At 32.9% G+C, this 72,089-nt stretch overlaps 3 protein-coding genes across 5 annotated transcripts in view; all 3 read left to right on the top strand.

Annotated features, from left to right (window-relative positions):
- Positions 1 to 10,570, top strand: part of LOC127701024 (trehalase-like) — a 16,928-nt gene extending 6,358 nt beyond the window's left edge. For both annotated transcript variants that reach the window (XM_052204788.1, XM_052204789.1), the window contains exons 5-13: positions 944 to 1,044; positions 2,206 to 2,298; positions 3,231 to 3,470; positions 4,413 to 4,462; positions 5,534 to 5,731; positions 7,145 to 7,365; positions 9,298 to 9,522; positions 9,672 to 9,725; positions 10,351 to 10,570. In XM_052204788.1, the coding sequence (XP_052060748.1) occupies positions 944 to 1,044; positions 2,206 to 2,298; positions 3,231 to 3,470; positions 4,413 to 4,462; positions 5,534 to 5,731; positions 7,145 to 7,365; positions 9,298 to 9,522; positions 9,672 to 9,725; positions 10,351 to 10,530 (1,362 nt within the window). In that variant the 3' untranslated portion in view covers positions 10,531 to 10,570. The remainder of the gene's footprint in view (positions 1 to 943; positions 1,045 to 2,205; positions 2,299 to 3,230; positions 3,471 to 4,412; positions 4,463 to 5,533; positions 5,732 to 7,144; positions 7,366 to 9,297; positions 9,523 to 9,671; positions 9,726 to 10,350) is intronic.
- An 8,402-nt stretch (positions 10,571 to 18,972) lies between these two features.
- Positions 18,973 to 38,612, top strand: LOC127700948 (tetraspanin-9-like). 2 transcript variants are annotated; one of them, XM_052204685.1, is made up of 8 exons: positions 18,973 to 19,076; positions 26,058 to 26,136; positions 27,521 to 27,772; positions 28,635 to 28,709; positions 30,725 to 30,829; positions 33,295 to 33,474; positions 36,463 to 36,546; positions 36,916 to 38,612. In XM_052204685.1, exons 2-8 carry the CDS (start codon positions 26,077 to 26,079, stop codon positions 37,186 to 37,188), a joined length of 1,029 nt encoding a protein of 342 aa, XP_052060645.1. In that variant the 5' UTR covers positions 18,973 to 19,076; positions 26,058 to 26,076; the 3' UTR covers positions 37,189 to 38,612. The 2 variants fall into 2 exon arrangements, with proteins under 2 accessions (XP_052060645.1, XP_052060644.1); XM_052204684.1 differs by lacking the exon at positions 18,973 to 19,076 and adding an exon at positions 23,998 to 24,130.
- A 9,193-nt stretch (positions 38,613 to 47,805) lies between these two features.
- LOC127702473 (sodium/potassium-transporting ATPase subunit alpha-like) lies at positions 47,806 to 70,499 on the top strand. Its single transcript, XM_052206680.1, has 19 exons — positions 47,806 to 48,004; positions 57,771 to 57,950; positions 58,413 to 58,616; positions 59,184 to 59,297; positions 59,806 to 59,940; positions 60,241 to 60,358; positions 60,668 to 60,936; positions 61,188 to 61,386; positions 61,726 to 61,837; positions 61,968 to 62,293; positions 62,827 to 63,002; positions 63,252 to 63,388; positions 63,564 to 63,781; positions 64,078 to 64,179; positions 64,736 to 64,985; positions 65,182 to 65,356; positions 66,132 to 66,262; positions 68,308 to 68,409; positions 68,950 to 70,499. Exons 1-19 carry the CDS (start codon positions 47,972 to 47,974, stop codon positions 69,068 to 69,070), a joined length of 3,102 nt encoding a protein of 1,033 aa, XP_052062640.1. The 5' UTR covers positions 47,806 to 47,971; the 3' UTR covers positions 69,071 to 70,499.
- The last annotated feature ends 1,590 nt before the right edge of the window (positions 70,500 to 72,089 follow it).

Here is a 72,089-nt window from a genome sequence, read left to right as displayed (position 1 = left end):
AAACGTCACTACAGACACGAGCATAGCGAACAAGTTGGGAAATATACACAACCTAAGATAGGCCAATAAAACATCTCCGTCCTAAAAAGAAAAAATAACAATACAGAACGATTTTTTGTAAATCATTTCTTTGGTTCTCCCGTGTGAAATTGAAATATCTAAATTTTTAATAAATCTGCAATCAGATTGTTCAAAGGACATACAATTTGATAATAAACTTCCGTTTGATAAGATTGTGTGGAAATGAAGTGTAGAGTGTCGAAAAAGTCACAATTGTCAACCAATGTTACAGGTTCATTAAAAGCACGTAATTTATCTAAGTAATCCAAAGATTTTTTTCTCTCAGAAAATAATTAATTCCATCCTTATGCTTAATTGCAAAAATTGATCACAATTTCATTAACTCTTAGTAAAGGGACGAGTTAAAAACACAGAAAGGTTGGTCCAACACTACAATTTCGATACATAGTAGAAAATTTTAAATAGCTGTCACAAAATAAATCAGAAAGATGTGTCAAGCCGAAGCTAAAAATAATGTTGAAAGTACAGCTCCCTTCAAGAAACATAATAATTCAGTTAGTGCGGGTGTCCTTCAAAAGCAACGTTTTGAAAACATGCAGACTTGGTTAAAACGTATCAAGATTGTCTTCGACAGCAAGTTTTAGCATTGCATAATATTTCGAATTCATGTATAGGTGTAAAATTGTTGAACAACTTAAAATATAACGGACTCTTATACTATTCATTAGATTTCACTAACTTTCTGATCAGTCTGTCAGACCGAGAGAAGTACAAGGGAAATTGGCCATACATGTTTCATTTATTGGTGAAGGGTAAAGAATAACCCTTTTTCTACTATGTTTTCTTAAAAGTAAAGTTAAATAAATATTTATATCGGGGTTTTTTTTTCATATTATTCTTGTGTACAAAACCTTTATTTTAGGTAAAAGACGACGTGAAGATAAATCCAGATCGATATTCGATGATCTATTTACCGAAACCCTTTATTGTTCCTGGTGGTCGCTTCAGGGAGACATTTTATTGGTAAATTCATATGATGTTTATCGATATATGTCTTTTTCTGAATCGTTTACAATATCAGTAAGGCAAAAACAAGTCCCAATTTTTATATCTTTATAAATATAAAACGAACACATTATATTTGTTAGTGATTTACAATTTCCAAAGACAAACTAAGATTTAGAAGGAAAAAAATACAGGTGTAGAAAAATGAAGTGCGGGAAATTTGCACTGCCACTGGAAATTGAGGGTATGGTGGATAGAGGCAGAAATGTGGCATGGAAACAGCCCACCTATGAACACATCAGATAGTTGTTGCAAGGATTCATTAACGTGCAGAATGCGTGGTACTCATCCTACACGAGGCATATAATTAAACGTACCCAAGTCAATCGGAGGGGGCTGCTTATGTATACATCCCACACAGTCAAAAGGACGCCCCTCTTTATCAAGGATTTGCTTGGGTTCTATAACTTGAGGATGATATCAAATGCAAATGTACTCTACTGATCATATATCTATATAGATGTTAAATATTTATATACTCATTCATTTATATGTTTTGGAGTTTAGTGTGACGTCCATTTTCACTGAACTAGCACACAATTTTAGTTAGGGGCCAGCTGAGGACCACCTCCGGGTGCGGGATTTTCTCGCTGCATTGAAGACCCATTGGTGGCCTTCGGCTGTTGTCTGCTCTTTGGTCGGGTTGTTGTCTCTTTGACATATTCCCCATTTCCATTCTCAATTTTATATACTAAAAAACGTCCTATCATGATTAAACAATGACTTTTTTTACATAAAACAGAGATGTTTTGATATTGGACATGTCAATGATTACGTCATTCTATGTATGTGTAAATAAAGCCACATCGGAAACAACATAAATATGCAAGACTGATATCGATATTGATACGGTAAAATATTACTCTTTCAACTTGAAAAAAAAACAGAAGATGAAAATAAGAAAAGAGATAAACGTTAATTCAACCAGGACCCTATTGGTTATACGGCGGTATGGTGTTTAATGGGCATAGGGCTAAATTTTAATGAAATGAAGCGGGAAGTTGTACGTTACAGTGGTGGTCAAACAAGTGAGATCAAATACATGTACACACTATAACATGAATACACATGCATATTATTATGATACGTATCATTTAGGGTTTTTACATTCTTTTTCAGGGATTCTTACTGGGTAATTAAGGGATTACTGGTATGTGAAATGAACACTACAGTCAAAGGAATGATGGAAAATTTTATACACTATGTCAAAACGTAAGGTTTGCTAACTCAAAAACTGACAAATGCAAATGATTTGCATACAGTTAAACATAAAAAGCTACATTATAATAACATTAACGGTACCAATGTTCTGCACCAGATGCACATTTCGATAATAAATGTCTCTGATGTGCTCGAGTTCAAAACATTTGAAAATCAAAAACTTATTACAAAAATAAGAGCTTATAAACCAAAACTGACCAAAGGTATAGCCAAAGCCGGGCAAGGAATCAGAGCTTTGTACAGGGAGGGAGATATATTCCTTAATTTAAAATAATTTTCAAAAGTTGGTAACGACAATATTTTATAACACAATATCCGTATTTTCATGCAATTAATTATTATTTCGTATTAACCATAAATTCAAATGTTTTCATTGGGTTACATATTCCTGTGTCATTTTTTAATCATCAGTAAAATCATATCATTTAGCCAGTGATCATTAGGATGTGCAAAATAGCTCAACTTATTTAGAGTTATGTACCTTCTTGTGTAAAACAAATCTTGGTTATAAAGAGTGCAATAAAGTGATTATAAGAGTGCCCTTGATAATATGCATTTACACAGTTGAATATTTCATATGTGAAACATATTTGTCCTTTTCTTAAGTTTTTTATCACATATTTACGACCGAAACCGTATACAGATCGATTGACAGATTGTTAATGTCAGGTTGTAGACAGAATATGGTATACCATCCGATAAAAATATAAATAAATCCAACTTTGTACAAGACCGACATGCTGAGTCAGATATTTATCGTGCAAGCTCACAAAGTTAAAGTCTGTACGAAAAAAGTCATTCGGACGCAGTTATTTTACTCTGGGCAAATAAGCCAAATATACATCGTTTGATTTTGATAAGATCTCGTAGTGAAATTCACTAAGTTAACCATTTGTGACAGAATTATGTTGTCGTGTTTTTAGTTTTGGCTTTATACCTAACGGTGGGAGAACATATTTCACCAGAAGATCGCAGCCTCCATTTTTTATTCCAATGATGTATGAATATTATAAGTCAACAGATGATCTTGAATTCATCAGAAATAATTTCCATATATTAGAAGCTGAATACGAATTCTGGATGAAAAACAGAACTATATCAGTTGAAAAGGATCGAAAGATGCATATATTAAACCAGTATCAATCAGACGTAATCAAACCAAGGTAAGTGAATTATAAATGCTGGAATAATTAGACCACTGAGAAGTTCGGTGGAATGATGGTTAGTATAAGCATCTTGTTTTACAGATAACTATATCTGCATTCTCATCACTTTGTTGTAAACTCGCTAAAGACATGCATACAAGTACAAAACAATGACTGCATGCAAAAGATCAATACACCTGATACATGGTAGGGTTTGATAATAAAGGCAACAGTAGTATACCGCTGTTCGAAACCCATAAATCGATAGAGATAAAAACAAATCCGGGTTACAAACTAAAACTGAGGGAAACGCATCAAATATAAGAGGAGAACAACGACACAACAAAAACACAACATTAAAATGTAACACACACAGAAACGAACTATAATCTAACAATGGCCATTTTCGTTGAGAAAATTATGAAACTTTTGTTGCATCAATATAAACGATCATAAATTAATACGATTAAAATAACAAAGAAGTGGTCTTAATAAACATGGTATAAAAAAGTCAGATATCAAAGGGTTATTCAAACTCATAAGTCGAAGATAAACTGACAACACCTTGGCAAAAATAGCGAAAAACCAATGAAAGACAAACAAGTCACAGATCACAACATATTAGTGTACAAGCATACCAACGACAGACAAACAAGTCACAGATCACAACATATTAGTGTACAAGCATACCAACGACAGACAAACAAGTCACAGATCACAACATATTAGTGTACAAGCATACCAACGACAAGTTAAAACAGGTTCATCCCGTGTACCTACCAGAACCAGTTACATCACTTAGTCTAAAGAAATAACACGAAACCAAATAGGTTTTTTGCCGTACTGCATTCCGTATGTAATTCTAAAATTATTTCTAAGTAAAGAAATTCAAGAAATTCATGTTTTTCCTTCCACCATTAAAGTATGCTTGCACAACTTACAAATTTCGTTTATTTGCAGACCAGAGTCCTATTTTGAAGATGTAAAGACTGCAGAGCAAAGAAATATTGGTAAATATGCACTGAATGCAAATTGACAAAATTTATGTAGAAGAGGGTCAATAAATTTTGGTATGGCAACGATTTAACACGAATAGGCAGGTATCTGAAATAAATAATGATAAGTTGTATTTGGTCAAAAACGAAGCAAGGGAACGGGATTGAGGCTACTACAAATGAAATATAACCAGGGCCTGTGCCAACAAGATTTCTTAGCAGTCTAAAAGCCGAATATTTTGAAGCCGATGAGTATAAGAACCGAAACAGTTGAAGAGCTATATGACCAAAACGTACCTGAAAATAATAGCCGAGTCCATTTACGGTCAACATTGCCTAAGGGAGTCGAAACCTTAGTTTAATTCCCATTGAAAAGCTTCTGTATCAACTTTTGTTTTATACAATTATAGGTATAATTTGGTGAGGAGAAAGAGAACGCTGTTGCTTTTTATTAGAATGCCAACTGTTTGTTGAAAAACACCATACATATGAAAAAAGAATGTTAATAAAAACCCTCATGCATCTAGTTGGTGTCAGTTTTTGGTTAAATCATTCAGAGTTATTTTTAACAAAGTAGATGTGTTCCTTCTTCATTTAACATATTTGTTTCATGTTGCAATTGGTAATTCTTTAAAGGTTGGTGAATTCAAATGTTCTCATTCCCTACATATATAACATTAACAGTGTCAATTTTACTGGCGACCATATCTAAGGAATTTGTAAGAATATTTTTGTTTACGTCAGAAAATCTTTTATTCCAATATTTAAACTAAAATAATAACTATTACAAGTCCAAAATATGCCGACCTTTCTACCATTGTTTCATATGTCTCAACTGTATTGTTTTCAGCTTTGTCAGTTGACTTTGGGGACGCATCTCTTTACGGTACAAGTGTGTGTTTTATTTCTTGATGCAAACTAACAATGTAAAATGGAACAAACCTCTTCTCGATTCCTGAGATATTATAATTGTTAGGTCCCTTTTTCAAAAAGACACGACTCGCAAAAGATTATTTGAAAGTACAATGTTATGTTTAATGAATCATTAATTTGCTTACAATTCTTAATTCTTTTTTTGTTTTGTAGCTGACAGACCCAAACTGTATTCAAACTTAGTTTCTGCCTGCGAGTCTGGTTGGGATTTTTCTTCACGTTGGTTTTCCAGAGAAAAAGGAGAGAATCTAACAATGAATACTATAGCAACCATGGACATAATTCCAGTTGACCTCAACAGTATACTTTGTTTAAATGAGAGGATTTTAATGACATTCGCCGGAATTATTGGTAAATTAAAATTTAGTCGGAGAATCCTGTAACAGTGTTTTTGTAAAACAAACTATGTTTTCTGACAATGGTATTTAGTCTTAATTTTGCTTGCATACAATTATATTTCATTAATCGTTGCAAATGAACACGATGCTGAATAGAAACAAGTTAAACTATTGCTATTGGAATATATAAACATTTTAACTCCGAATTTCAATTTGCGTCTCATATGTCAACTGTTAAAGTATTTTTACATTCATTGATGGATTTTTTTCAATTTATCTATTTGCTTTTTGACGAATAATGTGGTTAGAATTTTTATGGGTTTATTTAAACAACGATTGTGAATTTATATATCTACATTGAAAATAAGACTAGAACATTTGATGCATCCGAAACATGTTTTGGGGATAACCTTTCATTAGGAACGCTAGAACCTAAAACTGTCAAAGCCAAGTGTGTATTTATACTGACTACGTAAGGAGCTACTGTGTATTTATACTGACTACTTAAGAAGCTATATTGCCAAAAGTGACCCCAAGTTTATTTATAATTTCTAATTGTATCAATGGAGAATATTATAAAACTTTTGTTATAAACTTTTGTTGTAAATTATGCCAGTACCGAAGCACTGTTATTGGGCCAATGATACACTCAGGAACTAACTGTTATTGGGCCAATGATACACTCAGGGACTAACTGCTATTGGGCCAATGATACACTCAGGGACTAACTGCTATTGGGCCAATGATACACTCAGGGACTAACATTCCAACAGCAGAAGTTTTGACTAAGTGCTTGAAAATGAAAATAACACATTATAAATGTGGTTCGTCCAAATAATAAAAAATGGAAACAATCGAGTTCACAGTTTTTTTCTTCCTGTCATTTTGAGATAGAAACAATCTTGCACACTTGATTAAGAAAAGCGTAGATATAAAAAAAAAGTGAGACAATCCAATGTAGATTTTTTCTTCCTGTCATTTTTTAAAATATAAATAATCTTCAATCCATGCCTTATTAAAGCTTACATTTCAAGTTTCCTAATCATTTATCAATTTGTATATCAATGTTTAATTAACATGATTCTTATGCTCTTCACATATTTATTTTCCTAACCATACCTTTTGGTCTCCAGTGGTCTTATTGAAGATTATTCCAGAAGCACACGCTGCGCCTACAGGGTTCGACATCATATGTTTACATTAACGCCATTGAGTCTGTATTGTGAACTTTCATGTCCCTTTCGTTCTGTATCAAGTGCTTTGATACAGACATACTTTAAAGGTTTAGATTTACATAAACTAAGGTCACACTTTATTTCTGACGGAAAAATTTTAGGAACACGTTTTGTTCGCCATGACGTTGTGTTATATGATTTTTTATTGTTTAACCTGTCTTTCCTATTATTCCATATCTTAACATTTTCAGGTGATTCTACAAAAGAACAATACTACCACCAAAAACTAACACAGCGTAAAGAAGCCATCGAAGCTGTGTTATACAATAAAGATGCAGGAATATGGCAAGACTTTTCACTACATACCAATAAATCCAGAGAGTTTTTCTTCATGTCTAATATTTTCCCTGTATATATGGAGTGTACAGATTTAACAAATGAAAAGAAGGAAAAAATATTACAACATCTACAGGTAATTAACTGGCGTTTCTGTTTAATTTTTAAATTAATGTGAGGGAAATTTCAGAATGTTTTTTAGATAAATCATTTATTTCTATATGTATTGAGATTTGAATAAAAATCACAGGGACTGATTCTGTCATAGCTTTTGATCAAAAGAAAGAGATTATCAAGGACTGTTCAAAGGAACCATTACATCATGTTATTAGTTCTTGGACTACTATACATAGAGCCTTAATTCTATATTTCTTCTATGTAATCGAAGTTGGATTTAAGTGGACGGGGCCCGCCCCCTTATGGACCCAATAAAATTGAGAATGGAAATGGGGAATGTGTCAAAGAGACAACAACCCGACCATAGAACAGACAACAACCGAAGGCCACCAATGGGTCTTCAATGCAGAGAGAAACTCCCGCACCCGGAGGCGTCCTTCAGCTGGCCCCTAAACAAATATGTATACTAGTTCAGTGATAATGGACGTCATACAAAACTCCAAATTATACACAAGAAACTAAAATTAAAAATGATACAAGACTAACAAAGGCTAGAGGCTCCTGACTTGGGACAGGCGCAAAAATGCGGCGGGGTTAAACATGTTTTTTGAGATCTCAACCCTCCCCCTATACCTCTAGCCAATGTATAATAAACAAACGTACAACAGTAAGCACAGTAAAACTCAGTTTGAGAGAAGTCCGAGTCCGATGTCAGAATAGGAAACAAAAGAAAATAAACAAAATGACAATAATACATAAATAACAACAGACCACTAGCAGTTACTGACATGCCAGCTCCAGACCTCAATTAAACTGATTGAAAGATTATGTCTTCATCATATGAATATCAGGCACAATCCCTCCTGTTAGGGGTTTAGTATTATGCCGTCATAAAATATATGAGAAGAACATAACCCGTGTCATGCCAACAACTGGTTTTAGAATAAATATGTTTAATTCCGATGCAAAGACCCTATAAGTGAATCAATATTAAAGCCAAAATATGCAATCTTTAATGACCTGACAACAGTATCGTAATTATATCCCTTCTTAATAAGTCTGTTTAACGGTTTTGTTAGCTTTTGATGTGCATACTGACATTTTTGTGCTTTGTAAAGAATATTACCATAAAAAATTGGATGTGAAATACCCGAACGTATAAGATGTCTGCATGTTGAGTTATATTTACGAATGATGTCCTTATACCGATAATAAAATTTAGTAAATGTTTTGACTAGTTTATGATATCGAAAACCCTGGTGTAATAATTTTTCAGTAATACATAAATTTCTATCGCTAAAATTTAATATGTTGTTACATAGACTTTTTATTTCCACTACAACGTTGCCTTGTTGGTGCCCTTCATAATCCTTCATAATCCTGGTTCGCAATTAAAGTTATACGAAGAGGAAAAATAAATATGTCATATTGGGTGTATATATACATTGTTTGTGCAATCTGAATCTCTATTGAAAAATACATCTTGCTCTATGAATGTGTGTTTGTGTGAAATATATGTTTTAATTTATATGTACGAAGGGTTAAATGTAAGTGGGAACCATAAAACCTTGTTTATCGTACCACCTTTCCCTATGATATCATGTACACGGTAAACATTTTTTGGCATTTTGTACATTTAAACAAACAAATTCTGAGCTGTTTACACTAAGATCTTTAAGACAAACTTAACCCTAAAAAGTAAAATATCAATTTTGATTTTCTTTGCTCTATACGTGCCAGGAGAGGGTTATTACAGAAAAGTGCACTTACATAGCAAATTCGGGTTCTTTTACGTTGATTTCCTATATGAGACTCATACCAATCATGAATTGTTCAAACTATTTTTGAACTTTTACTTTTTAAATTACTTTTAAATTTTGCACATTTTCAATTTCTCTTAAGAAAAGAAAAGTAAATGAATAAATTCTCTTTTATTTTGTTATATCTTCAGACTAATAAAATAACAGAATACTTTTCGAAAGGGGGAGTTCCAACATCTTTAGATGACACGGGCCAACAGTGGGATTTTCCAAACGGATGGTCTCCACTACAACAGATAATGATATGGTCTTTGGAAAGTATTCCCCAGACTAAGCATCTGGCTCGATCATTAGCGTCATCATGGCTCGACAGCAACTTTTTAGGTTGGCAAAGAACAAGAGGCATGTTTGAAAAGGTACAATTTTGCTTTAATACTATAGTAAACCAAGAAAATCAAGATAATATCCCATATATAACAGTAATATTTACGTTACAGTTGTATTTCCTTTTCTGCTTTGATCTACCAATACTGACATAAGTAAAGATATTTTACAAATATTTCAGTATAATGTACTTGAGCCAGGAACTCGCGGTGGAGGAGGTGAATATGATATACAGGTATGTTTCACATTATTTATAACTTAAATTTAGTATACAAAAAACTGAGTTAAAATTTATCCGAACTTTATTATATATTATGGTTAAAATTTAATTTAATTTATTATTTATTTTAAAGGTTAACTTGGACATTTTTGGTCCCCTTGCAAAACTAGAAACAAAAGCAATGAAGCAGATTAGCTGTGGACAAATAATATTCAGTTGCAATGTAAAATAAAAAAAAAATAGCTGGGTAGGGGCATAAATTTCTATAAAATTGCTGTAATAGGCCACCCATTAACCTCTAGAAACGTTGTTTCAAATGGTTCTTAAACATGAAGAATTAAGCCAACACAGGCATCAGCTAGACCGTCCCTATTCCGACAGTCGGAGAGTATTTAATCATAGTCAGTGTAGAAAAGCTTTTGCAGTCATGATTCGGTATAAACGTTTTCCAGAGAATGTGCCATGCGTTTAACTTATATGATGGCCAACAACTTCTATCATTTAGTCGTCACCAAGTTTCCGAAACTATTCTAGATATCTTCGTTACATATCATAATATATAGATAAGTCTCATTTGAAAGGTACACTAAACTTTTTATTTAAAAAGTCATTTCATATACCCGTTTATTTTACAAATCAGGAAGGATTTGGATGGACAAATGGTGTTGCATTGGAAATTCTGAAGAAATATGGTGACGTCATCACGACTCCTGATTCAAATCCACAATCAACGTGCATAAATGGTTGTGCTATTTCTGAATCAAACCTTTTAATTGTTTTACTAGCTTATATTGTTTATTCAAATTATAAGCCTTCTTGATATTGTTCCTTGTTACATTATTAAAGTTTCAAAAATAGCAGCTTTCTTTTAGCTTGTAACAGCCATGAGAATGTTTTTATCACTTTTATCAGTAGCAACAATATTTTAAAGGGGATTTGGCTACGATTTTGACAGTATACCTTGAATATTTTAAAGCATGATTACTTTTGTTTCAAAATTTTACAATATAAAAATAAGGAGATGTGGTGTGATTGCCAATGAGACAACTATTAACCCAAGACAAATGAAGTGGATGTAAGCAATTATAGACAACCGTACTGCCTTCCTCAATGAGAAAAACCCATACCGTATAGTCGGCAATAAAAGGCCTCGACATAAAAAATATGAAACAATTCAATTGAGAAAACTAACGGCCTAATTTATAACAAAACAATTTACGAAAAACAAATACGACAGACATGAACCAACGACAACAACTAAACTACAGGTTCCTGACTTGGGATAGGCACATAAAGAATGTGGCGGGGTTAAACATGTTTGTGAGCGCTCTGTCCTCCTCCTTGGACAGTGGTGTTAATGCACAACATAAGAACAAACTATAAAAATTGGTTGAAAATGGCTTAACTCATTGGATCTATACAAAGCAGAAAAAAACATCTGACAAAAACGGACGATAAAAAAGACACAAAGTACACCTCTGAGAGTACTCGCAGTTACTGACAGATAGTTCAAAGCCAATAACAACTAATAATAGAAATCATGTATCTATCTTAGACTGATGTATCAATCAGTACACACTCAAAATCCAATGGATTTAGTGTAAAGACGTCAGAAAAAAAAACATGACCTTGTGCAATGCCAAAATATAGGGATCTTGTAGTACCGTGAAAGTGTACATGTGTATAACAATACTATTTAGTATGGGTTGAATTAAGTGAGAACAAAATATTTATACCAATAAATCAATATTCAAAGATCTAACTACAGTTTTGAATTGGTAACCTTTTAGAAAAAGTTTATTTAAAGGATTGAAAAGCTTACCCGGGTCGTATATACATTTCCGGAACATGAACAGATCACTGAATAGTCCATTTTCATTAGCATTATTGATTTGCAAGACAATAATTGGACCTCAACTATATTCATATTCATGTGACCCCAGATAGATATGACTGTTCATGCGCTCGGCAAGTTCAATTGTTGAAAAGCATGTCAGCATGAAAAGTGAAACTAAGGAAACCATGTTTTGTTGACTGTTTCGACTCTGAAAAAAACAATCATTCTATACAGGTTACAAGGAAACCGTTGATTTACATTGTCTTCTTCTGTCTATGATATGAGAACAAACAGAAAACCTTCAGTAAACTACTGAACGTACTTATCTTCTGAATCTGTAGGCAATCTTCTAGTGAACATGTCGCTGGAATGGCTTCGTGATACCACAATGCTGATACGTTTTACGATCTTATGCATTGTTTCTTGTTTCCTGTTGGACTTTTGTAATTCTAAATACGTTTTAGTATGTCATAAATCATATTTGAGAGTTTGAGTCAATTTGATGGACTTGAATTTGGCAGCTCATGCCCGTTTTAAGTGAACTTGTAGCATATATCTTTTGGTGAATTTAATGTCATTGAGGTGGCTACATTTAATTTTGCGATAAAAAAAAAACATAGAACAAACATATGTTAGGTCAAATTTTTAGGTTCTTTTTGGTCATATAGCTCTTCCACAACAAGACACCATAGAAATTACTATTATATCACCATTTCTAGAGTGGGGGCTATATTGCATTCACCTTGTACGTCCGTCCGTTCGTTCGTCCAACAAATATGTCCACACACGTTTTTCGTGTATCGCTGAATAGAGTGGCATCATATTTGATCAAGCTGCTGTGGGCATTTTTGGATCTGTTAGACACCTACTTACTGGTTTCTAATACTTTGAATTTTTCAATACTTTTTATTATGTTGAATGAAATATAAAAAGTTTCGTCACTCATTACGTTAGTACTACATAACAAAATGACTTCCTATTACAGTGAAGTTATACTCAAATATTTTATTGTAAAATTCGTTCAAATATTGAAATGTTTTTTTTCTTGTTAACATGAATTATGACATTAATGTGTCTTTAAACAATCAGGGCTATATGATTAACCAACAAAAATGCGATGATGGTACTAAGGTTTTAAACGTTAGGTCCACTTGTGGCATCGAAAGAAACAAAACACTAAATACTAGGGATTACTTACCAAACGTGCAAAACATGATTTATTTATTAGTTGTAATCGACTTTTAACCGGCTTTCATTTACTGCGAGTACTCTCGATAATTTGTGTCGTTGATCTTTTTATCAATTTTGAGTTTGCGCCGATCTGATGAGTCAAACTCTTTCCAAAGGTTCAGTTTGTTTCTAATATTTTGCTGTTAAATCATTGTCCAATTATGTTTATGGATGGTTGAGCACTCACAAATCTGTTTAAACCCACCATAATCTTTATTTGCCTGTCAGTATCCTGTTGATCAGTGGTTGTCTTTATTTGCCTGTCAGGATCCTGTTAATCAGTGGCTGTCTTTATTTGCCTGTCAGGATCCTGTTAATCAGTGGTTGTCTGTATTTGCCTGTCAGGATCCTGTTAATCAGTGGTTGTCTTTATTTGCCTGTCAGGATCCTGTTAATCAGTGGTTGTCTTTATTTGCCTGTCAGGATCCTGTTAATCAGTGGTTGTCTTTATTTGCCTGTCAGGATCCTGTTAATCAGTGGTTGTCTGTATTTGCCTGTCAGGATCCTGTTAATCAGTGGTTGTCTGTATTTGCCTGTCAGGATCCTGTTAATCAGTGGTTGTCTGTATTTGCCTGTCAGGATCCTGTTAATCGGTGGTTGTCTGTATTTGCCTGTCAGGATGCTCTTAATCAGTGGATGTCTGTATTTGCCTGTCAGGATCCTCTTAATCAGTGGTTGTCTGTATTTGCCTGTCAGGATCCTCTTAATTAGCAGTTATCTGTATTTGCCTGTCAGGATCCTGTTAATCAGTGGTTGTCTGTATTTGCCTGTCAGGATCCTGTTAATCAGTGATTGTCTTTTGTTGCTGCCTACAGTATTTGTTTTCGTGTATTGTTTCATCATAGATCAGGCCGACGGTTTTCACGTATTGTTTCATCATAGAGCAGGTCGACGGTTTTCACGTATTGTTTCATCATAGAGCAGGTCGACGGTTTTCACGTATTGTTTCATCATAGAGCAGGTCGACGGTTTTCTCGTATTGTTTCATCATAGATCAGGTCGACGGTTTCTCGTATTGTTTCATCATAGAGCAGATCGACGGTTTTCTCGTATTGTTTCATCATACAGCAGGTCAACGGTTTTCACGTATTGTTTCATCATAGAGCAGATCGACGGTTTTCACGTATTGTTTCATCATAGATCAGGTCGACGGTTTTCACGTATTGTTTCATCATAGATCAGGTCGACGGTTTTCACGTATTGTTTCATCATAGAGCAGGTCGACGGTTTTCTCGTATTGTTTCATCATAGATCAGGTCGACGGTTTTCACGTATTGTTTCATCATAGATCAGGTCGACGGTTTTCACGTATTGTTTCATCATAGATCAGGTCAACGGTTTTCACGTATTGTTTCATCATAGAGCAGGTCGACGGTTTTCTCGTATTGTTTCATCATAGATCATGTCGACGGTTTTCTCGTATTGTTTCATCATAGATCAGGTCGACGGTTTTCACGTATTGTTTCATCATAGATCAGGTCGACTGTTTTTACGTATTGTTTCATCATAGAGCAGGTCGACGGTTTTCACGTATTGTTTCATCATAGACCAGGTCGACGGTTTTCACGTATTGTTTCATCATAGAGCAGGTCGACGGTTTTCACGTATTGTTTCATCATAGATCAGGTCGACGGTTTTCACGTATTGTTTCATCATAGAGCAGGTCGACGGTGTTCACGTATTGTTTCATCATAGATCAGGTCGACGGTTTTCACGTATTGTTTCATCATAGAGCAGGTCGACGGTTTTCACGTATTGTATCATCATAGAGCAGGTCGACGGTTTTCACGTATTGTTTCATCATAGAGCAGGTCGACGGTTTTCACGTATTGTTTCATCATATAGCTTACGTATTGTTTCATCATAGAGCAGGTCGACGGTTTTCACGTATTGTTTCATCATAGAGCAGGTCGACGGTTTTCACGTATTGTTTCATCATAGAGCAGGTCGACGGTGTTCACGTATTGTTTCATCATAGAGCAGGTCGACGGTGTTCACGTATTGTTTCATCATAGAGCAGGTCGACGGTGTTCACGTATTGTTTCATCATAGAGCAGGTCGACGGTGTTCACGTATTGTTTCATCATAGAGCAGGTCGACGGTTTTTACCTATTGTTTCATCATAGAGCAGGTCGACGGTTTTCACGTATTGTTTCATCATAGAGCAGGTCGACGGTTTTCACGTATTGTTTCATCATAGAGCAGGTCGACGGTGTTCACGTATTGTTTCATCATAGAGCAGGTCGACGATTTTCACGTATTGTTTCATCATAGAGCAGGTCGACGGTTTTCACGTATTGTTTCATCATAGAGCAAGTCGACGGTTTTCACGTATTGTTTCATCATAGAGCAGGTCAACGGTTTTCACGTATTGTTTCATCATAGAGCAGGTCGACGGTTTTCACGTATTGTTTCATCATAGAGCAGGTCGACGGTTTTCACGTATTGTTTCATCATAGAGCAGATCGACGGTTTTCACGTATTGTTTCATCATAGAGCAGGTCAACGGTTTGTTTCATCATAGAGCAGGTCGACGGTTTTCACGTATAGAGCAGGTCGACGGTTTTCACGTATTGTTTCATCATAGAGCAGGTCAACGGTTTTCACGTATTGTTTCATCATATAGCAGGTCGACGGTTTTCACGTATTGTTTCATCATAGAGCAGGTCGACGGTTTTCACGTATTGTTTAATCATAGAGCAGGTCGACGGTTTTCACGTATTGTTTCATCATAGAGCAGGTCGACGGTTTTCACGTATTGTTTCATCATAGAGCAGGTCGACGGTTTTCACGTATTGTTTCATCATAGAGAAGGTCGACGGTTTTCACGTATTGTTTCATCATAGAAAAGGTCAACGGTTTTCACGTATTGTTTCATCATAGAGCAGGTCGACGGTTTTCACGTATTGTTTCATCATAGAGCAGGTCGACGGTGTTCACGTATTGTTTCATCATAGAGCAGGTCGACGGTGTTCACGTATTGTTTCATCATAAAGCAGGTCGACGGTGTTCACGTATTGTTTCATCATAGAGCAGGTCAACGGTGTTCACGTATTGTTTCATCATAGAGCAGGTCGACGGTGTTCACGTATTGTTTCATCATAGAGCAGGTCAACGGTTTTCACGTATTGTTTCATCATAGAGCAGGTCAACGGTGTTCACGTATTGTTTCATCATAGAGCAGGTCGACGGTTTTCTCGTATTGTTTCATCATAGAGCAGGTCGACGGTTTTCACGTATTGTTTCATCATAGAGCAGGTCGACGGTTTTCACGTATTGTTTCATCATAGAGCAGGTCGACGGTTTTCACGTATTGTTTCATCATAGAGCAGGTCGACGGTTTTCACGTATTGTTTCATCATAGAGCAGGTCGACGGTTTTCACGTATTGTTTCATCATAGAGCAGGTTAACAGTTTTCACGTATTGTTTCATCATAGAGCAGGTCGACGGTTTTCACGTATTGTTTCATCATAGAGCAGGTCGATGGTTTTCACGTATTGTTTCATCATAGAGCAGGTCGACGGTTTTCACGTATTGTTTCATCATAGAGCAGGTTGACGGTTTTCACGTATTGTTTCATCATAGAGCAGGTTGACAGTTTTCACGTATTGTTTCATCATAGAGCAGGTTGACAGTTTTCACGTATTGTTTCATCATAGAGCAGGTCGACGGTTTTCACGTATTGTTTCATCATAGAGCAGGTTGACAGTTTTCACGTATTGTTTCATCATAGAGCAGGTCGACGGTTTTCACGTATTGTTTCATCATAGAGCAGGTCGACGGTTTTCACGTATTGTTTCATCATAGAGCAGGTCGACGGTTTTCACGTATTGTTTCATCATAGAGCAGGTCGACAGTTTTCACGTATTGTTTCATCATAGAGCAGGTCGACGGTTTTCACGTATTGTTTCATCATAGAGCAGGTTGACAGTTTTCACGTATTGTTTCATCATAGATCAGGTTTTTTCCTATTTTTGTTATACATTATAGTTGTTTACATTCAAGTCTCTGTTAGATAATTATCTCATCGGGTTTCCCATTGGTAATCATTCCACGTCCACTTGTCTCTGTTAGATAATTATCTCATCGGTTTTCCCATTGGTAATCATTCCACGTCCACTTGTCTCTGTTAGATAATTATCTCATCGGTTTTCCCATTGGTAATCATTCCACGTCCACTTGTCTCTGTTAGATAATTATCTCGTTGGTTTTCCCATTGGTAATCATTCCACGTCCACTTGTCTCTGTTAGATAATTATCTTATCGGTTTTCCCATTGGTAATCATTCCACGTCCACTTGTCTCTGTTAGATAATTATCTCGTTGGTTTTCCCATTGGTAATCATTCCACATCTCTGTTAGATAATTATCTCAGTGGTTTTCCCATTGGTAATCATTCCACATCTCTGTTAGATAATTATCTCGTTGGTTTTCCCATTGGTAATCATTACACATCTCTTTGTATTTATATTGTGCATTTAAACTGACGAAATTATATAAATTTGAAAATAAAAGCGTGCAGAAAAAGTTGTCACGTAGTATTGATCAGTATTGAAAATTTCAAGTGTCAGGGGCTCTTTTCACAAAACATCTTACGACAATGATTGATCGCAAGTTATACTGAAATGGTTTAAAGTTTTTTTTGTCGTAAGATTTGTTGTGAAATGAGTGGCAGGTCTGCTCCTCTCAGGGATATCCCCCATAAATAGAGGAAATTGGCAAGTGTCCAACTTGTGGTGTACAATGATTAAAATAAATTAAATAGTACAGAATAATTCATAACAATAGACAATGTGTTGGTATTTTTGTAGCTTTTAGTTCAGAATAAGCGCCAGAATATTGAGGTGATAAATTTTATAACATTTCATTAAAAAAACATATGATAAAAAGATGAAAATTCAACAAAAGTCTATTACAGTTGTTGAAACAGTTGATAAAACCCCATATCTCCAATGGGCAGGACATCCGTCCGTTAGATTAAAAAAGAGATTTGAACATAGGCATTTAGCAAAATCCTTCTTTCTCGATAAAATGACATAACAAACTATATATATTCAGATAAAAAAAACGGCCATGAAAAAAAAACCGCAATGAAACAATCTACGGTTGATCAGGAAGTTGATACTTACTGTGTTAACAATAGTAGATAACAAATAGTTAGTGTGTTTTATCCACATTGACAAGGAAGTATCGATAACAAAAAACAACAACAAGTTTTTTTTTAATGAATAAATGTTTCACTGTTATAAACAAACAAATTAACTGAAAGAACCGTGAAAGCAATGGTTTCACAATAATAGTAGATTTTTGTCAATCCATAGGTCATACCATGGGTATTTTTATTTCAATTTTAAACATATTCTATAAATAATCACCTGTAAATCCTAATTCGTCCAGGAAAGCAACGTAGGGGTCCCTGCATTTTTACAGAATCTCATCTGTGGAAGGGTGGATGCAAACGAGAGCAACAAAATTAAACAATTCATACCATGGTTAAACAAAAAAAAAAATTAAAGGCATCGGAATTGCTGCGTTTGAAGTCATTATAAATGTATACAAGATCGATGTTATGTCAATACCTAGGAAGTTTCTCAAAACTTTTTTAAAATTCCGTTGCATAGACTCATTGACGATTGTTACCATCGTGATCTACTAGTATACTTCGACTAAAATGCTATGTTAGTTGAATATTTCATGTTTCTTTGACAACATGTATAATGTCTGTTATATTTGAGCTTGCAATAAAGAGGTGGTGTGCAATACTGCAACCAATACCTGATTAATCTATTGTTTGTATATTTTGTTTAAAGTTTTAGGATTGGATACATCAAAATTTGTACGAAAAGGAAAACTAAATTGTCTTGACAATGTTCACCAAACGTTTGTTTTGTTTATCATAAAGGTCATTTGGTTAAGGGAAATTTTACGTTTGAATGAAATATTGTAGTTTCAGAATCACAAATTTAGCTATAAAAACCGTATGATTATTTCGGTGTTTTATTAGTAAAGATTTTCTACGAAATGATCAAGCTTTATATAAACCTATCCTCTTCTTGCCTGCTATAACTTATAACTTATAACCTGTTTAGGTTAGATTTATATTGTAACTGCATGTTAAACATTACAGATAAACTTACACCTTATAACTTGAGTTTGTATTGTTGTACACTTCAGTATTAAATGAAGTTACGATTTTTCTGTCGACAGTTAAGATATATGACATTGTAAGTATGTGTATATTCTCAAAGTCAGTGAGGAAGTAAGAAGAATAATTCAGTGCTTCGTGAAATAAAACCTTGGTAAGTTTCTTATATTGGAGGCATTTTTACATTAAATGTAAGTAATTCATGACTATAAAAGTTTTTCAATGTTATACAGATTTTTCGTTGAGTGACCTGGCTACAATTGAATGAAGAATATATGATGAATAAATTTCAACAACAAATTCAAACAACAGCGCATCACAATATTCCTATATAAAAAAGTTTGGATAAAAAACGAAAATAATTCAAAGAACAACGCATCACAATTTTTGTTTTAGGATCGGTCTTTGTCTAAAATAACCATTTGAATTCAATGATAAATTTATTAAGGCAATTGAACTTTAAGGAAAATATTCAACATTAGTAATTATGACATGTACTTTTTTAAGATAGACAATGCGAATTTTTAAAATGGACATGATGATCCATTTCACGTGACCGCAATTTTAGGGTTGTTCTCTAATAGATTTGCTCTCTCTCATGCCACATGTCTCATTTAATGTCATTTACTATAAAACATGGAAACGCGGTATACGACAGTATGAGAACCTATCTTTTATCAGAGAACGCTAACCGAGACCTCGACCGATCATAGAAGACAGAAATAAAGTATATAATTATTTACATTGATGTTTGCTACTTTTGTCTAGTATGCAGAGAGCCAGCTGTAGCCTGCCTCCGGGTGCGGGATTTCATCGCTGTGTCGAAGACCCATTGGTGACCTTGTGCTGTTTTCTGCTCTTTGGTCGGGTTGTTGTCTCTATGACGCATTCCCCATTTCCATTCTCAATTTTAGTTAAGGGAATTTATGAAATAACAGCAATAACTCATTTTCTGTTTAAGATTCAAACGTTCCAATACTTTTGGATGAAAGGGAATCGACGGTACACGTCTCTGAGACAGCAATCCAAAAATCAAGCCATCTAGTTATCAACAGTCTTCAACAATATACATATGCATATATTAATCTGACGAGATCTAAATTGACAAAAAGTACATTGATAGACAACTAATGAAAATCCTGATTTGTTACAGACACATATTTACGTTGCGGACTTAAGCAAGTTTTTGTAAGATCTCAACCTCCCCCTTCTTTAATCTCGGCCAGTCGAATAACAAATAGTACACAAAAACATACATTAAAATCAGTATTGGAACTTAATGCTTGTTACAGAATTCAATAATTATGGTCCCCAGGAGTATAAATAAAGAAAAAACCCATGCACAAATAAAACAAAAGTAAACATAAAGAATGTTCGTGGTTGCTAAAAGCAAGCTCAAAGTACCTGACGTCCCCAATACGAAACTATGACGTCTTTCGCTCGTATATCGATGGCTATGCTTAATTCACACTGGATTTCATACAGCAAAGTCATAAGCAATAGTGGAGATCTAACCTTGTAAAATGAGCAGAACAAACCTGTACAGAATTTCAATGCAGAAAAACAAATTGAAAATTTTAGTGTTGCTTTAAACTATAAATATGCAATAACATTAACCTTACCAAGATCACTGATGTTACTGGCAAAAAAATACCAGGCATGATAACTGAACGCTAACAGTATAACAATAATATTCATCAAGCCAAGAAAGATATAGTCTTAGTCCCTCTTATCGTACAATAGTATAAAACAATAGATATATCTACCATCTTAAACATGTGGAGTATATATCTATACATATCTAGCCTAGGATCGTGGCTCACTACTCGACAGTAGACTGACACGAAGATGAGGTTTGGCCAAGATGCCAGGCTGGTATATATCTCCCAGTTGACACGATATTCCAGGGTTTATGTTTCTTATCATGATTTCCTTGATACTTGCTGCTTACAAGGTAGCTCTACAAGGTAGCTTTTGCCCCGATGGTTCTAAATGGAAAAATTGAATGTATCTCTTTGAAAATTTACGCTATCATGATTTGGTTGTCTTTTTATCATATCTGTGTTAAATATGCCCATGAATATGTTCTACTTGCAGTCCTGTCATCTTTCAATCTTGTCTTAATAAAAGGTTATTTGATTTGATTTTTAATTATTCTATGATTATTACATAAAATACTACTTGCGTTATAAGACTTTCTCTCGAGCTAACAAGCAGTGATATATGGTCGTTATGAGACTTTCTCTCGAGCTAACAAGCAGTGATATATGATCGTTATAAGACTTTCTCTCGAGCTAACAAGCAGTGATATGGTCAGCGTCGTGTTGTTCAATCTTAGAAAATCCTGTAGTGATTTATTGAATGTTCTTTCTGTTCGTTTTTTTTTATCTGTTTTCTTAGGGTGAATTTCAATCGACTTCGTATTTACTTAAATTCGTGCTTAGCAGCCGAGTCAAATTTTCAAATAGAGAAAAAGAGATTATTAACATAAAACATAACGTAACAAAAAGTACTTGAAACGGTAATTTAAAAGCATTTCCGTTTTTTGTCTTCAAAATTTAATTTTTCTAAAATATTTCTGATTACAATGAATGATTTTTGCAAATATCCAAAATTAAAATCAGCGACGAAAAGAAATGAAAACATAACTCTGAAAGGTTCTCATTGTCATTGCGGCAGGCGAGGCGGGTTTTCGAATACAATGCTGAAAACTTTTCATATAAAAACATGATGTTGTAAAATGTGAATGAGAAAAAATCTATTAAATCTTCGAAAAGCAAGAAACAATATTAGACGCTTGCCATTATTCATTCTAAAGCTTTGAAGTTTTCTCATCTTTTCAATTTAAAAACATAAACGCTGGTCAAAATTCATTCTTTGGCAAGGGAGTACAGATATATGCTCATCCCTGTACGTCTCCCGTCCGACAGTAAACCCCTTGCTAATTTGGCGAGGTCTGTCACAAGTTTAGTGTACTGGCTGTATAAAAAAAAACACTGCCACGTCCAATCGGAGAAGGGACATTAAACAAGATTATTTTCCAAAATTCAAAAACATAGATGCTGAGAAAAATGCCTCTCGTATCATGAAGGTTTTTTGTCTTTTAAAGTTGGAACGGCATTTTTAATTTGCTTTTGAATTATGTCAATGCTTTTGGTTGAATCATACTACGCGAGATATTATATACTCATATTCCAAAAGCTAATAGTTATTATCCTGTGTCGAACTAATATAGAGTGAATATCCAATGTTTAAATCCCCTAAAAGGGTCATTGACTTTTCTAGTTAACCATATAAAAAAATGAGATGTGGTATGATTGCCAATGAGACAACTATCCACCAGAGTACAAATGAAGTGGGCGCAAGCAATAATAGACAACAGTACGGTCTTTAACAATGAAAAAAAACCCATATGAAAAAATGTGAAATAATTCAAACGAGAAAACTAATGGCCTAATTTATATCAACAATTTACGAAAAACAAATATGACAGACATGATCCAACAACAACCACTGAAGTACAGGCTCCTGACTTGGGACAGGCGCATAACGAATGTTGCAGGTTAAAACATGTTTGTGAGCGCTCAGTCCTCCTCTAACCTAGGACAGTGGTGTAACATCACAACAAACGAACACGCTGTAAAAATCAAATTCTTAACTCAAACGATCGGTACGTGGCACAAAAACAACTGAATTAAAAAACAATAGACATAAAGCTCCGAAATAAGAGTACTCGCAGTTACTGAAAGCTAGTTCAAAGCCAATTACAACTAATAAATAAATCATGTTCTCCCAGACTATACCTTTGATTTTCCCAGGTGATTTTCATTTTCATATTAACATTTAATTTTAATTTCAATAACTTAGGTTTATTCACAAAAAAAATATATGAAGTTTTTCACATATAGTTTCACTTCAAGTGGTCAATGCCCCCTATGTTTGGCGGGGAAGTACAGATATATGTCCATCCCTGTACTTCTCCCGTACGGCAGAAAAACCTTTGTTTAATTGGCGAGTCTGTCACAGGTTGGGTGTGCTGGATGTATAAATATGCAGCAACGTCCGATCGGAGAAGGGACATTCAATAAGATGCGCCGTGTAGGGAAAGTGTCTCGCACTATGCACATTATATAAAACTTGTATAAACTATACGAGGAGGTGGAAGGTGGTCCATTGCAAGGCAAACTGTCTGTACATACCCTAAGGTAGCCCGTTGCAAGGAAACTCTCTGTACATACCCTCATTTTTTAGTGGCAGTCCAAACTTTCCGCCCTTCCTCTAGGTTATTTCAGTGCCACTGGACGTTAAGTTAGCTACAATCAACCAATCAATAAAAGTGAGCGGTCAAATGATAGGCATATTGAACCATAGTTGAAAATTAAAAAATTATATATATCGATATTGGTCTTATTGTTTAGGGATATATGATAAAAAGACACAGGGTAGCTAGGATAATGGTTTTCAGTATTTTTTATTATTTTTATTTACAGGGGAAAGCCTGACTTCAGATCAGAACCGTTTAATTTATCGTCATATTTATTTTTTACCGTTAAAGTACTATGTCTTAATATATGACTTTAATAGATCTGAATACCAAACAATATATCAAAATATACGTCAAGAAATTTTATTCCAATGGAAACAGAAAATAAATAGGAAATAAATAGAAATATGATTAGTTTTCAGAGAAAATTTCTATTTTGTTCTTCGTGCACATAAAACAATTTTCAATTCCTATCGATCCCATCCCCTTTTGTCCCTTTATCTCCTAAGCAACATGATTAAACCACTTCCCAAGGTAAAATTAGAATCTAGTTATATGGAGATCGAATAAGATCAATATATGCTTGATATGGCTTTTAATATGATAAGTCGTTCTTTTTTGGGGTAGATATTAGTTTTTGTTGACTAATAATCGTGTGTTATTCTCTAACTCGTCTTTAATGATATAGATCTGTGGACAAATTAGTTTCATGTTACATTCACAACAACAAAATTTAATAAAAGAATTTACATGAGTAATTTACATAATTTTACCTGTAAAAGGCAAAGAGAATTATCATACACAGTTGTATCCCCTGGGCGTTCCTTCTCCTTTTATCTCAACTAAAGATAAAATATCTACGTCGTCCATGTTAAATTGTTTTTATTTCAACAACACATAACAAACAAAACATGGATTAATTTTTTGTCTCACTATCTTAACAGGTATTTATGCATGTTTTGCTTAAAAATTGATATACAGAATTTCTTTTTTCTTTCTGTTTTTGATTAATTTCTTCAAAAGCAGATTGGTATTACCGCTTAAGGATTGTTGAAATGTTAAATATTTTTATTGCTTTGTTATCTAATATATATCTACATTGATGTGTCATATTTGTCCAAACTTAGACCAAAACAATGAAAAATGACAACATTATTTATCGCAATGACCACATCATTTATAGCTATTATGTAATATTGACCATGACATGTACAAATAAATAATACTGGAACAATCTGTTACATTGCTCAAAGCTATTGTTAAACTTTCTAACATATAAGAAATTAATATATTTGAAGTGTGCTCTTCGTAAAAAAAAGTTTTTTTTTAATTCTCATATATCTTTTAACAGTGGGCAATTAAACACATACATGTATGTTACGTAATACAAATAGTCCAATATTTGAACAAGATAATTTATTATTTTATTTGTACTCTAATCACTTCATTTTATGATATCACATGTATATTAACTTTAATACGTTAACTAAGCTTGTAGTTGTAAACTTTGAAATTGGTTTGCCTAAATAATGTCTTAGTTTTATTACTTTTCGCCTATCATCATGATAGTATACCTTTATCTTCTTGTCACTTAACAGATGCATGATATATCTAACCAGTGACAATAGTCATGTTTTCTGACACATTATTATGCTGAAGGAAAAAACGGTGGAAAATTTTGCAAAACTCTGAAACAGCTACTACTGTAAAAAAAAATCACAATGATGATTTAGTGTACTCTAGTGTCTTCTTCTTAGTGTCGTTGGGTTGCTATCTCATTAACGTAGAGCCTCTCTCTCTCTCTCTCTCTCTCTCTCTCTCTCTCTCTCTCTCTCTCTCTCTCTCGGGAGAAGCGTGAACCACAAGAGATTACGCCCCTATTGATGTACATCATTTCATTCTATTTGGAGATCATGCGATTTCGACTGTCTGTCTCTTTATTACCTTTATATTGTAGTTGATATTCAATGCTATAGTCCTCCTGAAGTGAATATATGCTTATATATTTTTCTTTCAAAATGATGGGTCGTTCGTCCAATTTTGTGAAATTATATTTTTTAAGTCTCGTAAGTAATTTTTTCTAGCTTGCAATAGCAACCTACATCTTTATTTACTTCCGTTTACTGATATATCCCTTTGATAATAGCGATAGATAGTGTGTTACATTCTTTTGTAATATAAAGTGAAATCAATAGCCCTTATCTTAATTCCTAAAGAAATAATTGAAAACTTCAAAATACTATTTTATACAAAAATGCAATTTCAAAGTGAACGATGAGATAAAGATGAGGAAATATACACACAAAAAAGCTCGTCACTTTAATTCCAATTAAAAAAAAAAACACCAATAACTACTGTTAAAAATATTTATTAAATGTACACTTTATGTATTAAGAATTTTCGTTTAAACACCCGAGAAAAAAACAACGCAACAAAGGAAGTATACTAATCCCTGAATTCTTTCCACTCTGCAGCATAGCGAAAAATCCCATACACTTACATGTACATGTTAGTGTTGATAACAGCTAAAATTTGTTAGGTATATCAAACAAAATACTTTTTGAAAATCTGACTGTTGACCTTTTTTTTGTGGTGGATATTGGTTTTTGTCAAAAGGTATTCCTGAACTTATAAAAACTAACTGACCTTTTAAGCTTTACAGTTAAAAAAAAAAACAAAAGACACAGATGAAACCAATTAAAAATATAATTTTAAATGAATACTTAAAAAAAAACTGTTTACGAAATATTTTTACACGCATGCCATCCTTCTTTTATCAAAGTTTTATTTTGCGAATTTGGACATGTGTTGATGTCCTCGTTATTTGTTTATACATCCAGTTGATTATAATTGTTTTCTTGTTTCTTTCAGTTATCACAACTTGTAAAGCATGGGGGCATGTAAGTCATGTTCTCGAGTCATCCTTGTACTTATTAACATATTATTTTCTGTAAGTATGACTATGTATCAAATTTATCATTACCAAAGTACAGGTGTATCTATATCATGAACATTGGTTATAAGATAACTCGTTAATCTACAGCGGTGTGGTTTATATGTATACTTACATGCTTGAACATCCACATGCTTTCCGGGCAAAAAATATAAAAAAATAGAAAGTGTGAGAATCAACACACAAAACTTTTAACCGTTTGATCCTAATTGCCTATTTTATTTGCTTACTCTCTCAGCCTTATTTTAAAATGAGTTATAGTGTATAAATGATTTACACAAAATCGTATACGCACTTAAAGAAACCAGAAACAAAGGAACGACTCGTTTTGTCTGAGCATCAACATACACAAGTTATCAAGAATCGCGTGAATGGCTGCCTTTAGGTATTTCTAAATGGTTTGGTTGGTCCCTTTAAAAATTTGATATTAATGCCAGATCTTTTGCTAGGTGAACTTATTTATTTTCACTTTTGTACACAAATATTTCCTTTATTTTGTTCTGCAGAATATTTATTTGATATCATGGCTTGGGAAGGATTATTTGTTCTTACGAGGCCAAGACATTCATTTCAACCCCCACACCCCGAAATCAAATGGTCGCCTACTGTATTGTGTACGTCAGATTTCTAGATTCTTCAGACTTTGAATAACTTGAAAGTGTTCCGAATGCAAATTGATATTTTTATCAAGTATCCACACTCGTGTTTTACTTTATATATTCTGCCAAAATTAACATCTTTTTTCCGGCATGAAGAAATAAGAATGAGAATAACTCTGAAAATAATCATGATATACAATCTAGATATGAATGAAAAAGAGATGTAAGTATACGGCAATATTACAACAACCAGACGAAACCAGAAGAATCCAAGTTCTTCAACAATAGAACATGAAGAGACAATAAGTCAAAATTGTCCCTAGTCTAGAACAGTTCATGAACAACAGAGTCTTGCAAAGATCGTACAAAAACAAAAAATTTCCCAAAATCTTTTCTTGATCTGGATTAACTTCATCAGAAATGGAAACACTTCAGAAAGCTTAAACTAAAAAATGCATAAACAAACGCTGACCCTAAAAAGAGGAAAGTAAATTTTGCCCGATTAATTGGAATTATTTTCTATGAAAATTTCGATAGTTTTCAAGTGAAAATATATTAGTATGTTTGTGTACTAGTATATAAAATAAATCAAGTTAATACAGTAGAGCTTACTGCTGATATCTTGGTAGACTAACAGTACGTCAGAAGTGGTGTCTAGCCACACATATACCCAATGTGATGAAATTGGTTGGTTTGTCGATGCACTTCGTCAAAAACTTGTTACATTTGATAAAAAAGATAGAAGTGAAGAGTACTTCAATGTTCTTATTTTCATTTTACAGTTGATTGGAATAGCCTTATTGATTGTTGGAAGCGTAGTAAGATGGGGAACAGATTTAATGAACCAGTACCTATCAGATTTATATAAAGACTTCAGAGTAGCTATTAATGTTCATGATGATTTAGACTTTAACATACCAGATCTGCTTGGGGATGTGACATTAAGTTTTATTGTAATTGGTGCTTTCTTCTTCATCATTGGTATTTTAGGATGTATAGGAGCCTGCTGCACAGTCAGACCAATGCTTATACTGGTAATGTATACAAATAGCCATTACGTGTTTATTTTATTCGTTTTATCTAGTAATCATTCTAATATATTGATTTGTAATGGTTGGAGGTAACATACATCTGTGGCACATAAAACCTTCGAAGTGATGACTACAATTTTACTATAACGGGCACTTGATTCAATAGCTTCCTTGTAAACAGCAGTACAGAAATAAAAGGAAAATACGCTAGTCCAGGAATATCGTATTTACTAAGAGACATACGCTAACGCCATATGCGGGTTTTGCTGGAATATTGCTACATCAAAAATTGAAAGTTCACAATAGGAAAAACGAATTCATCTCTATTGTCATGAAGTTAAGATTTCAACCAACCCTTACTGTCAACTTCAAAATATAAAGTAGATCTAACTGTATCTGTGTTGTCCTTATATATCAAGTTCCATGGAATAGATGAGATCAACATTGTCACCAATCTTTGAATTGTTCAATGAGAGGACATTATCTGTTTAGCGGAAAGTGAAGTTAAATGATAATGCTAGCTTTTCGTCATTCTTCACGAGAAGCGTTTGTATCAAGTTTGACTCGTACATATAAGGAAACAAGTGGAACAATTGGTTTTACGTAGGAATGCATATTATCTGTATAAGATCACGTCTATCAAACGTAATAAAAGTGTTTTCAATCAAACAAATCAAGCATTTTGCTAATGTCTGATTCAGAGAACTCTAACTGGAATCAGTGGGTTTCAAAGAATGATTTGTCCCTTCCTTAAAAAAAATATACTAGTATTCCCATATAGTCGTAGCACCATGTTGTTATAAAATTTAAAAAAAAAAACAATTTAATAGTTGTATTATAATTAATACATTTTTTTCTTTTTCAGTACGTTGTAATTTTGTCAATTTTGGTGTTAGCTGAAATAGCCTTTGTGGTTGTCTTGTTCGCTGCTCAAAGCAAGGTATCTAATTTGTATACAAAGAGTTTCAACTCGACTCCCCAGAAAAAAATTACAACCAACATTATATAACACAACAAACTAATGCCTATCCACGTTAGAATATCACGCCTGTGTGTTTATCATTATTCTTTTGAAAACATAATGCACACAGTTTATGTTTTTTGTTTGCTTTTTAACCAAAAACATATAGAGGGCGACAATAAACAAATGTCTATAAATATGTCAAGCTCTAAATCGTTCCTTTTAGTAAAAGTTGGGAATAAACTAAACAGAAACACGCAAAGAACTGCCACTTTCACACCAAATTCTTCAAAGAACTGCCACTTTCACACCAAATTCTTCAAAGAACTGCCATCAACACACCAAATTCCTCAAAGAACTGCCATCAACACACCAAATTCCTCAAAGAACTGCCATCAACACACCAAATTCTTCAAAGAACTGCCATCAACACACCAAATTCCTCAAAGAACTGCCATCAACACACCAAGTTCTTCAAAGAACTGCCATCAACACACCAAATTCCTCAAAGAACTGCCATCAACACACCAAATTCTTCAAAGAACTGCCATCAACACACCAAATTCCTCAAAGAACTGTCATCAACACACCAAATTCTTCAAAGAACTGTCATCAACACACCAAATTATTCAAAGAACTGTCATCAACACACCAAATTCTTCAAAGAACTGCCATCAACACACCAAATTCTTCAAAGAACTGCCATCAACACACCAAATTCCTCAAAGAACTGTCATAAACACACCAAATTCTTCAAAGAACTGCCATCAACACACCAAATTCTTCAAAGAACTGTCATCAACACACCAAATTATTCAAAGAACTGTCATCAACACACCAAAGTCTTCAAAGAACTGCCGCTTACACACCAAATTCTTCAAAGAACTGTCATCAACACCAAATTCTTCAAAGAACTGTCATCAACACACCAAATTCCTCAAAGAACTGTCATCAACACACCAAATTCTTCAAAGAACTGTCATCAACACACCAAATTCTTCAAAGAACTGCCATCAACACACCAAATTCTTCAAAGAACAACAAATGTAAGATATGACATAAGACAGGGGTTGCTAACTTGGGACAGGCAAACGACAAAGGAATGTGTAGCGGGGTTACACTAGTATTTTTTAGATCTCATCCCTGTATTTTTAATTAAATCTGGACCAGTGAACTAACAGAACTAACATTAAAGAACATACAAGTAAAGTTCATGAATTGAATGCTCGCAGTTTCAGAAAGCAAACTAAAAAAGAAGTAAAAGCGTTTTGTTTAAAAAAAACAGTTGGGAAATACTTCGACTCATGATATCGTCACTTAAAAGCTAGTTCAGATTAGCTGATTCCAACCTATAAATAAATCATATTTTCCTAGAGTAAAATCAGTGCACATCCAATGTATCTAGGGTAAAGTCGTCATGAACCGTATGAAAAGAAAAAAAACATGGCCTTGTGCAATGCTAAGATATATGTATCGACAGGATGTTGAAACAAACGTGTTCATAATTGTATAGACAGACATATTTAGTTATGTTTTGATTTATTAAGAACAACTATCAGGACGTACAATGCCACTGAGGTTTATCTATGTACAATGCCACTGAGGTTTATCTATGTACATTTTGTATTCCCTATTCTTTAACTTGCTTTTTGAAAGAAAACCAGATGCCAAAAACCATGTGCAAAGTAGTTGTACTGTCCATGTGACAGAGAATCACAATGACTTATTTCCAATTGAATAAATGGTGTTTACAACCACAACTGTTATGAGTTTCGATTTCTAGTTTGTCGCCGTATCAGATAAATCTACAAAATCAGGTTCAAGTAACTCTGAATACTACATAAATTTATTTATTACGACTCCAAAATTATTTGTTCTATCAATACAAAAAAAAAACTCTTTCGTTAATACCATAACACCGTTTGTCAAAATTCCTGGTTTATATTTCTGTAAGTTGTATCAGATTATCAAATTAATTCAATGTATGTTTATAGGTTGACGAATGGTTGAAGAAGCCTTTCAAAATGACATTAGAAGAATACAAAGGTATAGATGGTATAGATGCTGTTACTTTAGGATTAAACTTCATCATGACGCAGGTTTGTTTAAATTTGTTTTGACAAAATAAACATTTTCATTGATATTCTTATACTTCAAAAATACTCATTTTCACAATGTTCAATTCAAGTAATTTGATGCAATTTATAAGTGGTACCAGTAGTTTACCTATGTTCTGTACTCCTAGATATATCTGTACTATACAAAACAAGACAACAAAAACCTGACGAAATCATATCAAATTCAAATGGATCAAGACTGAGTACGTCGATAGGGTAAGAGTATCCCCGCTCGCTATGCAAAACCATATTCAGTCCGAAAATGTCACGAAAGGACATAGTACTTTCGTATCAAATGAGATTTGAGACCACGCCATTTTTTTCGCGAGTTGAGACACATAAACATCGTTTCAGTTAACATATTCGTGATCATGATCGCTAAAATTTGTGTCGTGTTCAAACCCTCATATCCCTGTTGGGGGATATTTCGTGTGGGGCTCATTCCTGTGTATGGAGTCCGCTTAAATTTAACATGTCCGCACGTTTTATGTCAATTTAGAAATGTAAACACCTTACAATGATCTAATATGTATGTCAAAACTGAGAAATGAGATATTGACAATGTGAAAACTGAAAAATCTTATTTGTAATTGAACTACATGTAGTTTGAAGTCGTCCATCTCTATCAATTTCAAGAAAGAGATTCAGAGATAAAGCAGACATTCTCATTTCGGTAGTACCCTTAATAATAAGATCATTCACATGGGTATATTTGAGATGCAAGCACTCGCTGAAACGTGACTCAGTCAAATTTGACTTTAGACAGTTATTGCAATCCTTTTCGGATAAAGTGTCCAGTTTTTGTTTGTCTGGCTCGCATTTAACCATGGGGTAACATGTTTTTATATTTGGTCTAAATCCCAGAAGTATCGTATATCAGTTTTAATGAGTATTCTGTTCGACCCTGTTGGGGTCGCACTCGATTCAGGCACAATTGCACTTATTTAAATCACCGAGGCGGTCCCCCTTTCAGACTGATTGTCACATAATATTCATTTGTTATAACTATTATAACATTTTGAATAGGTTATGTTTTTTTTAATTCAACATTAGACTAATTCGGTTACTAGTACATATACTTAAGTTACTTATGTCTTCAAATACGAAAGTTTCACAGTATACATGGTCAATTTCACTTGAATTTATTTCAAACAATTACATTTTCAAAAAGTTTTTTAATCTTAACTTAAATTAACAGTATCACAGTTTCATGTGTGTACTTTGAGTTTGTAACATAATGATGTCGTATATTTATGAATATATAAAGAAATAATAATTACGAAAAGATGGCTTATAATTGCAATTTTGGAAGGTAGTCGATTTTTTTTATCCATTGTATTATCTGTCTAAAAAATAAATAGTATGAAAATAAGGATATATGGTATGATGACCAATTAGATACTATCCACCAGAATCCAAATCACGCGGATGAAAGAAACTATGGGTCACCTTACTGCCTTCAACAATAGGCAAAACCTATACCGTAAAAAGTCAGCTATAAAACGCACTGCCTGATTTGTGATATAGGTCATTCATAACTAGAGCCAAAAATATATGGATTGATCGATTGTTGCTTGCGTAACGTCCAGTGGCAGATAGTTCATGCATATTCAGGACGAGAACAAATTAAAAGTTAATACAATATGCTAGTTCTGCAATGTGTGTCGACAGATTAAGGAGGGAAATTTGGACTGCCACTGAACATGTTGAATAGCCTACCTACGGGCCCTCCAGAGAGTTGTTGCAAAAGTTTTGTTAACGATCGAAGAGCCTGGCACTCTTCCAACACGAGGCATTGGATTTAAAGTCCACATTCTGAGTGAACGTGGTTGCGAAATTATACATCCAACGCAGGCAAAAGGGCGCCCCGCTTTAGCAAGGGTTTTACTGCCTGACATGATAAGTCCAGGGATCACCATATTTATATATCCCGGCCAATCCGTTGGTTTAGAATTCGTTGGGAGGATAAGTTATGTATTGTCTTTCTGGTATATCTTAAATTCATTTATTTTTCTTCGATATATATCGATGCAAAATTTAAAAAAAAACTTGTAAACTTTGCAATTATGATGTCAACAGAAATGTAAAGCGCCGATTATAACACTTTATTTTATTTGATTATCAATTTCATGAAACCAATTTACAATTTAATTTACCAGGTTTCAACAGCATTTCGGTTTTTGACCTTGTGGGTGAAACAAATCATTGTTGAGGGAAATGGCGATACCTCTTTCCTGGACCCATGCCGTTGTAAAAGTATCTAACTTTTAACCCATTTTGAATAGTCTTGTATCAGTCAACTTTTAAAACTTCTTATTTGTATGGGGTGGTTAAGAATTAAATAGTACGTTCAACTGACATTGAGGCCAAATGCAGACTAGTATAACCTTTTAGAACAACTTATCCAAGGAAACTGTTTACTCACCTTTTATTTCTTCTAATTTCAGTACGACTGTTGTGGTGTAGAAGGCTATGGAGACTTTAATGACTCGACTTTGTGGGATAGAGAGTTTAATAAATCTGACGGTAGCACACACAACAAGTCTATACCAGCAGTATGCTGTATAAATGTAACTAATCAGGACTGTTGGCAGCACCCAAACACCAATAATTCTTATATGGATACGGTGTGTATTTATTTTGGTGTTTATAGCATACTAGTAATATGTGTTATTGTATCTAGATAAGGCTAGAAAATTAAGGTAAAATGTATCAAATTTATAAAGCTATCAGTTTACAAAAATGTACTCTATCTGAACAAGTATACAAATGGACATGGTAGAACAAAACTAAGTAAAAAGAAAAAAATCTACTGCCTAGTGCTCCCTTTTTATCATATAGCTCCTAAGGTTTCTACTTATTTACACATCGCTGGCTTTCAAATGTTTAGGTATGAACGTTCCAGTTGGAGGTAAATGCAGAAAAACCCTTCGGACGTACGAATTTATAAAGTCATATTTTTTTCATTTAAATCTGTTCAATTAAGAGGGGGGATTGGCCACAAACTGTTTAATCATTTTTTTTTTTATTTTCGGCCAACTAACCGGTCACTGGACCAAATCTATACTACGAATACAAAAGTTGTATTTTTATTCGATTCACATATAACAGTACAAACATAAGCTCTTGAAAGTTTTTTCCCAACAATTGTGTTGCAGTCATACAGTTTGTATAAGTATGTATACACAGCACATGTGCAGTTTAAAATTAAAAAAAAACAACATGAAGACACAGAACCAACTTCGTTTGTAAGGAGAATCTCCAGAGGAAGACAGGTGGCTAGCCAATCAATATCAGAATCCAAAGGATGACATGTGACTAGCCAATCAGAACTCAGAGGATGGCAAACGACTGTAGCAAAACATGTGTACCGACAATCGGTGAAATATACGAACAGAAGACTTAAAACAGAATCTCTGACCAATCTTTATGACTGAGGCATGTAAATAGTTAGATGCTTACCTTGTCGACGCACCTGTTTCGATACCAAGCTATTCCGATTGTTTTCATTAAAAAATAGTGATATCACGTGTTCTGAAAAAATGAATATGTTATTTCACAGGCGACACTCAGATTGCCCATTTCACGTGGTTGAATCTGATAAAGGTGCATTTATATATTTAAGTGACATACAAACAAGCAACATAGGGACAACACAAACATTTTATGTAGTGACTCTTTGTAGTGTCGTAATTCAGTGCTGATAAAATTTGAACCATTAATATTAAAATTGAAGAAATGGCAATCTAATTTGGATATCTGCTTTCCCGTCCGGAGCATCAAAGTTCGTCCCTTTTTAACTATCGATGGGGATTGTTTTGTCCAATCTTTAGATTTTAGGGTTGTCCTTTACCCGGGGGGGGGGGGGGGGTTACTTCTATATTTTTAGTGGTACGAGTGTGCCGCAAAACAGGGTCGCTTTTTCATGCCCTGCTGGTTAGAACAGGGTCCGTTTTTCATGTCCTGCTGGTTAGAACAGGATTGCTTTTTCATGCCCTGCTGGTGAGAACATGGTCTTTTTTTTTAACAAAGTATTTGTCTATAACAGGATCGCTTATTTAACTGTTTAAGATAGTCTAGAACAGCATCTATTTTATACGGTCTAGAACAGGATCATTCCCGGTGCATATTTTAACAACTGTCATCTTTAACAGTTTAACAGTATGCCAAACTATCGTATTTCTATTTTGTTTTAACTTGTACCGGGGACAGATCTTTACTAGAACATATAGGTCTCTGTCTAGAACAAGGTATACATTTTCTGAGCGTGTCTAGAACAGGGTATACATTTTCTGAGCGTGTCTAGAACAGGGTATACATTTTCTGAGCGTGTCTAGAAAAGGGTATGTTTTTCAATATTTCTGTTTAGAACAGGGTATGTTTTTCAATGTTTTCTGGTTAGAACAAGGTATGATTTGGCAAGTGCTGTCGGCACAGTTATACCCGAAAGGATAGTCAGTAACCCCCCCCCCCCCCCCCCCCCCCCCCCCCGGGGGTCCTTTATGAACTTTTGTTTATTTGTTCACCTTTTTTTCTTTTGACCATGGTATTTTCTGTTTTTCTTTTGACCATGTTATTTTTTCTGTTCTTTGACTTGTTCTCGATTGCACCATGTGCGTCGTCTCCCCTTTTTGTATGACTGGTCAATTGGACAGGCTAGTTATATTTAGGAAAATCAACTGACTAGAAAATGTTTACCCTTCCACAACAACTGATATCATGAAATTGAATGACAACTTCAGCTACTGGACACCTTTTTGTTATCGTACGCTTATCTTTGTAATTTTTAAGTTATCTTGGTTTTGGTTTTATCTTATCGACTTCGACAACTCGTCGTATTCTTCTCTGCTAAGTACCTTCCTATCTTGGTATGTCTACTTAAATTGAAATAGTCCAGATGTGGATAATATGAGACAACGAAGATTTATCAGATATTTGATTTTACCCTATACATTAACTTTAAAAATAAAAGCAAATTTAAGACATTTTAGCGGAAAGAAAGAAAGATATCATTATGTTTCCCGTGTATAATGCATTTGAGTATTTCGCTCCTTAAACTTTTAGTTTAGCAGTCCGGCAAGACCAAACAACAAACTCCAAACTAAACATGCTAAATGTAATGTATAACGTACCAACAATAACAATATATATAAGCACATACGAAATAGAAACAACAATAGATTAAAAGAGTAATTAGTGTTTACTGCAGGTTATTACTATTAAATATGTAAGTTATTGACAAAACTGCCACAGAGGAAAGGTAATTAAATAAATAGAGTTACTGAAATCCAGTCCTTTATCCAAGATTATAACGATTAATCCATGTAAAACACTCATGTCTAAATTTACGACAACGTAGAGAAAAATAAAATATGAAATGAATTATATGCCAACTATGAAAAAAGAGTAAAATAATCGTAATTATAAAATGTTGATATAAAATTAGCTCTTAATGTTTACCCAATTGAAACAGAAATATAGACTTTCTTAGCTCCAGTTTCAGGTTTGTCTAACCGATGACATTGGTTTAGTTTTCTATAAATACTCTATATTTTTGCAAAGTAAAGTTATACCATTACTACAGATTCATTACTTTCTATATTTATATTTTACAGGGCTGTTATGATGCTATCAAGGACTGGTTACATGACAACATGGAACCACTAATAGGTACTAGTGCAGGAGTACTAGTCATTGAGGTTAGCTAACATATATAATCATGAAGATATAATAGTCAGTATATAACAAAATAGGATTTCTTTTTCTTTTTTTGTGGGTTTAGTTTTAAAGATCCAGAATTTCAATAAATACATAAATGGGTGTATCCATAGCTGTTGTCCATGCAATTGGTCAACATTTCACTTCTTGATATTTAAATTTAAAATTTGGTTCGATCCTTTGAACATAAAGGTTAATAGACTTGTCAATAAACTTGTTGATATTTGAATTCAAATGTTCATTTATTCTATTCTTTCTAATGTAAAGCGTATCCCAAACAAAGTTGTAATCGTTATGTTCTGTGTAAGTATTTGAATAGTTACATAGTTGTTTACACATTCTATTTCTAGATAATACTTGTTATATTTGCCTGTGTTGCTTGTTCTAAAGAGAGAAGTAACAAAGAAGACTATGAAAATGATAGCTACGGTAAACCAGTAATGGACGATCGGTCTTATGATGCAATTAGAGCATACGAGAATCAGGGATACAGGGGACCACATCATAACAGACAACCATATAATGGATATGACGACAGAGGCTCTTATGATAATAGAGGACAAAGAGACAATCGAGCGTACCAAAATGATGTTCCGAGTCGTCGCCGAGATAAACATTATTAGAGTGTGGAAATTATGTCTATTACTTGTTAAGGTCAATTGCAAAACTACTTACACTACAAGAATGTCAAAGCATATACAACAGATCTGTATAATTTGTCTTGCAAATTACCAAGTATAACTTGTTTACAATGAAATCCAAGTCAAATGGCCATAATGATAACAAACCAGAACAAATGTCTGGCGCAGTTTAGGAAATAGTTGATACATATATTCGTTCTCATACAAAATACTGTTTTAAGTAATCAAAAAACAATTATTGTCGTCGTAATGAAAACTGTTCTTCCCATTTTGCTGTTTTAGTAATGTTTGGAATAAGACTCTGACACTGTGATCCTAGTTTGTATGATTATATATACATGCTCAAATGATTTATTATGTGGTTGATGATCATTTTACCTGACCATATACATTTTTTTAGATTCGTTGCGAAAATTGATAATGTAAAAGATGCATTTACAGAGAAAATTTGAAGGACAATTCCTAAACGTGTTAGCTTTATAAATAATATTACCTTAAAAATGTGAATTACCACATTTGAATGTATCTATTTTCACTTTGGATTGTTTTGGGTTTATTTGCCCCTGTAAATTAAACCAGAAAAATGTGTAACAATCTTTATTACTTAAATTCTTAAAGCTTCAAATCGAAGAGCTTTCATAAAATTTGAATGTTTGCCAAGCCTGGATGACACAATATGTCTGCAGCATCATAAAAGGGCAAACTCTAATAATTTATCAAATTACATAATTTTACAAATATAGATAGTTTGGAATACATTTAATATTTGGGCCAATTGGACCCCAAATTGTACTTTCTCCTTCATTTTTAAAGTAACATTAATTAACTTTCCCCGTGTTCTCTTGAGTAAGAATATTTTTATGTAAAAAAGTCAGCTTTTCTGTGAATGCTTAATTTGAGAAAAGTACATGTATGGAGTTCAGACTCATTTATTAACAAGAATAAAGAGTTATCGGAACTTTGATAATTCGATTACGTTATTGCTGACATGTACAGGGAATGGAGGAATGACTCCTGTCCGTCGTACGTTCATACTTTATTGTTTCAAACTGTATTATCACACCGAGTATCCCAATCCGAAAACGCGGAGGGATCCGAATCTCGAGGAGCAATAAGTCAATGGGTAAGTAAATTCTGGATCCGTCCCACTAAGGAATTATGCTCCGTGGGAATCGGATCCATATTTAGCCTACCCACCGTTACAAATTAATTTCCCCTCGGGATTCGGATCCTTCCTCGGATTTCTGATCGGTTTACCCGTTGTGTTATTGTTTTATTGCATATTTATCTGTGTTGGTGTGAATGTTAATTGTTAATAAGCAGAAGTCATTTTATTTTTTTGGTTTTTTTTTTCTTCTTCAATTAAATGAAGGAAGAAATGTAATAAAAAAAGTTAGATCATTTCAGTGAGACCTTAATTTAAAACGTTGCAGGTTAACTTGAAATTATCAATATCTTACACAATAAAACAAATAAAGCATCTGAATCTTATAAGATCGTATCTCGGAAACATACAAAACTTGAATCAATCACTCAAAATAATGCAATTAATCCAATCAGTATACTACTATAGATATTCTTTGGTACGACGTTTCATGATTTAGTTGATATTAGCAGGAGATCTACCTAGGTTTTAGTTAAAGATGCATTCTTCTTAAATTTCCTCTAATTGGTGGTGTTATGCTGTAGTTTGTAGTAAAGGAAAGACAACCCAAATCTCAAAACGTAACAAAGTTATAATTGATACCAAATAATGCTTTCTCGTATAGTTATTATCGCCGACTAAGACGTTATGACTCGATGCAGCAGAATATACAATGGATGTATGGATTGGTTATTATTTTACGTCCAGTTGCAAATATGATAAGCATATATATATTAGAACACAGTGTTCTGATTCCGAGCCGACCAGTCTTTTCGCTTAGTCTTAAATGCCATGGAATAGTAATGGTTTTAATTAGCATATATAACTTAGTGTGAGGTATTAACAGTTGTACCAGACTAGTATATTAAGTCGTTTTCGCTAGTTTGATGTGTTGATAAAAAATCCTTGTAGCATGTATATTTCGGATAACATATTTTAACTGATTTTTTTTTAGAATTTTTAAAATCGATGTAAATCAAAGTGTTGATCATCTTTTTTGAAGCTGTCTCATACCAGTGTGTAAACTGGTGAGTCAAGAACATTACAAAAGTAACTCTTCTTATGATATAGTAAGGTGATCAACTATTTGTTTACAATTTTTTAGATTTAAAGAAATATCAGTCAAACTATGTTATCTGAAATATACATTCTAAAGTAAATTGTCTTCTTTCTTCATTTATCGAGATAATTGCATAATCGATATTTTAAAAATGCTTGCCGCTTAAAATAAAATGGAGAAAAAAAAAACATGTACATTTAAAATCTTGAAAACTCTTTCCATACACTTATTTTCTGAGTGTAGTTGTGAAGTTTTCCAAAATCTCCTTATTTTTCACAACTAAATTTTCGAGCGGCATGCTTTTCTGTTGATTGTTACGGGAAATTTCAATATAAAAAAGTGACTTTATGTCAATATATCAACTGCATCTGTTCAGATTGAAAAATTAAAGGGAAATATTTGTACAAAATGGTTATCTGTTAAAATAGTTTACTATATTTTTTAATGAATGAACCAAGGTGGTAAAAATATAGGACTTAAATTTGAAGTGGAGGTGGATACAACTTAGATGTAAGTGGAATGTATGTTTTGCTGTTACACCACTGTCCCAGGTGGAAAAGGAGGGTGGTTGAGCGCTCACAAATATGTTTAACCCACAACATTCTTTACGTACCTGTCCCAAGTTAGGAGCCTGTAATTCAGTGGTTGACGTTGGTTGGTGTCAGTAATATTGGTTTTGGTTTATTGTTTCTACCATAAATAAACCCGTGCGTTTCTCTTTTGAATTTTTTCATGCATATTTTGACATACTGAGGCCTTTTATAGCTTATACCACACGGTACGGGATTTGCTCGATTTTGAAGGCTGTACAGTACCCTATATAGTTGCTAATCCTTTTTATTTTGTTCTTTGGTGTATAGTTGTCATATTTGCAATCATATCGCATCCTCTTTTTTCTATATTCGTCCTATGCCAATATTTTGATGAGCAAATAAAAAAAATTGTATTCTCAATACTAGTTCTCCTGTTTAATCTTTCTTGATTCCGTTTCATTAGCAACTTTGACAGAAAAGGAATTTCAATACTTTCATTCAAAAATATTGGAACCAGAGGCAGGTTTAGGGGAAACCTACCAGGGGGGCCAGCACCCCTTATGGAGCTACATATGTGGTAAATGCATATACATTTTATATGTCACACTTCTAATGTTGCTAAGTTCCCTTTTTCAAAATCCTTAATCTGACCCTTGGAAAAAATTCCATATTTCTGCCTCTTATATCACATCTCTTGACACTTCTTCGTAAGTTCAGATCGACTCATGTCAACAGATTTGTGCTGTAAGCCCAATGATAAACACCAGTATGTCTCTCCTCGTAGTTGGTACTTTTCCAAAATACTATTCAAGAAGCGTTGCCTGCCTGTAGCCAGATTTTCAGAATTCATCGGATATATTTCACCTAAGATATTGGATGGAAATAGAAAAACGCCCTTAACTTTCAAGATCTTCCTCCAATGTACCCGTACAGGCTTTTCTTAGACACAAAAGTCGTAAGGACTTGCTTGTCAGAGCCGATTTGCCTTCTCAACTATGATCTTTGTCACCAAGCCCTTGCAAAAGTTGTAAGAACAAAAGATTTCTGACTTTCAAACACAGATGTCCGACACCCAACTTATACCTAGATCTGCAATGTTTGATAGGAAATAATTAATACGGATCATATTAAGATTCATCGGCGCTCTTGTAATGTTTTAATGCAAATTTTTTGTCCTTAGTGTATATTCCGCTCCTCTGACTGCTATCGTAAAATGTTTTAAAAGACTACAATGAGAAGATTTGAAAGAATCTTTTGTCGCCTTTCAGTTTTATTCAAAGATTACTAATATATCTAGCTCTTGAATTTAACATTGTTCTTTTTGCAATGCTGAACTATTTAGCTAGATACTCAATATCATTTACAAAAACAAAATGAATACGAGAAAGTTACAAAATGTGTAGCAACTTTTTTCGAAATACTCTGAACGGACCCCTATAAAAAAAGCCTACTCGATCAACGGCTTTTTCTCATATGTATCTTCATACAATTATAGTTCAACTGACTGCGTCCTTTATATATATATACGGCATCATTTACATATATTTTAACAAACTGAAACATATAACAAATTCGATTTATTATTTACAATTCACTCTTAAAAGTCAAAATAATGGACCAAAAACAAAAGCATGATACATTCTGAGATATATAATCAAATAAACAAATATTGGTTAATTGATAACCGGATGCTTCTGTCTAGCGGGAAATGTTAGGATAAGGATATTTTTTTTGGTTTTATTACAATCTTTACTAAAATACACAGCATTACAGCTCCGTGTGTGTACTTTGAGGTTCTAACAGCATTATGACTTTCTGAACATATGATCGAGTTGTAAATGCTTATAAACAGAATGAATATAGCTAAAATAAATTGCTTCGCTGAGCGCAGCTGGATACGACCGCAGATGTCCAACCCTGAAAATTTGGGTCAAAATGGACACAATATTCACGCTTGATACAGGTCTGAATTTGGATTGTAACTAAATTTTTGACACAGAATAACTGTAGTCAAAGAACTTCAAATTGGTAATATGATTTGAATTTATATTCAATTTATTGCTTTTGTGCAATACACTATGCTGTTGCGAATTGACACCCCCCCCCCCCCCCCCCCCCCCCTACCAAAAAAAAATTATTTTACCCATGTTTTTTGCTTTTGTGCAATACACTATGCTGTTGAATATTAACCCCCAAAAAAAATATTTGAAGAAATTTTCTTTTAATTTCTGAAATCTGAAATGAGAAAAACTGTCCCCCCTCCAATTTTTTTCACCTTCCCCCTTTCCCTTATTCCCCCAAAAAATTCTTTCCCTCAAGATATGGTCAGTATCTCAATTCAAATTTCTAATGCAGTTTGCAACCAAAATTACCCATTTAAATCGACATAAAAGTTTTAAAATATAAAATGACATACATAGTCATGGCTAAAATTTATATTAATTAATAGGAACTGCTAAAAATAAATTGACAGCTAATCACCTCAAGTCAATCATCATTTCTTAATACATAACTTACAAGCAGTGTAAGGGAGGTAATCAAACTCAATTGTCCTTTAACCAGAAAACCCCTTGTTTTCCCCCTTTTTTTTGCCCCTAATTACTAAATGGTTTGAGCCATAACCCCCCAAAGTCAATTCTTACCATCCTTTTGTTGTATGGAAGTTTGTGGTATAATTTCAGAGAGATGCATACACTTTAACACAAGTTATTGTCTGGAAACTACAAAAATGCTTATTTTGGGCCCCCTTTTTTTGCCCCTAATTCCTAAACAGTTGGGACCATAACCCCCAAAATCAATCACAACCTTCATTTAGTAGTTATAAACCTTGTGTTAAAATTTTATTGATTTCTATTTACTTATACTAAAGTTACTATCCGGAAACCATCTGTCTTCGAACGACGCTGACGACGACGACGACGCCGGATGACGACGACGACGACGTGATACCCAATATACGACCAAATTTTTTTTAATTATTTGTTACGTTATTACGAAGATATTAAGATTCCAAGGTATTTTTGTTTCTATTATCACGTTGTTATAGCCAAAAAAAAACAAAGTATATGAGAAACTATAGTCCACAGTGCTGTTTTTAAGATATGAGATGATTCGTTTCGATCAATAAGGTTGATGTAAAATTTTACAAAAAAATGTTAAATTTGCAATATTGTTTCACAATTGTCTTCAACAGCAATATGTACCGTTGAATAACACAGCAACAGCAATATGTACCGATGAATAACATATCAACAGCAATATGTAGTGATGAATAACACATCAACAGCAATATATATATATACCAATGAATAACATATCAACAGCAATACGTACTGATGAATAACACATCAACAGCAATATGTACCGATGAACAACATATCAACATCAATATGTACCAATGAATAACATATCAACATCAATATGTACCAATGAATAACATATCAACATCAATATGTACCGATGAACAACATATCAACAGCAATATAAACCGATGAATAACATATCAACAGCAATATGTCCCGATGAATAACATATCAACAGCAATATGTACCGATGAACAACATATCAACATCAATATGTACCGATGAACAACATATCAACAGCAATATGTACCGATGAACAACATATCAACAGCAATATGTACCGATGAATAACATATCAACAGCAATATGTCCCGATGAATAACATATCAACAGCAATATGTACCGATGACTAACACATCAACAGCAATATGTACTGCGGAATAAAATATCAATTTTATAGCAATATGCACTAATATATATTGAACATTTTTCAACGTCTTTCAAATGTATATTCATGAAAACTTTTCAATGTTCAAATTCGAACAGGTTTCAAAACTTCCTGATTTAGACCATACATGTATGTGAGTGCAAAAAATTGGTCCTACCGCTTTCCGTTCACCCTTTGAATGTGTTTGCCATCCGTTTGTCCAAAACCTGGACATCGTTTTACGAAAGTGTATTTAGTGCAATTTCGTGTATTTCATAATTACCTTATGTAGTTTAATGAAAAGGGATTATTTCAAGAAAATCAATCATAAAATAATGTAAAAAAGATAAATCATAAAATACAGCTGCCCGATTTTCAAATATAATAAGTTAGCAATTAAAAAAACAAACGTCTAAATATTGATATACAAAAAACTGTAACTGAAAATCGTCCAATCCCTACCCAGGTAAGAGATAACTCTTATAATATACAACACTTGCTAGGTGAAGGAAGAGGAATACGACTGGTGTGACTTTTGCATTCACAAACTAATCATGTTCCTTTGTCAAAAGAAAACAATACAGAGATGGGAGAACTCTAGTCATGGAGATTATCTGAACATTATTTAAATATTGAATGTAATAGACTTTGAACTAGCTTTCAGGAACTGCGAGTGCTCGCATATCGGTGCTTGGTGTCTATTGTTTTTTATGTCATAGTTGGGGTTTTTGTGTGCGTCATACCTATCAGGTTTTTACAGTTTGTTCTTACGTTGTGCCATTGTCCCAGGTAAGGAGTTGGTTGGGCACTCACAAACATGTTTCATGTGCCTGTTCCAAGTCAGTAGTCTGTAATTCGGTGGTTTTCGTTGGTTCGTGTCTGTCATAATTGTTTTTCGTAAATTGTATTGTACAAACTAGGCCGGTTTTTTTTCTCGATGCTGACTATGCGGTATGGGTTATTCTCATTGCTGGAGGTTGTATACTATTACTATACGGTGACCTATGCTTGCTTATATCCACGTCATTTGAACTCTGGTAAATAGTTGTCTCATTGGCAATCATACCACATCTCCTCATTTTTGTCGAGCCTTCGACTTTTGTCGAAAAAGCGAGACATAGCGATCCTACATTCCGTCGGCGTCGTCGTCGTCGTCGTCGTCGTCGTCGTAGTCGTCGGCGGCGTCCACAAATATTCACTCTGTGGTTAAAGTTTTTGAAATTTTAATAACTTTCTTAAACTATCCTGGATTTCTACCAAACTTGGACAGAAGCTTGTTTATGATCATAAGATAGTATCCAGAAGTAAATTTTGTAAAAAAAAAATACATTTTTTCCGTATTTAACTTATAAATGGACTTAGTTTTTCTGCCAGTTAACATTACATTCACTCTGTGGTTAAAGTTTTTAAAATTTTAACAACTTTCTTAAACTATCCTGGATTTCTACCAAACTTGGACAGAAGCTTGTTTATGATCATAAGATAATATCCAAAAGTAAATTTTGTAAAAAAAAATTACATTTTTTCCGTATTTTACTTATAAATGGACTTAGTTTTTCTGCCAGGAAACATTACATTCACTCTGTGGTTAAAGTTTTTAAAATTTTAACAACTTTCTTGAACTATCTTGGATTTGTACCAAACTTGGACAGAAGCTTGTTTATGATTATAAGCTAGTATCTAGAAGGAAATTTTGTTAAAATTTTGTTCCATTTTTTCTCTATTTTACTTATAAATGGACTTAGTTTTTCTTCCAGTTAACATTACATACAGTCTGCAGTTTAATTTTTTTAAACATTTATTAGATTCATAATCTATCCTGGATTTTTACCAAACTTGGACAGAAGCTGCTTACAATCAAAAGATAGTATAGAGAGGAATATTTTTATTATTTTTTTTCCTCGTTTTTGTTGAGCCTGCGATTAACAGCAAAAGTAGGCGAGACACTGGGTTCCGCGGAACCCTTACGAATTTTTATATGCACTCTTTTCAAACAATATGCAAATACCGTGAACCATTTCATATAGGTCAAACGTGTGTTTCAAAAATATTAAATTACTATATAACTTATTCAGAGACATTAATAGTACTACATAATTATGTATGGTTTTATTGAAAGATTTTTTTCTTGCAAAAATTGCATCGCCATTGATTTACTGTCCCGTATGTTTGGTGCACTTTATTTTAATGAACGTAATGTTGCAAAACGTATGTGTACCCATGTTACCTGCATGCCAGGAAAGGTACGGTCATTTAATAATAAAAAAAACTGACTAGACAATTTTAACCTCCATTGGTCGTATTACAACACATTATAAATGTCACCTACACCTACGGCGAATGTCAAACTTTTTGTACCATAAATGACAAATATACGGAGAATACAAGCTCATGTTAACAATATTAAAGATAGTATTTTATGAGGCCTATGTACAAACGCCATTCAATGTTGGTTCTATATATATAGGCATATTCATATAATTCAGTTTAATGGATTTTTTTATATGTATAGTTTTGAATATAAGGGTTGTGGGGAAGAGTCGTTTAAGTGTAAAAACAAAACCTGAATTTAACCTTGTACCTGACCGTGCAGTGTTGGTGTAAAACTGAAAAAAAATTAAACGTTCTTCCATTATATTAACTTTTACCATGTGCACCAAAATTGATATTTTAAAAAAATCAAGATTGCTCTCTCTCTCTCTCATTTGGTCATCAGTTTCCCCGTCATATCTATATAGAGGCACTTGATAAATATGAATAGCTATTTATGTTCCCATCTAATTTACAAGAGACAGATAAATGTTTATTTGATTCAAATGAACATTAATTAATGTGTGTTTTCGGAAATTTGCAGTTAAAGCAGAATGTATCTATCTCTAGTTACTTCATTATTGAAACACTAAAGGTTTGTGTTTCTCGTGTCTTTATTAAAACATTAATCGTAATTTGACATTCACCAGGAGTGAAACATGTAAATTATTATTTATTACAAATGTGACGGTGGAAATAACAGTAGAGGGAGAGCCGGGGTAATCAATTACCTGTTTGTCGTCAATGGCAAGTGTACAATTTTCATGATAACTATGATTTTAAAGTTTTTGTGAAGAAAGAAGTCATAATTAAAAAGGGTAATTTTTGTAAGTGTATATGTCAGCAGATCATATAAGGCATCAATGATATTTAAATGGGCGTGTACCTTTTTAGTCGTTTAAAGTTAGATATTTCTTCTATTCATTTTTTCTCTCATAATATTGCTTCTTCATGGGTCCCATCTAAATCCGCAAACGACTGTTTCAAAGAATAACAGCTAATTGACACTTAAAAGGTTAATAAATCTATAGATAACTTATTATCATGATTATCAAAATTATCAAAATAATTATGTAATAACAGTTGGAAGTTCTATCAATTAACAAGTCAGTGTCAAAGGGAAATAAAGCCGTAGTAAGTACAAAGATAGCTTTGAAAAATAAAATAACAATTACATTATCATATTTATTCAGACAGGATAATCCCCTTCAAGTTTTCAATGATGTCGTAACAATTCACCTGCAGGACACATCAAACATTGCATGATCTTACATAAATTAATTTGCCTGTGGATAAATTCCCTGTCCCTTTCAAGGTCCTAACCATTGTATGACAGTTTCATTCGCTATAAATCATAATTTATTACAGTGTAACCTTTTAATAAAAAAAAATCTGTTATTATAACTATTTATTGTGAAAATTCGTACGGTAAAATTTTGTTCATACTACAGAAAATTGTTTAGGCTCTGAAATGTCATGGGAACGTGTGCACATAAATTGAGGTTCAATGGTTTTATATGTTTAAAAAAATCAGTACACTTTCATCACAAGAAGACGAGGAAAAGGTTTCCAAATTATCATATAATTTATCTTGTGTCCTTTCATTATTGTGACATTGTAAAATAATTTTAGTCAAGGGCAAACGAACGTCCTTGCAAATACAAATACGTTCACCTGTAAAAGTGACACAAAATTTATTGCCGAGGGGCAAAAGGAGGCGTGGCAAAAAGATATTGCATTATCACGTGACTTCATAATTCTCTTTACTTTCGAATTATTAGTTCATGAAAATTCCTTTAGCGAATATAGGATAAAAGTAAAATTCTGTTCTTATTTTGAAATAAAACAATTTCAAATCTTAAGGAATTTTAGGTGATTATTTCGCAATTCCATTTAAAAATGTCAGAGTCAGTGTGTTGACGTCACAGAATTCGTAATTTTCATTGGTTCCTCAAATCAAGCTTTCCATTGCAGTGACCGTCGGACACGATGGCGTCGACGAAGGTTTCCAAGTCTAAAGAGGTAAATATTAACAATTTATAATATTTAAATGTTAAAGAAAATGGTAACTTCAACTCATGGCATGCCAGATTAACCATTATCATTTTTCTACTTTTATTTTAACAACACGCATCTTTGTAAAACGTTACGTTTTGTGGTATATTTGTAGCCGCCTCACTTGCATCTTTGTGCCGGTTCCCAAAATTTATTACCGTAATCTATCAAGTGTATTATGTTTAACAATTTTGGTTTAGGTCTGAGAATTACTATTTCAGTTATATTCATTGCATTGAGTCATATAACTCTATTCATTGGTAAATGTGTAGTGACCTACTTTTCACCCGGATCCATATTGATTGATTATGATGCATTTATCGATGCATTCCCATTTTTCCCCAAACAGCAAAAGCCTCATAACGTGAACTTTACTGAAGTTAACATCTACGATTTAATATTATTACTGAAACAAGTTCTGTAATACCTTTCAAAAGCCAGAAAAACATGGTTTATCAAAAGGTCATTTCTCTCACATTTTGGAGGTCATTTGACGTTTTTCACTGAACCATATCATACAGTATCAATTTCGTTTGTTCATGATAGTAGCATGTTACAAGTGTGTGGAAATAAGGTCTACGAAATATGGTTTTGTCTTAATTTATTTCTTAATAGCAATTATTGGTACAAATGTTTAGTTGGGGAACTGTACTTGTCATTATTTGTGCCATCTTTACTCAGTTGTCTTCATACTGTGTACCCATTGCCATTGATATAACTACAATGGACAATTTTGCATGGTAACTTTTAACTAGTTAAGAAGATCCTTATCAATGGTTACCTTACCCAACATTGGGTATCAACTCAGTGATAAAAAAACTGATGAACTGATTTTAGCACCCCCAAACATACACTTTTACAGATTGTTTATTTTTGGCATTAATAGAATTAAAAGACGAGAAAGTGAGATGAAAGTATGTTTCTTCACTATTTCAAAGATTTAGAACTAAAAGGCAATTCACTCAAAACTCTGTAGACTACTTGATTGAACAATTTCACTCCACAAACCAACAGGGTTATGATAGACATCAAATTTAATTTGAAGAATAACATGCAATCAATTTAACTTAGCATTGAAATATGCACAAGATTAATGAAAAATATATAATTTTACTTAATCTCAAAGTTTTTAAAAATGAAAGTTTTTGTTTGTTACTTTCTTCAATTGAGCATTTTAAACTTTGTAGTTTTAAATTTCAAGTCAATATTTTAGTAAGTTCACCTGTCCGAAGTCCATATAGTCTATATAATAATAGATTATTTTAACTTTTAATTTGTAAAAAAAGAATAGTATAAAAAAAATATGACAAATTCAAAGACAATATTATACAATATATGCTGCAAATGTGATCGTTTGTCATCATAATGCATATTCAATTCTTTCCAGATTGTAACTTTGGTTTCATATATCTCAGCTACATGTACCTTTCCTTGAATTTATTATTTCAAAGACATATAATTACCAGTACAATTGCTGAATTAAGAATGGTTTAACCATGAATATTCAGGTATCAAGATAAAATGACTGAAGTTCGATTGAGTTTAGAACTTTAAGTGTTACATAGGTTTAGAAGGCAGCCCCTAGACTCCTTGTTTGAAGCTTTCTGTCTCACTTTCCTCTGCTTTTTCATCTTCTTGAATTAAAGATTCCTCCTACAACAAAACTTTTGAAAGTCCTGATTAACAAGAGGCGGATTTAGGGGGGTTGTGGGAAAATTTTAGTTGGTTATATAGGAAATCACTGAAGCGTGACGGGATCGGGCCCCCACTTATGAAAATTTTGTGGATCCGCCACTGTTAACTTGATAAAGTTTTGACCATCAATCTATCTTTATGAAGTTATATCTTATGCTGATATCTGGTTTGGATCTAAATAATTCTAGCACCAGCTTGAGTGAATTCCTTGTTATGCTATCTCTGCATTGAAGACCACAAATGAACATATTACAGACTATAAAAGACAAAGAAGACTAACAAATATCATATTTTGTCAGACAACAATTTTGAATACCACAATATGAAAATAAGATGTGGTATGATTGCCAGTGAGATAACTCTCAACCAGACCAAATTACAGAAGATAGCAACTATAGATCAACTATGAGCAAACCCATACCACATAGCAAGCTACAATGTACATGTATAAAAAGCCCTGAAATGACAAATGTTAAAAAAATAACCAAACAAGAAAACTAACAGTCTGATTTATATCCATGTACAAGTTCTTTTATCTAGGGGTTTGAATAATGTACATATGACATATAAAATATTTGTTTGTACATACAAATTAATAGATGGCCATTGGGATTCTCTTATTCTATCAATTGTATATTGTATATTGGTATGACGTTGGCGTCGTAGTCCGAAGACACATTGGTTTTCACACTCTTACTTTAGTTTAAGTGAATGGATCTCTATGACATTTTACCATAAGGTTCAATACCACAAAAGAAAGGTTGGGATTGTTTTTGGGGGTTATGGTACCAACAGTTAAGGAATAAGGGGCCAAAAATAAGCATTTTTGTAACTTCCAGACATAACTTGTATGTTAGTGTATGGATCTCTCTGACATTGTACCACAAAGTTCCATATCACACAGGGAATGCTGGGATTGATTTTGGGGGTAATTGCCTCAAAATATTAGGAATTAGGGGCAAAAAACAAGCATTTTTCTAGTTTCATGACAATAACTTGTGTGTAAGTGTATGGATCTTTCTGAAATTGTACTACAATGTTCCATATCACAAAGGGAAAGCTGGAATTGAGTTTGGGGGTAATTGCCCAAAACATTTAGGAATAAGGGGCCAAAAATAAGCATTTTTCTAGTTTCCAGACAATAAATTGTGTTCAAGTGTATGGATCTCTCTGAAATTGTACTACAAGGTACCATACCACAAAGGGAAGGCTGGGATTGATTTTGGGGGTAAATACTTCAAAATTTTAGGAATTAGGGGCCAAAAAAGGGGCAAAAAACAAGCATTTTTCTAGTTTCAGGACAATAACTTGTGCGTAAGTGTATGGATCTTTATGAAATTGTACTACAAGGTTCCATATCACAAAGGGAAAGCTGGGTTTGAGTGGGGGTAATTGCCCTAAACGTTTAGGAATTTGGGGCCAAAAAACAAGCATTTTTCTAGTTTCCAGACAATAACTTGTGTTCAAGTGTATGGATCTCTCTGAAATTGTACTGCAGGTACCATACCACAAAGGGAAGGCTGGGATTGAGTTTGGGGGTGATGAATCATAAGGGGGTTCAAAAAATTTGGGGGGGGGATTTTTTTTTCCTTAAAATTTTCCATTTTAAATTGGTTATTTCTGATTTATATATAAAAGCAAATAATAATGATATGGTTTGAATAGGTAAATTAAAATTTTTTAAGTTCTTAGACCACATTCATTCTGTGTCATAAACCTGTGCTGTGTCAAATATTTAATCACAGTTCAAATTCAGTGCTGTATCAAGCTTGAATGTTGTGTCCATACTTGCCCCAACTGTTCAGGGTTCGACCTCTGCGGTCGTATCAAGCTGTGCCCAGAGAAGTATTTTATTTATTATTGTGGCAGGTAGATCCGTAGACGGAAAACTTTCCCTATCCAAACGCATATACCCTCTGATTTTTGGGAAACGTCCAATATATATTTTTATAATTGATTATTCAAATAAATTATTGATACATTCTAATCTTGATATAGTGTAAATTGTACTCTGAAAGCATTTTTTTGTACCATGTATAATATAGATAAGATAAATAAAGTTAAGAATTAAAAAACACATGGCATAACTAAATGCTAACAAGAGCAGTAGATATTTGCACTGAAAATATCTGATTTGTTCATATATCTTAGTGCATGATTTGTGAGGAAATATGTTTGAGATAAACATTTAGGTAGATTATTGATTCTTTCGGTAGAGTAACTGGCTTATTTTCAATAAGTTTTAAGATTAATTTTCATAGTAGGTAATGTAGATCAATATCAGACAAGCAGATAATTGATCCTGTGTTTCTCATTATGCTTTTATAGTGAAAAACTTCAATCACTCTCCTGGCAGCTAAGTTCACATCAGTTATTACCATGAATTGTCTAGTGCATCAATAAAGTCTACATGTGCATTTGCATCCCCCTTTTAGTCTTCACTTAATTTGAAGTTAAAAATATATCTTTAAAACTTTAATAAAATATTATGTATAATACTGGTTGGTTGTGGGAATTATTATACACAATGTCAACCTTTATGACATAATGTCCTTTGTTTGGGGTTTATCTTAAGGTATTGATGATGTAATGTTTACATAAAGTGTGATAAACTATTACATGAATTTAACAAATTTATGTAGAAAAAAAGATAATGAGATTGTTGATCACAATAGTGTAGTGATTTAAAGATCTTTTTCTTGTTACATAAAAACATGGATAAGTAATGATAAGTAGAATGTTGTGCTTGATTGGTTAAACATTTTGTTTGGAACATAAGCATCATCATTTGCATTTGCTAAATATTTTAAAGGAAAATGAATCAAATATTTATGATATTTTGATATCAGTTGTTTATAAAGTAAAGTTGTGTACATTGTATGTGTACTTATCATCAAACAAATAAGGTTAACTGGCAGTGTGTCTTTAAGGTCAACATTCTGATTCAACACAGAGTTAGAATGATCACACAGATTTATTATCCTTTTGTACAATATAAGATGAATGCTATTGAAGACACTGAATCCACATTAATCACCCGCATTTATAGTTTTTAAGTTCAGCAGTCTTGTATTTGATCATCTAATTTTTTAATATTATGAAAGCAAGCATGTATCAAGTATCCTCATTGTGAATGTTATTATCAATGCCCTGACATTATAGCAAGCATGTATCAAGTATCCTCATTGTGAATGTTATTATCAATGCCCTGACATTATAACAAGCATGTATCAAGTATCCTCATTGTGAATGTTATTATCAATGCCCTGACATTATAGCAAGCATGTATCAAGTATCCTCATTGTGAATGTTATTATCAATGCCCTGACATTATAACAAGCATGTATCAAGTATCCTCATTGTGAATGTTATTATCAATGCCCTGACATTATAGCAAGCATGTATCAAGTATCCTCATTGTGAATGATATTATCAATGCCCTGACATTATAACAAGCATGTATCAAGTATCCTCATTGTGAATGTTATTATCAATGCCCTGACATAACAAGCATGTATCAAGTATCCTCATTGTGAATGTTATTATCAATGACCTGACATTACAACAAGCATGTAACAAGTATCCTCATTGTGAATGTTATTTTATCTATGCCCTGACATTATAACAAGCATGTAACAAGTATCCTCATTGTGAATGATATTGTCTATGCCCTGGCATTATAACAATCATGTATTCTCATTGTGAATGATATTATCTATGCCCTGACATTATAACAAGCATGTAACAAGTATCCTCATTGTGAATGTTATTATCAATGCCCTGACATTATAACAAGCATGTATCAAGTATCCTCATTGTGAATGTTATTATCAATGACCTGACATTACAACAAGCATGTAACAAGTATCCTCATTGTGAATGTTATTTTATCTATGCCCTGACATTATAACAAGCATGTAACAAGTATCCTCATTGTGAATGATATTGTCTATGCCCTGGCATTATAACAATCATGTATTCTCATTGTGAATGATATTATCTATGCCCTGACATTATAACAAGCATGTAACAAGTATCCTCATTGTGAATGTTATTATCTATGCCCTGACATTATAACAAGCATGTAACAAGTATCCTCATTGTGAATGATATTGTCTATGCCCTGGCATTATAACAATCATGTATTCTCATTGTGAATGATATTATCTATGCCCTGACATTATAACAAGCATGTAACAAGTATCCTCATTGTGAATGTTATTATCTATGCCCTGACATTATAACAAGCATGTAACAAGTATCCTCATTGTGAAGGTTATTCATTATCAATGCCCTGACATTATAACAAGCATGTAACAAGTATCCTTATTGTGAATGTTATTATCTATGCCCTGACATTATAACAAGCATGTAACAAGTATCCTCATTGTGAAGGTTATTCATTATCAATGCCCTGACATTATAACAAGCATGTAACAAGTATCCTTATTGTGAATGTTATTATCCTGACATTATAACAAGCATGTGTCATCAGTGTTCCAGCTTGAATCTCAGGGCAGAAGGGTGCTAGTTGTCTGAAAGGGCACTTTAGCGTTATAACCCAGATTTTAAGGGCAATGTTGGACAGTGTATAAATTACCTTGAATATTGCTAGACTCAGCTGGAGAACATTAGTTGTATTTAAACCATATTCAGAAATTAATGTGTTCTTGATGTTGGTTCCAGTAAGAATTTTTTTTCATCAAATTATCATACCATTAAGAAAAGCATATCATTTTGATGTTAATCTAAACAAACTTGTACATTTGGTATGGAAAATAATCATCAGAAATTTCAATGTTTTATAACTTATACCAGTGTTCCCGCCTGCCCTAAATAGAAGGGCGGCCCGCCCTTGGTGCCCTTACCCCAGCCCTTCTGCCCTCCAAAGTAAAAGAATGCACCCCTCTGCCTTTTCAAAAAAATAAAATTTTCAAATTTCATGCCTACCGGCGTTTCCGGTAAAATTGTTACCTGATTGTGTAACACTAATTAACTGACAATGGGATTAAGTTAAATACCTAGTGCTTTGGCAGTTTAATCACCTTTGTTAATGATTGTTTACTGCTAATTAGTGGATTTAAGATAATTGAACAAATACTAGATATTTAATACAGAATGAAATGTCCACATGTTATCCATTTGTAATGTTTATGTACAGCATGTACACCTGAAAAAATTTATCTCAGTAGGCATAACATAAAAAATAAAATCTTAAACAATTTTAAAGGCATACATAGTTTTGACTTAATTGGTAAAAAATGTTTTGTTTCATAACCATGAGTATGAAATTTAAAGAGGAATCAAAGAAATTTGTACTTTGAACATAACAAGATTCACTTCCTGTTTTTAATACTTCTTGTATTTTATAATCCTCCTGACATAGGAGCACTCAACAAAGTTATTTTTGACAATGATGGAGAAAAAAGTAACTGTTTATACCTTCTGCAATATATAATAGCATCAATATAAAATATGATTATCTCCTGTCTCACCTGTTATAATTATAAAACTCCTTACTGAGGAGTACTTTGGTGTGCACTTAAAAATATTTTTTTGTAACAATTCAAATGATAATAAATAACTCTCAATAACATATATACTATATGTTTGAACAAGTTATTTAAATGTAGATAATTTAATTACATTCAACATTCAATTTTGCATGTATAACTCCATCTTTCAAAACTACTTGTTTATTTTGGTATAAGTTATAAAACATTGAAATTTCTGATGATTATTTTCCATACCAAATGTACAAGTTTGTTTAGATTAACATCAAAATGATATGCTTTGCTTCATGGTATGATAATTTGATGGAAAAAAAAATCTTACTGGAACCAACATCAAGAACACATTAATTTCTGAATATGGTTTAAATACAACTAATGTTCTCCAGCTGAGCCTAGCAATATTCAAGGTAATTTATACACTGTCCAACATTGCCCTTAAAATCTGGGTTATAACGCTAAAGTGCCCTTTCAGACAACTAGCACCCTTCTGCCCTGAGATTCAAGCTGGAACACTGTATACCAAAATAAACAAGTAGTTTTGAAAGATGGAGTTATACATGCAAAATTGAATGTTGAATGTAATTAAATTATCTACATTTAAATTACTTGTTCAAACATATAGTATATATGTTATTGAGAGTTATTTATTATCATTTGAATTGTTACAAAAAATTATTTTTAAGTGCACACCAAAGTGCTCCTCAGTAAGGAGTTTTATAAATATAACAGGTGAGACAGGAGATAATCATATTTTATATTGATGCAATTATATATTGCAAAAGGTATAAACAGTTACTTTTTTCTCCATCATTGTTAAAAATAACTTGTTGAGTGTTCCTATTCAGGAGGATTATAAAATACAAGAAGTATTAAAAACAGGAAGTGAATCTTGTTATGTTCAAAGTACAAATTTCTTTGATTCCTCTTTAAATTTCATACTCATGGTTATGAAACAAAACATTTTTTACCAATTAAGTCAAAACTATGTATGCCTTTAAAATTGTTTTAGATTTTATTTTTTATGTTATGCCTACTGAGATAAATTTTTTCAGGTGTACATGCTGTACATAAACATTACAAATGGATAACATGTGGACATTTCATTCTCTATTAAATATCTAGTATTTGTTCAATTATCTGAAATCCACTAATTAGCAGTAAACAATCATTAACAAAGGTGATAAAACTGCCAAAGCACTAGGTATTTAACTTAATCCCATTGTCAGTTAATTAGTGTTACACAATCAGGTAACAATTTTACCGGAAATGCCGGTAGGCATGAAAATTGAAAATTTTATTTTTTTGAAAAGGCAGAGGGGTGCATTCTTTTACTTTGGAGGGCAGAAGGGCGGGGGTAAGGGCAATAAGGGCGGGCCGCTCTTCTATTTAGGGCAGGCGGGAACACTGGTCATGTATCCTCATTGTGAATGATATTATCTATGCCCTGACATTATAACAAGTTAAATAACATTCATCACAAATTTTTCAAATGCATTTAAGTTACTGTAACTGCTTCAAAAATCTGCTACAAGCAAAAAATATTTTGATTCCCAAAACAGTTTTTGTGTACACTATGGTTTAAATTTGAATTGAAGGTGGTTAATATATTCAACTCATTATTGAAGACACAATGTTAAATTATTCATCAGTGTACTGATCTTAGACATAATGTAATAAAAGGTCTGTCAATTTATCACAGCAGGTCATAATTGATTATAATATTATTTGTCTGGGGCTTTAAATATTTTTATAAACCTTCCATTTTTAATTGGGATACAAATTTATATAATACAATGTAGATCTCAATTGAATTTCAAGCAAAGCAATTTTTACATGTAACTTTAACTTCATAGACATGGTATTTTAAGAGAGATACTGACAACTTATGAAATAAAAATGCAAACACAAAACATGTATAACTACAGTTTAGGTTATTTTTAACCTATAGTTAACTTAAGAACTGATTTCATGTTAGCATCTTACCCCAACGGTTTGGTTCAAACTTAAAGACTTTAATAATAAGACTTTTGTATGTATGCAATTTTTTTGGAATAATACAAAGCAGTTAAGAATACATCAGTTAGAAGAAAAAACAATGAATGTTGCACATACAAAATCTAATTTATCTCATTCTGTTTAATTGATTGGTTGAAATGTAAAATCAAAATGGATATGAAAACAAACTTTTACTTGCATTAAATTTTCTGGGGAAAATTTTAAATAAAATCCATCTTTGAGGAACAATTCATATGCTGAAAACTTAATTTAATAATAAACCCTTTTATATAGGATCAGGGTAACAAATTATTGATAAGGCTAAATTGATCAAAAAAGACCTTTTAAAATTCCATATGTGAAATCAGCAATATGTTGACAAGAAATAAACAAAAATGGTACCTTTGTTGACTGCATTAAACAGTCTAATTAGTCTACCTTGATTCACCTTTCCTTGCCATACAAAAACATTTTTTTACAATGATATAGAGATTGCAGAAGTTTACAATTATATCTATATTTGTTTGTAGGACAAGAGGGCAGACAGCTACAGATATGCTGTCACACCTGGTGGAGATGATGGCAAGAAAAAGTCCAAAAAGACAAAGAAGAAGGAAAATCTTGATGAACTTAAACAAGAACTTGAAATGGATGAGCATAAAATACCACTTGAAGAATTATATGAAAGACTAGGATCTGATCCCAATTCGGTATACATCTATTTAAACTTTAAACATTACATAATAAATTAAAAACAGGAAGACCAGAAAATGTTGTCTGACCAGACTAAAGAGGTTTATATATAGCAGCATTTTATTTGTTAGTCAGTCAGGTAGCTGGTACATGTATTTATGCACCATTCCATCCAGGATTTGATCAGGGCAAAGTTCTAATCTAAAAAGGGTATTTTAGCCATAGGCACCCTTCTCTGCAAAATAAACCTTAATATCACACAAGGTGCATTTTAGAGAAAAAGACTTGGTCGCATTCTTCTGTTAAAAATTGATTCCTCGGGTGTCTATCCTACTGAAACTTGTTATGTCACAAATCTACATGAAACTATCTACAAAACAGTATATAACAAGTCTTGTTTCTGCTGTCAGAATCATTCATAGCAGGCCTTTTTAGTACGTCAGCAGCAAAATAATAAAATATTGTTTTTTTTCTTGCAGGGTTTGAGTTTAGAAGAAGCAAAACGTATTTTAGAAAGAGATGGTCCAAATGCTCTAACGCCGCCACCTACGACTCCGGAGTGGGTGAAGTTTTGTAAACAATTGTTTACTGGGTTCTCGTTACTATTGTGGATAGGAGCTATTTTATGTTTTATAGCTTATTCTATTCAAGCTTCTCAAGATGAAAGTCCACCAGGTGATAATGTAAGTATACTGAAATCATATAAGATCAGAGTTTCTATGTTTACATGTAGGATTAACAAAAAACATTAGATTTTTTTATTTTACTTGTAGTTAATCAATGGTTCAGAAAAATAAATGTAGCCTAGACATTTCCTTATATTGAAAAACCATATATCACTTTTCTTAGTTGAAGTCGATGACATTGGCTTTAGAGATCATCACTTTATCACTCTGCTTGTCTGATAAAAACCCATATCAGTGTAGTTGCTTGATATTTAGAATTATGACAGAAAAAGTTTAAAGGACAATTTATGAAAAGAATGATATTAGAATACATGTATTTTGAAAAACTTCCATTAGTTATACATTCAACATAAAACAGGATAATCAAAATATACAAGATACGGGCATATTCGCCATCAGCTTGACCCCATTACCAGCAAACAGATATAAAATGTTGGTTAAACTAAATGGAAAGCATTTTCAATTTAATTTTTGAACAATATGAATATGTTATATATTAAAAAAGAATGTAAAAATGTAGGTGAAATAATTATAAAATGTGGTGTTTGGTTTTTTTTTTTCCAGTTATATTTAGGTGTTGTATTAACAGCTGTAGTAGTTGTCACTGGTTGTTTCTCTTATTACCAAGAAGCCAAAAGTTCTAGAATTATGGATTCCTTTAAAAACATGGTTCCACAAGTATGTATAAAAATGAGTATTTATAATACCATCAGTTTGTGTTTTGATTTGTAACTAGATGGGTTGAATGAACAGAAGAGAAAGTTTAAACATATAAACAAATCTTGATTTGCACGAACTCGAGTTAATATACAAAGGTTTTGCTCATGTACTGAAAGTGGCAACTTCTTATGGTTAGAGACACTTGTAATTACTGAAAGTGGCAACTTCTTTTAGTTAAGAGACACTTGGAATTATTATCATCTATGACCAATTGCTCTCTTGATTTAAACATATTTATGCACCTATACAAAAAACATAAATTAAAATTAGTTTTGTTTAGTTTGGGGATGTTTCTGCAAATATAACACTAAAACTATATTTCTTATGTCAAATTCTATTTTCATGTTAATTAAAAAAATTCAATGAGAAATGCATAAAAAAATCTGAATATAATTGAAAGCAACATAATAAAAAATAACAGATCATATATTTTGATTTTAAAAATTGATACATTTTTTTTTTGTAGTATGCAAGAGTACTCCGAAGTGGAAATACATATGAAATAAAAGCTGAAGAGATTGCATTAGGAGATATAGTTGACGTCAAATTTGGAGACAGAGTTCCTGCTGATGTCAGAGTAATTGTAGCTCACAGTTTCAAGGTTTGTCACTATAGATAATAATTGTAATGTTTGTTTGTTTGTTTTTTTTTTAAATTGGCTAATTTTGAAGTTAGACTAGAATGTGCCAATACAATAAAGAATGTCTGTATATATAGCTTATATTAAGCTGATATTCATAAATTTATATTTAAAAAATTAAATAAGATGAAAGTACTGTTAATCTAAATGTTTCTTTTAAACTTAAAGGCAAACATTACAGCAGCTAAATTTTGACTCTCAGAAAACAATCCAAGTTTTGTTAACAGTTTGATGACATTTTGTAAATGATTTGAATTACAGGTTGACAATTCCTCACTGACAGGAGAATCAGAACCACAGACCAGAAATGCTGACTTCACCAATGAAAATCCCCTAGAGACTAAGAATTTGGCTTTCTTCTCTACCAATGCTGTGGAAGGTATTATTTCCATAAATATTGCATTGAAAAACAAATCTGTATTGTTCACAAAATGTTTTTGGGGACTTGGACAAAATATAACTGTTCCCTATCTTTCAATGTTTTGCAGGATGTGTAATCTGTTCTCAAGTTTTGATGATAATACTAAAATAGAAACCTATTTATTTGAAGATAGGCCAACAAATGCTCGTAAATACATTTTAACAAGATCAAACGGTAGTAGGAAAACAAAGATACTTCATAAAAATGACAAAAAAAGGAATATTGAAGAAAGAATCATAATAGTGTGATTTTACAATTTCTTTACAGGAACATGTAGAGGTATTGTTGTAAGAACTGGTGACCTCACTGTGATGGGACGTATTGCTAACTTAGCCTCAGGATTGGATGTTGGAACAACACCTATTGCTAAAGAGATTGCTCATTTTATCCACATAATTACTGGTGTAGCTGTATTCTTAGGAGTGTCATTCTTTATCATTGCATTTATCTTGGGATATTTCTGGTTGGACGCTGTTATCTTCTTGATTGGTATCATCGTAGCTAATGTACCTGAAGGTCTCCTGGCAACTGTCACTGTAAGTTGTTCATTGTTATCAGAAGCAGTTTGAAATATGTCAGATTTATAATTGTGGTTTTATTTTTTTTCCTTCAATTAATATATTTGGAGGTCAAGTTAAAGGCAAGAATATTTTTGGGAGAAAAAATGAAATTTGTTGAACGGTTTGAGAAAGTGTCTGCTTAATTTAGTAATGAAACAGGTTTCCTAGTTTCTATAAAACTTGTGCTGAAGTGGTTCATTTCATTGAATAAAATGTTCTTGTTCTAGGTATGTTTGACACTGACAGCCAAACGTATGGCTAGCAAGAATTGTTTGGTAAAGAACTTGGAAGCTGTAGAGACTTTGGGATCCACATCAACCATTTGCTCAGATAAGACTGGTACCTTGACACAAAACAGAATGACAGTTGCTCACATGTGGTTTGATGGTAAAATTGTTGAGGCTGATACCAGTGATGATCAGACAAGTAAGTAAACAATAAAAACATATAACTAGTTTAAATTTCATGCTTTCTTTCTTTCACATGATTATAGGCAGAATGGCTTACATGTTACAAACTAAAGCTGAAATGAATAGAATACTTCTTTACTGTTTCTATGTTGTACCTACCTTAACAATTTTGATGGCACTTTTGGTTGATGATTAAACTGTGATTAGAATTGTTTCTAATTAAATGTTTGCCACATTTATTGGAGTATTAATTCCCTACTATAGTTGTATGTTTATTATTAAAAGTCTGATTTACTAGCTCATATCAGTTACATTAAGATAACAGAATTGAAGATGAAAACAAACTTCTTTTCAGATGCTACATACGGAAGAGCAGATGAGTCGTGGATGGCTTTGTCAAGAATTTCTATGTTGTGTAACCGTGCTGAATTTAAAGGAGGCCAAGATAATGTTCCTGTATTGAAGAGGTACAGTACTTTTGAATGTATAATACAACTGGTGGAATATTTCTCAATTATATTTTATATTAAATCACCCTTAAAGATATTGGCCAAGAGAAGAGGTATAACACCTAGTATAAAATTGTTTGTTTTTCAGAGAGTGTACTGGTGACGCATCAGAATCTGCTTTATTGAAGTGTGTTGAATTGTCTATTGGAAAAGTAACAGAATTTAGAGGCAAGCACAAGAAAATCTGTGAAATTCCCTTCAATTCTACCAACAAATACCAAGTATCTATTCATGAGACAAATAATCCCAATGATCCACGATATCTCTTAGTGATGAAAGGTGCACCTGAAAGAATCCTTGACAGATGTGGAAGTGTCTTGTTTCAAGGTAAAGAGATTCCATTGGACGACAACTTCAGGGAATATTTCAACACTGCCTACATGGAATTAGGAGGTCTTGGAGAAAGAGTATTGGGTAAGTTTATTGAGAAATAGTAAAAACATTTACAAGTTCAAAACTAATTATATGTTTTCTTTATCTAAAGTAGATCCTATTTAGATAGTTATATCTAAGTTTATATTGTTGATATTATTTTTAGTTGAGTAAATACTTGTATGAGAATTTATTTTTAAGTTTTTGCAGTCAATTTATATTGACATAATAATTATACACATTAAATCCTTTGACATTACTTTTTATTGACAAAATAGCTTTATTGTCCTAATAAAATACTATGTTGACATATTCAAAGCAGATAGTTCTATTAGAATCAAAAACTAACTACAAAGATATAATATGAATCTGAAGCCCTTTTCACAAAAAATCTTAAGTGTAAAATTTATCGTAAGTCTAAAATATTCCTCAACAATTCAACTAAATATTTTTTATCGTAAGATTAATTTTACACTTAAGATTTTTTGTGAAAAGGGCTACAGGTATCTGTGTGAAATACTACTTACTGATTGCTAAAGAAAACATGGATTTAAATAAGAATTTTTTGTTTGTAGGATTCTGTGATTATTTCTTGCCATCTGATCAGTACCCTATGGGATATTCATTTGACTCTGAAGAACAGAATTTCCCATTGTCTGGTCTTAGATTTGTTGGACTAATGTCTATGATTGATCCTCCTAGAGCTGCTGTACCCGATGCTGTAGGAAAATGTAGAAGTGCTGGTATTAAGGTGAGGAAAATTTTTCACAACATATGTCACTTTCACATTAGCACAATTAGAAATATACATATTTTTTTCATTAGAAGTTATTTTAAATTAACAATATTTTGAAAACACTTTCAAAGCCGCTGCTTTGTGATGCAAAAATTCTTTTAAAACTTAAGGGAATAAGATCTTTAATCTTTATGAATATGATTTAAAGAATAAATGATTTAGAAAATTGAAATGTTCAATACATTTGAAATGATTATTTTTTAGGTTATCATGGTTACTGGTGATCATCCAATCACAGCTAAGGCTATTGCTAAGGGTGTTGGTATCATTTCTGAAGGAAGCAAGACTGTTGAAGATATTGCAGCTGATCGTGGATGTCCAATTGAAGAGGTAGAACCAAGGTTAGTAGAAGGTTACTGCTTGAATTACTCAATATGAGGAAATTACGGTCTAATTAAAGTGGTCTTACTTTTAGAAAATATTTTTCTGTACATTCAGCAAGAATTCTAACTTTTTGGCATACAAATTGAATACATTAAAATTTTCAGTTTAACAAACTATGACTTTTGTTTACAGTGAAGCTACTGCAGCTGTTGTCCATGGTTCTGATCTTCGTGACATGACCCCAGCACAGATTGATGAGATCCTAAAGAACCATCCTGAGATTGTATTTGCCAGAACTTCACCACAACAGAAATTGATCATTGTAGAAGGTTGTCAGAGACAGGGACAGATTGTAGCTGTAACTGGAGATGGTGTCAATGATTCTCCTGCTCTCAAGAAAGCTGATATTGGTAAGAATTTGGTTTTCATTTCAAAAAATGTTATTGTCTTTCATGTAAAAGTTAAGGTTAAAGTACTTTTGTTCTTGAAATTAATATTTTATCAATGATTTTGTGGTTCAGCAAATTTTCACTGTACAAAATCTTGAATCCACTTTATTTTATTTATTTATCAAATATTGTAGATTTTTCTGGAGAAATGTTGTTTGATAGTAACAGGAGAAAACCATGCAGATCAGCCTGAAAAAGTATTTATACAACTTTTAAAGCTTTAGTTCCATATTACAAATTATTTTGCCTTTTTGCAGGTGTTGCTATGGGTATTGCTGGTAGTGATGTCAGTAAACAGGCAGCTGATATGATCTTGTTGGATGACAACTTTGCCTCCATCGTTACTGGTGTTGAAGAAGGTGTGTATAAATGAGCAACTTGGTCCAAGAAGTTCGTTATTTGATATATATATACTGTATTTTTCTCCTCCATATTTACACAGCAACAGTATAAAAAATAGATTTTTTTTCACCACTTGTCAAACTGGGCATGTTAATGCTTAGTACTCTTCCAGTGTTTGTTCATTGTGAAATACTACACACAAAACCAAAGATTGAGCAGCACTCACCCATAAAAAAATGGTTGAAATTCGGAGCACTAGAAGAGTAAGGCACCCATTATATCATTTAGTTTAAATAAAAAAATGAAATGATAAATTGCAGCCAATGAAGTCCTAAATTAATGTAATATATATATATGTAGCTACAACAGGTGGAACAAACATGGCCATCTGTGAGACAGATATTCCAGAAAAGTCAGTCAAAATTTTGAAAAGATAATTTCAACTTAATCATTCACTATACCTTCAGGAACTGACTGATTTTACTATGACTAGAAAGGGTTTATAGTTATTTGAATAAATATGGTATTACAGAAGAGATATATATTTTTCATTTTATTGTTTTATGTTTACAGGTCGCTTGATTTTTGACAATTTGAAGAAGTCTATTGCCTACACTTTGACCTCCAACATTCCTGAAATTTCGCCATTCTTGTTCTTCATCTTATTGGATATTCCCCTGCCACTAGGAACCATCACCATTCTTTGTATTGATTTGGGAACTGACATGGTACCAGCTATCTCCCTTGCTTATGAAGGACCAGAATCAGACATCATGAAGCGTGAACCTCGTGATCCAGTCAAGGACAAACTTGTAAATGAAAGGTAAGTCATGTATATATCTGTCATTGATTATTGAATAAAGAACTATTCTGTCTTCAAGTCCATAGTATAATGATATTTTATTACACAACACTGTTTTGTTTTCTCAATAAAGAAGAAAATAACTGTTTAAAGTTGATTGTTATATGTGGTAATTGTTTTGGGGAGCAATTTTAAGAATAAGTTAATTTGTTGACAGATTGATCAGTATGGCATATGGACAGATTGGTATGATCCAGGCTTCAGCTGGTTTCTTTGTATACTTTGTCATTATGGTAGAGAATGGATTCTGGGTATCCAGATTGTTAGGTCTTCGTGAGGAATGGGATTCCAAGGCTGTTAATGATCTACAGGATTCTTACGGACAGGAATGGGTAAGATTTTTATTTTTGTGAAATTTGAGGCTGAACTAGTCATAAGGAAATCCTGAAAAATAATTAAGAATTGAATGCATATTTATTTCTGAATATTTCGAAGTATCACTGTATGTGTGTAAATGTGCAAATAAAAAGCATTAAATTATTAAATAGCAGGCATGAGTCTAAGTAGTCTTAAATACATTTTGATAGTGTAAATAGTATATTATGCTTGAAGAAGTAATTTAATAAAGTTCAGTATAAGCTGTGTATTGATACCTACACTTTTTTCAAATGTTAAATACAAAGGGAGGGAATTCAAAGGAGAATTAAATGTAGAGGTTTAATCAGGTTGTGCTGCAAACCACTTTCCCATTGTCAATAACTAATTAAACTTGATTAGTTGATTATTTCATATTTTTAAAATTGGTTAGACAGGTAGAAGCATTTTATTGATGAGATTTTTGGCTTGTGGGTTAAAAAGTTAGAAACTTAACCAAACTGCATGTAAATCTCTTAAATAAATGCTTGAAAAGAGAGCTTCCAGCAGTTGCTTTGAAGGAACACTTGTAAATAGATTTGATTTAAAAGTTCACATGTGCATGCTTCCTTTGGTAATCGCTTCAGACTGGCTGGCTTAAAGCATCATTGCTGCTTAGATTATTTATTTTGCCCAAAGTAGTGGTGTTAAATAAAGAAATTGATCAAACATATAAAATTTACTCAAACATGCATAGTAAAGTTTAGTTTTAGTGTAAAAGTTCAGGGATTATTATTTGATATATTTTTTCAGACGTATGGACAGAGAAAGATTCTAGAATACACATGCCACACAGCTTTCTTCGTTTCCATTGTCGTAGTACAATGGGCTGATTTGTTGATCTGCAAGACTAGAAGATTGTCCATTGTTCAACAGGGATTGAAGTAAGTAATCAGTGTTAATTCTGTACAATTCAGTGTTTTCCCTAGAAAAGTTTTGATGCACGGTGGGGTCCATGGTAAATTTGAAGGGCACCACCCAGAACTATCATTACTATTGCATGGTAATTTTGAAGTGTGTTTTGCGCAAAACCTTGTTTGGTATCACATAATTAAATGAGGCTGAAAAGCAATGCCATTTTTGTCGAGCCTTCGACTTTTGTCGAAAAAGCGAGACATAGCGATCCTACATTCCGTCGGCGTCGTCGTCGTCGTCGTTGTCGTCGGCGGCGTCCACAAATATTCACTCTGTGGTTAAAGTTTTTGAAATTTTAATAACTTTCTTACACTCTCCTGGATTTCTACCAAACTTGGACAGAAGCTTGTTTATGATCATAAGATAATATTCAAAAGTAAATTTTGTAAAAAAAAAATTCCATTTTTTCCGTATTTTACTTATAAATGGACTTAGTTTTTCTGCCAAGAAACATTACATTCACTCTGTGGTTAAAGTTTTTGAAATTTTAATAACTTTCTTAAACTATCCTGGATTTCTACCAAACTTGGAAAGAAGCTTGTTTATGATCAAAAGATAGTATCCAGAAGTAAATTTTGTAAAAAAAAAATTCCATTTTTTCCGTATTTTACTTATAAATGGACTTAGTTTTTCTGCCAAGAAACATTACATTCACTCTGTGGTTAAAGTTTTTGAAATTTTAATAACTTTCTTAAACTATCCTGGATTTCTACCAAACTTGGAAAGAAGCTTGTTTATGATCAAAAGATAGTATCCAGAAGTAAATTTTGTAAAAAAAAAATTCCATTTTTTCCGTATTTTACTTATAAATGGACTTAGTTTTTCTGCCATGAAACATTACATTCACTCTGTGGTTAAAGTTTTTCGAAATTTTAATAACTTTCTTAAACTATCCTGCATTTCTACCAAACTTGGAAAGAAGCTTGTTTATGATCAAAAGATAGTATCCAGAAGTAAATTTTGTAAAAAAGTAAAAAAAAATCCATTTTTTCCGTATTTTACTTATAAATGGACTTAGTTTTTCTTCCAGTTAACATTACATACAGTCTGCACTTTAAGTTTTTAAAACATTTATTAGATTCATAAACTATCCTGGATTTTTACCAAACTTGGACAAAAGCTACTTACAATCAAAAGATAGTATAGAGAGGAATATTTTTATTAATTTTTTTCCTCATTTTTGTTGAGCCTGCGATTAACAGCAAAAGTAGGCGAGACACTGGGTTCCGCGGAACCCTTACGAATTTTTATCATTTTTGTCCTTTACTGTCCTTTTTTGGTGTCCAGCATCTTTACATGCATGACATGGTTAACATATCATATGCACTGATTGAGATTATGCTGCTATTTCTCTCTCCATTTTGGGTAGTTTCAGTTGACCCAGAAATGTAGCAAACACCTCTACCAATTTTAAGGAAATATTGCACTCTGCTTTCCCTTAATGGTTTGTATATGTCTTCGTCCATTTTTCACCTTTGCTTATAGGCGTTCACTGTTATATTCAAAGTGTGGTAGACATAAGGGGAGGGGAGGGGTCGGAAGGCACTTTTATTAAAATTTGACAGAATGTGGTTATTTAAGACAGATTAACAATTATATGTAATAATCGATAATAATTTTATGCATTGCCGGTTGAATAAAAATCGCCTTCCGACCACCACCCTCCATCATTTATTTCTAAAATTGCTGTAAAAAATACAATGGACTATTTCCATATTACCAAAATTAATGTGCAATGGGACCACTTTTCTAAAATAGCTTAGGGAAAACACAGCATTTTTTATTCTTCAAAGAGTTTTGTTCATTTCTTAAAAGAAATATATGTTTTTGCTATTTAATGCTTCTTTACACTGTTAGTAAACTGATATTTTATGTGTAAAATGCTACGCATAAGTTTTAACAAGACAAAATGCAAAATTGAGTTTTGTAAAATTATATTTTAAGTAAATAACTTACTTTACTTTTTCAGACAATTATAGTGCATATATTTAATATAATACTTGTTTCTTTCCAGGAATCACCATATGACATTCGGCTTGTTCTTTGAGACTGCACTAGCTGCATTTATGACTTATTGTCCAGGATTGGATAAGGGACTTCGTATGCAAAACCTCAGGTATGTACTTGTTTTCACAGCTGTTTGATTGTCCAGAAGACTATAGTAAATGAATCAAATTAGTTCAACAGAAAGGATAATGGTCTATTGCATTAAAGTTTCTCGACCAAAGCCAGATGCTCTTAATGGTCAGTTTGGTTTAGAAAATGTACTTATCTGTGTAACTATGTAGAACTACAGCTAAAACAGTTGTTTTCAAGGTGTTTGAATTGTGGTGGTTTTGTCACTAAAATTGATTATGTGGAGAATAGTTTTTGTGATTTCGAGTTGTAGAAATTTCTTTTCTTTAAATTTATGTTAATTTTCATTACAGTTTTAATCTTATTGATGATATCTATCCACAAATTATAGCAATTTAAAATGAAAATTTCTGTACCTAGAGTATTCAAGCCTTGGTTCAAAGAATTTCACACATTTCTTAAACCAATATGAGTGCCTTAGAAAAAAAAAGTATTGATATCAAATATAATCTCTGGTAAATATTTTTGCCCCCACAATGTATTTGCACTAATTATAATATTTCTATTTTCTTCATTGCAGGGCCTCATGGTGGTTCCCAGCCATGCCATTCAGTTTAGCCATCTTTATATATGATGAAAGTAGAAAGTTTATACTGCGCCGAAACCCTGGTGGATGGGTAGAGAGAGAAACCTATTATTAAAAACAGTGTGTTGTAAAGAGACCTACACAAACTTTGTACTTAGTGATACAAAAATTTTAGATTTTTTTGAAAAGTGTCATTTTAAAGATGTTCTTAACTGAATTTTTATCCAGATCATTTTACCGTTTTAATATATTGTTGAAAATATTGTGAAAGATGCATGATTAAGACATGGAAGTAACAGGAAAATTTTTGCATTTAATAAAATGGTGATGAATGTATAGTAGTAAGAATTGATGAAGTTAAGTTTTTTTATGTTTTTCTTTTCCAATGATTTTGTGATTTATGCACACAGTGGTTATGTGTCATGTGTCATGTGATAAACCAACGTCATCTTCACACATATGTATGTTGTAAGATTTGTAAATACATCTTTTTTATTATTTTTAGAATCAGATTATTTTATTGTTCACATTCGACTAGAAATAAACATTTTAAATTGGAAATCTGGATTCATTCAGTTGAACAGTTGAAATTTGTATGTTTTGGTTGAATGTGTAAATGTCATGTAGAATGCGAAACTTTTATAGAAAGTAGTCTTTTACCAAAATGTTTTTTTGTATAATTGCTCACATATCTGTACATATAATCTGGCGAACATTCCACAAACATGAATTTCAAGGCATAATATATTCAGATACAGAAAAGCAGTTCAAATGAGAATTTTGACATAAAGCTGACAAAAAATTTGATTTAGTCAAGGGGATCATTATATGGAATAGAATCATATTATAGCAAAATTTATAGTTTTAAAATGGAATCTCATTTCTGATTGTTTGTTGGAAATATACAAGATAACAGCTGATGTCAGTCAAGGTTATAACTTAAATAAAAAGCATTTACTGTAATAGTTTGAAGGTCCTTTGTTGTCAGTGCAATAATGGTGACGGGGCTTTATAACAAAATCATTAAAATATATCTATATACATTGAACAGAGAGAAAAGTAGAGATAAAAAAAAAACATGCCTTTAGGGGGAATTAGTTTTGTATACTAAAATTTCTAAGAAGAGTTTAGAGTTACATATATCCAAGGTATATAACAAATTCTACAGGGGACCTTCAAATAATGTAGTACTTGTAAAATGTAGATTAGAAAAAGAATATGTGGCATGTTTAAAATATTCCCTATACTATCATCCTACCTGTATTATTAGATGAAAGTTCTAAACCCAAACTCTCAAAAACAGGTTAATTTTATTACATATGTATATACAAGTCTGAATTGGTTGTGACACTAATACATGCTACAGAGTATAGGTGATATTTTAAACAGAACTATTTCTAGGCAATACTCCAGAGCAATAAGATGCCTAAATTTTGAATCTCACGTGTCACATATCATCTGATTCATGTGAACCTGTTTTTGTACCTCAGATTCTTCTGGATGTATTACAGAATAAATTTCATTAAAAACTTTAAATAATGTAATATTTTGTTTTATGTTATTGTGTGTTACAGTTGTTTAATTCATTGTGTTGTCACACATAGCAGCCTGATTCTTTGATTTATGCCCAGTGACAGATCAGGAGGAAAACAAACAATAAAACTATTAGGGAATGTTTTACTTCACCTAGATAAGCATTTTGCGGTCGTATATTGGTATGACGTTGGCGTCTTCGTCTCCGGCGATGTCGTCGTCCGAAGACACATTGGTTTTCGCACTCTAACTTTAGTTTAAGTGAATGGATCTTTATGAAATTTTACCATAAGGTTCAATACCACAAAAGGAAGGTGGGTTATGGTACCAACAGTTAAGGAATTAGGGGCCAAAAATAAGCATTTTTGTAACTTCCAGACATAACTTGTGTGTTAGTGTATGGATCTCTCTGACATTGTACCACAAGGTTCCATATCACAAAGGGAAAGCTGGAATTGAGTTTGGGGGTAATTGCCCAAAACGTTAAGGAATAAGGGGCCAAAAATAAGCATTTTTCTAGTTTCCAGACAATTACTTGTGTTCAAGTGTATGGATCTCTCTGAAATTGTACTGCAAGGTACCATACCACAAAGGGAAGACTGGGATCGATTTTAGGGGTAATTGCCTCAAAATTTTAGGAACTAGGGGCCATAAAGGGGCAAAAAAACAAGTATTTTTCTAGTTTCAGGACAATAACTTGTGTGTAGGTGTATTGATCTTTATGAAATTGTTCTACAAGGTTCCATATCACAAAGGGAAAGCTGGGTTTGAGTTTGGGGGTAATTGCCCTAAACGTTTAGGAATTTAGGGCCAAAAAGGGGCCAAAAAACAAGCATTTTTCTAGTTTCCAGACAATAACTTGTGTTCAAGTGTATGGATCTCTCTGAAATTGTACTGCAAGGTACCATACCACAAAGGGAAGGCTGGGATTGAGTTTGGGGGTGATGAATCATAAGGGGGTTCAAAAATTTGGGGGGGGGATTATTTTTTTCTTTAAAATTTTCCATTTTAAATTGGTTATTTCTGATTTATATATAAAAGCAAATAATAATGATATGGTTTGAATAGGTAAATTAGAAATTTTTAAGTTCTTAGACCACATTCATTCTGTGTCAGAAACCTATGCTGTGTCAAATATTTAATTACAATCCAAATTCAGTGCTGTATCAAGCTTGAATGTTGTGTTCATACTTGCCCTAACTATTCAGGGTTCGACCTCTGCGGTCGTATCAAGCTGTGCCCCAGCGGAGCATTTTATTCTATCAGGAGGAAACAAACAATAAAACAATTGGGGAATGTTTTACTTCACCTAGATAAGCATGGCTAACACAGCTGCATACATAGGCCTATTTTTCTAAGAACTTTTTGAATTGGAAACTGCTGTTTTGAATATGTTAATACCAGAATGAAAAAAAATGAATATATGGAGTATACATCAATGAGACAGCAAACCAACAAAAACAACTGAGAAAAGTAATCTTGACATTAATATCAAGTCCTATGTCACACTTAAAAGTCCTCAATTCATCCTCCCACATTTTTTTGAATAAGAAAAATAACAGAATTTACAGTAAAAAGTAGTCCAGAAAAAGACCAACTCT

Source organism: Mytilus californianus, unplaced genomic scaffold (assembly GCF_021869535.1).
Source record: "Mytilus californianus isolate M0D057914Y unplaced genomic scaffold, xbMytCali1.0.p SCAF_5, whole genome shotgun sequence".
Classification (NCBI taxonomy): domain Eukaryota; kingdom Metazoa; phylum Mollusca; class Bivalvia; order Mytilida; family Mytilidae; genus Mytilus; species Mytilus californianus.
The sequence above is the reverse complement of the archived record's forward strand: the minus strand, read 5'-3'. Positions and strand labels throughout refer to the sequence as shown.

Bases quoted from the DNA above. Each gene is read 5' to 3' on its own strand.
- LOC127702473 (XM_052206680.1), top strand. From the start codon at position 47,972: ATGGCGTCGACGAAGGTTTCCAAGTCTAAAGAG. The intron at 62,294-62,826 runs GTAAGTTTATTG...TTTTGTTTGTAG, and splicing joins TCTTGGAGAAAGAGTATTGG to GATTCTGTGATTATTTCTTG. The intron at 65,357-66,131 runs GTAAGATTTTTA...ATATTTTTTCAG, and splicing joins ATTCTTACGGACAGGAATGG to ACGTATGGACAGAGAAAGAT.
- LOC127700948 (XM_052204685.1), top strand. From the start codon at position 26,077: ATGGGGGCATGTAAGTCATGTTCTCGAGTCATCCTTGTACTTATTAAC. The intron at 28,710-30,724 runs GTATCTAATTTG...GTATGTTTATAG, and splicing joins TGTTCGCTGCTCAAAGCAAG to GTTGACGAATGGTTGAAGAA. The intron at 36,547-36,915 runs GTTAGCTAACAT...TTCTATTTCTAG, and splicing joins CAGGAGTACTAGTCATTGAG to ATAATACTTGTTATATTTGC.